Source organism: Rhinoderma darwinii, chromosome 9 (assembly GCF_050947455.1).
Source record: "Rhinoderma darwinii isolate aRhiDar2 chromosome 9, aRhiDar2.hap1, whole genome shotgun sequence".
NCBI lineage: Eukaryota > Metazoa > Chordata > Amphibia > Anura > Rhinodermatidae > Rhinoderma > Rhinoderma darwinii.
In genome coordinates, this window is record NC_134695.1 from 26,013,611 (window position 1) to 26,085,699 (window position 72,089).

Here is a 72,089-nt window from a genome sequence, read left to right on the forward strand (position 1 = left end):
CCCCCAGGAAGCTCGGTTAGGTTATAACCGCAAGGAGCTCCGGGGAGGTGAAGTCCATATCAAGTTCCTCAGCTATCTCCCTAGACAACGGTGTGAAGGGAGAAGAGAAAGAATCCCGACCCGGCGACTGGGAGGGGGCGGGGGCAGGAGGGTCAAGGTTATAGAGATCAGAGAAAAAACTATGGAAGCAATCCGCTATCTCTGGGGTCGTGTGAACAACCCGGCCAGAGGGAGATTTAGTGTTTGGTATGTGTGACTGGGCAATTCTAGCCTTTAAAGCTCTGGCCAACATGCGTCCGCTCTTATTGCCAAACTCATACAACTTACTACGCCAGACTTGAAGAGCACGCTGCTGGGCCGAGTCCATCAGCCGTCTGGCATCCTGTCGGGCAACCTGTATCTCCCGTAAAATCGGAAGAGAAAGCGCACGCTTGTGAGCCAGTTCAAGGGAGCTAATTTTTTGGAGATCAGTTTTAAGGGAGTGAGCCCTTTCTCTTTTAAGGCGCGCCCCATGTTTTATAAGGACCCCCCTGAGGACACATTTAAGGACTTCCCAACGAACCAAGGGAGACGTGTCATCCTGGGCGTGATCAAGTGTGAAATGCTCCACCGTTTGAAGCAAATCAGCATGGCACACCCCATCCAGGAGCAGGGACTCAATAAGTCTCCAAGTCCAGGAGCCCTTAGTGAGGAAGGGGAGATGTAAGGTACAATACACCGGGGCATGGTCAGACCATAGGATACTGCCAATGGACGTGGAGGCGACCCAGGGGAGAGCATGTTGCTGAAGAAAAATGTAATCCAAGCGACTGTAGGTGCCATTCGGATGAGAATAAAAACTATAATCCTTATCAGTGGGATGTTGAAGGCGCCACGCATCAAAGTTGAAGCTGCAAGAGAGCACGTCTCGCCCGCCTAATAGCACCATATGCAACACTAGAGCGACCAGTAGAGTTATCCACCGTCGAATCCAAAGTAAGGTTAAAGTCTCCGCACAGCACCACAGTCCCCCGGACCACCGGAAGGGCGGTATCTATAAGTTGAAGAATGAAAGACACCTGACCCTGGTTAGGAGCATAAGCATTAATTACTGTGAATTCCCTCCCACCAATATTAAGCACTAAGATGATGTATCTAGCGTCGGGGTCCACAACCGAATTGACAACCTGATGGGGGAGGGACTTGTGGAGAGCTATGGCCACTCCACACGATTTGGAAAGGGGATTATTATTGAAATGCCAAGTAGTGTAAAATGTATGCTTAATGGTAGGGGAATGCCCTTCCTTAAAGTGTGTTTCCTGGAAGCATTCAATGTGTACCATACACTTGTGTAGATGGTGTAGGATTTGCGCCCGCTTTTCAGGAACATTCAGCCCCTTCACATTGAAGGAGGCAATAGTAAGGTCAGCGATGGATGTAGACTAAACGGCTCGATGATGTGTGCCGGAAAACACACGAAGGGCAGGAGTCCAGGATCGCCAGGAGGAAAGAAGGGCAAGGAAACAAGCTAGAAGTAAAAAACAGAGCATTAGAGAAAAACACACACAAATATTCAAACAAAAAAGGCAGTAAGAAAACAACTGCCACGCAAGCTAAACGCACAAATGCGGAAGACCAAAAATTTGGTCCAATACCTACAGGGGGAAGGTGACAACTATGCATGAGAGTTATCCGCACTCCCCAGCGTACCATAATATAAGTATGAACAGCTTAACATCAAATACGCACTGTAAAGAAAGAGAGAGGAAGGTATTGTAAGGCATCTGATGACAATACTCAAAACAACAGGCAATCTCGATATCAAACAGCAGATAAGTAAAAGTCCTCATGACAGGAGCTGAAAAAACAATCACATCAAACAAATTGGCATAACAGAAAACCCAGAATATACTTGACACCAACAAGGCAATTCAGATCATCATGCCGAACGGGCAGTCTCCATAGGCCGATTAGGGTAGTAAAGGTTTTTTATATAAAGCAAGTATAATTGAGTTGCTCATTTAGCCCGTTGGGCGTGACTGAGTCAAGTTTGAAGATTCATCTATACTCTCTGTCACGTTGGGTGCGTGGACTCACTGGGCCGTACCGCCTTGACGGTATAGCAGCTGGCCAACAGGATACCAAGTTAAAGTCTATAGTTCGGATAGATGTACCTGTAGTAACTTCAGACAGTAGCGAAGATAGGTTCGGATTGGACCTTGGTAGCAGGCAGACACCAGGTGTGTTGTAGCCAGGAAGGCGTAGTACACAGCACAACACGACTCCAACTCTAAATGGCACATGGACCAAGATAGCACGGGACACAGGATGCAGGTAGCAGGAACGGGAACACTGGGAACTGGAAAAAACTTAAGGCACCATTTGCAGACACGAATATAGGTAAACGACAACAATGCTCAGGCAATGCAGGAAGGGGCAGGGCCGTTCTTATAGTCCAGTGTGATCATGGGCTAATTTTGTATCTAATTCAGGGGCGCGTGCTGGCCCTTTAAGACTGAGCACGAGCGTCTATGGGACACAGCAGGCTGGCGTCTCCTGAGGAGGGGATGCGGGCCAGTGCTCACTGATCCATGGCTGCGGCCGTCAGGAGGGGAGTAATCCTGACGGCCCGCGGCCATACCTGTTACACTCTCTTTGCAATACTATTCTATCTACATCTCCCCCTCTCATCGTTGGGTGTATTATTTCGATAGCTGTGAATTTTAGACATTTTGCCTTCCCCTGTGGTTTAGATGGACATGTCTAGCCACCGGTTTGTCCCTGTCATTCTCAATGTCCCCTATGTGTTCTAGAATTATTTTTCTCCATTCTCTGATGGTTTTCCCTATATAATGTAGGGTGCAGGGACATGTAATTTTATAGACCACATTTTTTGAGCTACAATTTATGAAGTCTTTGATTTTGTAGTTCTCTCCTATGTGTCGACTTGAGAATTGTTTTGTAGTTTGTATTGTTGAACATGACTTACAATGTGCATATCTGTAGCAACCATCTAACCAGCAACCCGCCTTTTGGCGATTCTTTACGTGGCTATGTGTGATTCTGTCTTCAGTGCTCCTCCCTTTTCTATATGTAACCTGCGCCCAGGGGATTTAACTTCTTTTAGGTCCATATCCATTTGAAGGATGCCCCAGTGTTTTCTGAGGATCTCCTTAATTGTCCGGTTGACCGTATCAAAAGTCCCTATAAGTGTTATGGGCTGTTTAGTGGATTATTTTTTTCGGGGATAAGAAGTTATTCCCTTTTCTGTGTTTGTGCATATTTGTATGCTTCCTTGAGAGTTTTAGGGGGATAGCTTCTAACAAGGAATCTGGTTTTTAAATCCTTTGCCTGTTCCCTGAATTCACCTTCATTAGAGCAATTCCTTCTAAGTCTAAGGTACTGCCCTGTGACATTACTCCTGGGTATTTATAGGTTTGAGAAAGATGCTGCCCATGACCTGTTATATCCGCAGTGGTAAAAGTCCCATTAGGACAGTAATTGACAGTGCAATAGAATTATTATGACCAATACATCACTAACATTAGTAGGCTTATCAGTAAAGAATGCGGATAATATGTAAAAATTTGCAGAAATATTTGATAATGTAACAGATTTTGTGTTTGATGCTTTGAATGTAATCTCTGCATATACTAGGCAATTAATATTAGCAATTAACCAACATACCATAGTGCTAGATTCTTTGACAACTTCCCAAGGGGGCATGTGCCAAGTAGTTGGCCAAGCATGTTGCCATTTTATCAAGCATGACATAAAACAAGCTAAGAAAATATAGGAAAAGTTCAGGAAAGCCAATTCCAAAGATTATTGGAACCTGGAGTGGATTGATTCGTTGTCATGGCTAGGCCCCTCTAACTGGTTTGAGGGTGTTGGGGGATGGACAACAGGAAGTTTAGTAACATGCTGCATATTGTGTTATTGAGTTAAACAGTATGCAGTAAGTTCCTAATCCTCTAGTGGTGGCTGCAGGCAGACTGAAGGAGCTCTCTATCAGAAAGACAGAGCTGTGACCAATATAAAGCTACATAAAGAAATTAGCACAGAATTTTGGACCTATTTAGATAAAAAAAAATGCAGAATGGTGTTCAAGGGTGTATGTTTGCTTTAAGGTTTATTGTAAAATATTGGGACACCCTGAAAGACATATGAATCAATGAGAAAGTCCTGTCTATAATGTATTGTGCAATCCTATTTCCTTACAGAAATCTGGTGAAATAATGTAATAACAGAATTTTTTTAGTAGAAGAAAATTACATCAGTAAGTTTTTAGTAACTTTGATGCTTTAAATAATTTAGTGTTTCTTCCCTGCACTCTGCCCTAATTTAATCCTTTGCAAATCAACTTTAATTTTTCTGCTTCATTATAACCATAAAAAAATTCCCCAGGGGATTTAAATTCCTCAGAAATATCATTGTCATTGACTTTTAAATATAAATGAGACTGAATAATTTTTGCTTTGTAGTAAAAGTCCATACATAACAGTGCAGTAAAAGAGTAAGGGCTCATTCAGACGAGCGTAATACTCGTCCGTGTGGTGTCTGTTGAAATAACTGACAGCACATGGACCCATTAATTTCAATGGGGCTATTCAGACATGCAAGAGTTTTCACGCAGTCGAGTATCCGTTGGAAGTGAAAGTCTATGGATGCGTGAAAACCACCGACAGCACACGGCTGACATCCGTGTGCTGTCCATGTTTCCTGCATCAGTTGTTAAGGAAATGCAAAGAATTAAAATAGAAAAAAGAAAGAGGTGCTTGCACGGACGTGAAAATCGCATGCCACACGCAAAGCACACTGTTGGCACACGGACATGAAATGCACGAAATACGCTGTGTTTTTTACGCATGTTAATCGGCCACGCTCATGTAAATGTAACCTAAGGGTATGTTCACACAGGACAGATACGCTGTATAAAAGCACACAGCGTATCCGCCCTGTGCGCCGCACTGAATTCCGTCCGAAAAACCACACTAAATTGTAGTGCAGTTTTTTGGCCAAAAGTTTCCTATGTGGAAAATGCACAGAAAATAATGGATACTTACCATGGCGATGCGTCCCTCCGACGTCCTGATGTCATGATGCTCTGCAGCACCTGGGACGACGTGATTGGCTGCAGCGGTCACATTGGATGAAACGTCATCCCAGGAGGCTGGCCTGGACGAAGAAACACAGAATTCTGGGTAGATATATTATTTGAATTTTTTTTGAATTGCGTTTTTTTGCGGCGAAAACACAACATCTGCTATTTGTTGCGGGTTTTACCTCCCCATTGAATTCAATGGGGAAATCCCGCAACAAATAAAAAGCATTTAGGGATTATTAAGACGAGCGTGTTCCTCGTCCTTGTACTGTGCGTTGAAATAACTCATTGCACACGGACCCATTCACTTCAAAGGGGCTATTCACACATGCGCGAGTTTTCATTCAGCGAGTGTCCGTTGCGTGAAACTTACTGAATGTCCTATATTAGTGCGTTTTTGCGTACCTAGTCGCCCATTGAAGTCTATGGATATGTGAAAACCACGGACAGCACACGGACGACATCAGTTACAAAGACATGCAGACAAAAAAAGAACTGCTTGCACGGACGTGAAAAATGCATGCCACACGCAAAGCACACTGATCTCAATACACAATGCACACTAATGGCACACGGACATGAAACGTAAGAAAACGCTGCGGTTTTTAGGCACGCAAATCAGACACGCTCGTCTAAATGTAGCCTTACGCAAATACAATTGACTTGCTGCGGATTAAAAAAAACGCTCAGCATTTGCACAGCGTGTAGATGAGATTTGTTCAAATCTCATCCACCTTGCTGTATCTGTAGTATGCTGCTGATTTCCCGCAGCGAAATTCATTGCGGAAAATCCGCAGTATTTACGCTACGTGTGAACTATAATATAGTGGGTCCAGAAATTCATGGATAACAATTTGTAAAAAAAATATATCAATCTGCTTTAACTGGTTCCCGACCGCTGGCTGTGTTTTTACGGCCAGCGGTCAGGGTCCTTAAAACCCGAGCCATAGACTTTTTACGGCTCGGGTTTTAACTTGCTGCCCGTGCGATCGTGCAGCTGAATGTCGGGTCTCCGGCTGTCAGTGACTGCCGGGGACCCTGAGGAGAAGATAGAAGCAGGTTTCACTGCTTCTGTCTTCTCCGATCTCTTTTAAAAAGCGCTCAATGAACGCTGTGTATAGGAATAGAGGCAGTGGCGGCGCCGCTGTCTCTATCCTCTTCCTGGTGTTCCTGTGACTGGTCACATGATCGCCGGGTGCCGTTACTGACAGACTGCTGCTGGGTCTTAATAAATACACATAAAATACCCACCCCAAAAAAACTTTCCTCTCCTTCCAATCATTGTTGTAACTCTAGCGCTTACCCAATTACCCTAACATAGACATGTAATATATTAAAATTTACAGTAGACAATGACGGGTAAAAGGTCTATTTTAGGGTAAAACTATGTTATTACCAAAAAAAAAATAGCTTATTTTTTTACTATTATTTGCAAACTTTATGAATAAAAATTCTAAAATAGCAAAAACGATGTGTATAAGAAAGGAAACCTGCATTGTCTACGGAAAAAACATTGCAAAAATCATGTCGTTATAGCCATTTAACTAACACGTGCTAAAGAGGGCTAAACGGTGTCTGGTCCTGAAGGCTCAAAATAGTCCGGTCCTGAACTGGTTAATGCTTAGTCAACCAGAAAAAGATCTTGTGTAACACTGTTTGAAAGTATGTTAGAAATTATTATCGATACATTAGATAGTACAACCACATTAATATCATAAAGATCAATGCTCATTGTCGAGCATCGATGCATGCTCCGCAATGAACAGCCATTCAATACAATCAATCCCATGATGTGGCGATTAACAATAATAGGTGGCAATACAAATATAGTTAAAGATGTACCTAGAACCGTAGCAAATATTGAGTAAATGAATCAAAACAATAATTTTAATTAGCGCCATAAAGTAATGCTATTAAGAATGAGCGGGCAGAATACATAATGCTAAGCAACGGCTACAGAAGTGCTCGGCAAACATATAGGAGAAAAACATAACCCCACTGCAAAGTAGAAGCACAAGCCGAGTGAGACAAATTAGATAAGCCAAATAGATCAAACAGAACGTTTTTACAAGCAAACCCATGAACATTTAATAGTACAAAAAAGAAATGGAGACAGCACTACCGAATTTTCAAAGTGAAGATCCTTTTATTCCACGATGCAACGTTTCAGCTCGATACGAGCCTTTCTCAAGCATGCTTGAGAAAGGCTCGTATCGAGCTGAAACGTTGCATCGTGGAATAAAAGGATCTTCACTTTGAAAATTCGGTAGTGCTGTCTCCATTTCTTTTTTGTCTTGATTGAGGGGTCACTTGGACTGTGACCCAGGAGACGTGCACCCTCTTGAAAAATTTATCCTGTGCTGCTGATCTATACATATCAACATTTAATAGTAGATGATTGTTAAATATGCAAATTCATTAATATAACAATTTGGTAGTAGATAATTATCAAGTATACAAATTTATCAATATAACAATTAGTATACATGTAAGGAAGTTATACAAGCTGCTGTCGGGGCCAGACTGAAAGCAACAATACCGCATTTGTCACATACAAAAAAAAAAAATTACCATTATGGTCTATATACAGATGTAGCCTTCTTTGTCTTGACTTTTAACGCATTAAATACATAGTGGAAAGATCCTTTATCTTGACTTTTTCAATTACTTTTCAATAGGCTTTTGTTGTGTGATATCACGCTGCAGCACGTTATGAGAGTCAAGATAAAGATGGCTACATCCGTACAGTAGAATAGTGATATGATCGATGTGAATGAAGCATACCAGAATAAATGGCCAATAGCTGCTCCCTACACCATTAACGACAAAGATGTGTAGAAAAAAAAGAAGACAGCCAGAGAAAACTCTGTAGTGTAGGAAGTGTCCTAATAACAAAAACAAATAGTACAGTATTGGAGGTATAAAGGAACAGACATCCAGTGTGGCATAGCCACCCTGTTATTGGCTAACAACACTTACAAGTGCCCATAGTCCACTATATAGATTTTCAGCTAATAGTAGAAATCTTTAGTCCACTATAAGGGTCAGTTCACATGTTGCGTAAATACTGTGGCTTTTCCGCAACGGAACTCGTAGCAGAGTGGATGAAATACGATAGAACAAATCACATTTAGAGGCTGTGTAAATACTGAGTGGAAAAAACACTCAGAAATTGACCTGAGGTGCAGTTTTATTCCGCAGCATGTCAATTGTATTTGTGTAAACGCTGCTTATTTGTTGCAGGTTTCCCCCCATTGAATTCAATGAGGAGGTAAAACCTGCAACAAATAGCAGTTGTTGCGTTTTTTGCGGCAGGTCCGCAGAGATTTAGCTACACAAAAACGCAATTCAGTTACATAGTATGATTGAAAAAAGACATATGTCCATCAAGTTCAACCACGGGATGGGAGAAAGGGAAGGGATGAAACCAAAATTCTACACATTCACATAGGATAAGATTTTTTTTCAAGCCATCTACTGTCCCTGCTGTGACCAGCTCCTGCGGTGACTATTCCAGAGATTCACAGTTCTCACAGTAAAGAAGGCTTGTTGCCTCTGCAAATTGAACCTTTTTTTCCTCCAGACGGAGGGAGTGCCCCTTGTTTTTTTTTGTTTTTTTTTAACATTGAACAGGATTTCACCATATTTTTTGTATGTGCCATTAATATATTTATATAAGTTAATCATGTCCCACCTTAGTCGTCTCTTTTCAAGGCCAAATAGTTTTAATTCTTTTAATCTTTCCTCATAGCTTAGATTCTCCATGCCCCTTATTAGCTTTGTTGCTCTTCTTTGTATTTTTTCCAACTCCAGGACATCCTTTTTATGAACTGGAGCCCAGAACTGAACTGCATATTCTAGATGAGGCCTCACTAATGCTTTGTAAAGTGGAAATATTACATCCCTGTCCCGCGAGTCCATGCCTCTTTTAATACACAACAATATCTTGCTGGCATTAGAAGCAGCTGATTGACATTGCATGCAATTGTTTAGTTTATGATCTACAAGTACATTCAGTTCCTTCTCAGCAAGTGACTCTCCCAGTATAGCTCCCCCTAGGACATATGATGCATGAAGATTGTTGTTACCCAGATGCATAACTTTACATTTATGTACATTAACCCGTTAGTGACCGCCAATACGCCTTTTAACGGCGGCCACTAACTGGCTTTATTCTGATGCATATGCCTTTTTACGGCACTGCATCAGGATAAAGTAAGCAGAGCAGGGAGCGTCAAATCTCCCTGCTCTCAGCTGCCGGAGGCAGCTGAGGGCTGGGAGCGTCCCTGCTCTGCCGGGTGAGATCGATATTAGTATCGATCTCACCTGTTTAACCCTTCAGATGCGGTGCGCAATAGCGTGCACCGCATCTGAGTGGTTTTGGAGAGAGGGAGGGAGCTCCCTCTCTCTCCCACCGACACCCGGCGATACGATCGCTGAGTGTCTGTGTCTCCCATGGCAGCCGGGGGCCTAATAAAGGCCCCCAGGTCTGCCTGGAGCGAATGCCTGCTAGATCATGCCGGAGGCATGACCTAGCAGATGCTTGTCCGTGTTAAACGGACAGGCAGTAATACACTGCAATACAAGAATCGGAGAATCGCATATTATAGTCCCCTAGTGGGACTAGTAAAAAAGTGAAAAAAAAAGTTTCATAAAGTTAATTTAAAAAAAATGTGAAAAAAATGAAAAACCCAGCTTTTCCCCTCACAAAATGCTTTACTATTAAAAAAACTAAATAAAGTAAAAAAGTTACACATATTTGGTATCGCCGCGTCCGTAACGACCCCGACTATAAATCTATTACATTATTTAACCCGCACGGTGAACGCCGTAAAAAATGTAATAAAAAACTATGGAAAAATTGCTGTTTTCTGTGAATCCTGACTTAAAAAAAATGTGATAAAAAGTGATCAAAAAGTCGCATCTACTCCAAAATGGTACCAATAAAAACTACAAGTCTTCCCGCAAAAAAAAAGCCCTCATACGACCGCATCGGCGAAAAAATAAAAACGTTACGGCTCTTCAAATATGGAGACACAAAAACAAATAATTTTGAAAAAAAAGCGTTTTTCCTGTGTAAAAGTAGTAAAACATACAAAAACTATACAAATTTGGTATCGTTGCAATCGTAACAACCCGCTGAATAAAGTTATTGTGTTATTTATATCACACAGTAAACGCAGTTGATTTAAGACGCAAAAAAGAGTGGCAAAATTTCAGGTTTTTTTCTATTCCCCCCCAAAAAAAAGTTAATAAAAGTTAATCAATAAATAATATGTTCCCCAAAATGGTGCTATTAAAAAGTACAACTTGTCCCGCAAAAAACAAGACCTATGTCCTATGTCGACGCAAAAATAAAAAGGTTATAGCTCTTGGAATGCGACGATTGAAAAACGTAAAAATAGCCTGGTCATTAACCCCTTCCCGCCGCAGCCCTTTTTCAGATTTTCATTTTCGTTTTTCCCTCCCCACCTTCCAAAGGCCATAACGCCTTTATTCTTCCGTCTATATAGTACTATGAGGGCTTGATTTTTGCGGGACAAGTTGTAGTTTTTCGTAGCACCATTTATTTTGCAGTATAATGTACTAGGAAACGGGGAAAAAATTATTTGTGGGGTAGAAAATGAAAAAAACAGTGATTCCGCCATGGTTTTTTGCGCGCCATTTTTACGGAATTCACTGTACAATTAAAACAACATATTCATTTTATTCTATGGGTCAATACGATTACGCCGATACCAAATATGTGTAGGTTTTTCTATATTTTACTACTTTTACAAGTAAAAACCTAAGTGTAAAAAAGAAAATTTATTTTGTTTCGCCAAATTCCGAGAGCCGTAACGTCTTTAGTTTTCCGTCGATTAAGTGGTATAAGGGCTTATTTTTTGCGAGATAAGCTGTAGTTTTTAATAATACCATTTTGGTGTAAATGTGATGGTTTGATCACTTTTTATTTCATTTTTTGTGGGAGATTAGGTGAACAAAAAATAGACATTCTGGCGTTTACAATTTTGTTTTTTTTACGGCGTTCACCGTGCGGGTTAAATAATGATATATTGTGATAGTTCAGACTTTTACGGACGCGGCGATACCAATTATGTTTATTTATTTAATATTTTACTATGCTCTAGGGGGAAAATGGGAAAAGGGGTTTTTTTTTAACTTTTAATATTACATTTTTTTTTACACAAAAAAAACAACTTTATTTAACTAATTTTTACATTTTTTATTAGTCCCCCTAGGGGACTTCAACCAGCGATCGTTAGATCGCTTGCACGATATACTGCAATACTAATGGCGGACTTCGTCAGACCCCCAGGCAGCCGTGTGAACCAACGGCTCCCCCCGATCTCGCCGCAGGGGGGCCGTTGAGACGTTACAGGGGGTCGCCCCCCCTGTTTTTAGTAATTTAAATGCCGCGATCTCTATTGAACGCGTCATTTAACGGGTTAAACAAGCGGGATCGCGCTAAAGCGCGATCCTGCTCGTAACCCGGAAGTGTCGGCTGTAACACACAGCCGACAGATTCGCTCTATGGAGCGGACTCAGCCCGTGAGCCCGCTCCATATTCCCCCACCCGGCGTGCGCCATATATATACGGCGGATGTCGGGAAGGGGTTAAGGTCCAAAATAGGCTGGTCATTAAGGGGTTAAACTTCATTTGCCAAGTGGATGCCCAAACACTCAGTGTTTCCAAATCAACTTGTAATTTACGAGCATCTTCCATAGACTGAACTATACTACATAGCTTGGTGTCATCTGCAAAAATAGAAATAGTGCTATTAATCCCATCCCCTATATCTTTAATAAATAAGTTGAATAATAGTGGTCCCAGCACTGAACCCTGGGGTACACCACTTATAACTGGGGACCATTCAGAGTAGGAATCATTTACCACAACTCTCTGGATTCGGTCCTTGAGCCAATTCTCAATCCAATTACAAACGATACTTTCTAAACCTATAGTCCTTAATTTACTCATTAGGTGTCTATGAGGGACAGTGTCTTTGCAACGTCCAAAAGCACTATATCCACAGCGGCCCCTCTCCCAAGGCTTCTGCTCACCTCCTTATAAAAACAAATCAGGTTGGTTTGTCAATTCTTGTCCTTAGTAAAACCTTGCTGGCTGTCACTTATAATTGTAACGTCTATGGCCACGGCCCGTCGATCGGTCGTTAACCCCGACGGCCGTGGCCATGGACAGCTTACCTGCCTGCAGCATCGTCCCCCAGTCAGGCGCCGGCACTCTCTTCCGGATTCCGAGTGTCTCCGGCGTTTTTGCTAAAACTGCAATCTGGCCCAGGATGCCCTGGGCTATAAAAAGGGCTCTGCCCTCTTGCCCTTTGCCAGAGCGTTGTTAGTTTTCCCATTGTTCGTCTTGCTTATGGTCTCCCAGTGTCTTCCAGCCTCCCAGTGTACCCTGCTCCTGTATTCCGTATCCCGTATCCTGTTTCCGTGCTACCTAGTGCTATTGCCGTGCTGTGCTACCTACCGTGCTGTCCTACAGTCTACGCTGCCCTGCTACGCCTCACCGAACGACTTCCCTCCGCCTGGTTCTGGACGTGTCCGCCTCGCTACTGCCTACGATTGCCTCAGGTACTCTCGCTGAACCATTGAACTGTGTACTTTCCGGTTTGGCCAGCTGCCATCCCCGCTACGCGGTACGGCCCAGTGGGTCCACACCCCGCATCGTGACAGTACGCTCTGGCCATGGACCCCGCTGGCTAATTCAAGGGCTTGTCACCCTCCCAAGCCATGCAGGCGGATCTGCTGGATCTCCGAACTAGGCAGGACCAGCTCCTCGTGGCCGTGGACTCTATGGCGCAGCAGCTAGGGACGCTAGTTGCCTCCATTCCTGCTTCTATGCAAGTTCCTCAAGCCGACCCTCCTGTTGCTCCTCCTGGTAGTTCCTGTACGGACCCTCAGTTCTCGCTGCCATTGCCCTCTCGGTTCGATGGAGACGCCAGTGCTTGTCGGGGGTTCCTGAACCAATGCCACATTCATTTTACCCTGCACTCTCGGGCATTTCCGTCAGATGGAGCCAAAATCGCATTTATCATCTCCCTCCTGACCGGCAAGGCCCTGGCATGGGCTAACCCTATCTGGGAACGTCAGGGGCCCGAGACCCGAGACTTCCAGGAGTTCGCACGAATATTCCGAACCGTTTTTGAGGAGCAAGGGCGAGTCTCATCAGCCGCCACCGCCATCTTCAACCTTCGCCAAGAGGACAACTCCGTGGGCGAGTATACTATTCAGTTCTGGACTCTGGCAGGAGAGCTATCCTGGAACAATGAGGCATTTGTGGCATCCTATTGGCAAGGCCTGTCGCCCGAGATCAAGGACGAACTGGCTGCCCGAGACCTGCCTCCCGCGTTGGACGACTTGATTCTGCTTGCCACTCGGGTTGACATAAGGCTGAGGGAGAGATCCCATGAGGTTCGTCAGGAGCGCCGGCGTCCTAGACTGGCACCCAACTTTCAGCAACCCCTCTTGCCTGCTTCTATCGCTTTGCCCGAGGTTCCGATGCAAGTTGACCGACTAAAATTATCGGTCCAGGAGAAACAGCGCAGGTGCACCTCTGGACTGTGCTTTTATTGCGGCCTCGCTGGCCACGTCGTGCGTCTGTGTCCTCACAAGCCAAAAAACCCCAGCGCCTAGGCTTGGTTGGAGAGATAACCCTGGGCGTCAACACATTGAAGCAAGAACTCTCCTCCAAGCTATTTATCCCTGTAACCATCATTGCTGGTGAGAGGTCTCATCAGGTCTCCGCATATCTGGACTCCGGCTCGGCAGCCAACTTCATCTGCCAGGATCTTGTGGATCTCCTACAGTTGCCTACTACCCCGCTTGAAAGGCCGCTGATCGTTGCCTCGGTGGATGGACTGCCATTACCAGATCCAGTTGTGTCCATAACCAAACCGTTGAAACTCCAAGTGGGAGCCCTTCATGCTGAGATCATCTCTCTGTTCGTCCTGTCCAAGGCCGTCAACCCCGTGCTGCTGGGGTTGCCTTGGCTTCGTCTGCACGCCCCCGTCCTGGATTGGAACTCTGGAGAGGTTCTCCAGTGGGGCCCGAAGTGTCTTGACCGCTGTCTGAGTCACATCCAGTCGCCACAGCCCGCTCCTCTTCAGTCGTTGGCAGGTTTGCCCCTCTGTTTCTCCATGTTCGGCGATGTCTTCAATAAAAAGGAGGCCGAGACCTTGCCGCCACACCGGGCATATGACTGCCCAATCGACCTGGTTCTGGAATCGTCTCCCCCTCGTGGTAGAGTGTACCCTCTCTCCTTGCCAGAGACCCAGTCCATGTCGGCTTACATCAAGGAGAACCTGTAGAGGGGTTTCATTCGTAAATCTTCATCCCCGGCCGGAGCAGGGTTCTTCTTTGTTAAAAAGAAAGATGGATCATTACGACCTTGCATCGACTACCGAGGCCTAAACCAGATCACGGTGAAGAACAGGTATCCTCTGCCTTTAATTTCTGAACTGTTTGATCGCATACGGGGGGCAAAAATTTTTCTAAACTGGACCTGCGGGGGGCCTATAATCTGATCCGTATTCGTCGAGGTGACGAGTGGAAGACTGCCTTTAATACTCGTGATGGGCATTACGAATACTTAGTCATGCCCTTCGGCCTGTGTAACGCTCCCGCAGTATTCCAAGAATTTGTCAATGACATTTTTCGTGATCTCCTTTATGTTTGTGTTGTGGTGTATCTCGATGACATTCTGATTTTTTTCCCCAGACCCAGTAACTCATCAAAGTCATGTCTGCCAGGTGTTGCTCCGTCTAAGAGAGAATCGACTTTACGCCAAGTTGGAGAAGTGAGTGTTCGAGAAGAGGTCTCCATCCTTCCTGGGCTATATTATCTCAGATCAGGGTCTCAAGATGGATCCCCAGAAGGTAAAGGCCGTCCTGGAGTGGCCACGCCCCCAAGGCTTAAGGGCCATCCAACGCTTTCTAGGATTCGCCAACTTCTACCGACTCTTCATCCCCAACTTCTCATCTTTGACAGCACCTATCTCCACCCTCACTAAGAAAGGTATGAATGCCAAGATGTGGACCCCGGAGGCTGAAGCCGCATTTGAATCCTTAAAGAAAGCCTTCACATCTGCCTCCATTCTGCACCATCCGGACGTATCCTTACAGTTTTCGTTAGAGGTGGACGCCTCCTCGGTGGGTGCTGGTGCACTGTTGTTCCAGAAAAGACCGAAAGGCAAGGCCGTGGTATGCGGCTACTATTCCAAGCTGTTTTCTCCCGCAGAGCGTAACTACTCGATTGGGGACCGGGAGTTACTGGCCATCAAACTGGCTCTGCAGGAGTGGAGACACCTACTGGAAGGCGCGGTTCACCCTATCCTGATCTTCACGGACCACAAGAATTTGACCTACCTACAGACGGCCCAGCGGTTGAATCCTCGTCAAGCCAGGTGGTCGTTGTTCTTTGCTCAGTTCCGGTTCGAACTCCACTACCGTCCCGCCGACAAGAATGTGAGGGCCGATGCCTTGTCTAGATCTTTCGAAACCGAGGACGCCATGGAATCTCCACAGAATATCATTGACCCATCCTGTATCTTCTCTGTGAATCCCCTGCAAGTCAGAGGCATTCCTCCGGGTAGGACTTTTGTGCGTCTGGTTGACCGAGGAAGAATTCTTCGCTGGGGTCATAGCTCTAAGCTGGCAGGTCACGCGGGTGTTCATAAGACCCAAGAGTTAATCACCCGTCAGTTCTGGCGGCCCACGCTGCCCAAAGATGTCATGGACTTTGTCTCCTTTTGCACAGTCTGTGCAGCAAATAAAGTGGCTCACTCCAGACCTGCGGGCCTGCTCCAACCACTGCTTGTGCCCGTTGCCCCGTGGCAACATGTCGCTATGGACTTCGTCACGGATCTTCCTCCTTCTGCGAGTTGCAGTGTGATCTGGGTGGTGGTGTATCGATTTTCCAAGATGGCTCACTTCATCACGTTGACCGCTCTGCCGTCTGCTACACGGTTGGCTGACCTCTTCATACAGCACATCTTCCATCTGCACGGATTGCCCCTGCATATTGTCTCGGACAGAGGTGTCCAATTCACCTCGAAGTTTTGGAGAGCACTTTGCGGGCTCCTTGGTGTGAAATTGGACTTCTCTTCGGCCTATCATCCCCAGTCCAACGGGCAAGTCGAGAGAGTTAACCAGATTATGGAGAACTACCCACGTCACTTTGTGTCCAGGCGCCATGATGATTGGGTGCAGTTGCTCCCGTGGGCAGAGTTCTCCTATAACAAGCACACCAGTGAGTCGACCACATCCAGTCCATTTTTCATCGTCTACGGCCAACATCCTCGTATACCTCTTCCTGTTTCTACAATGTCCCAGGTACCTGCAGCCGACTCCACCTTCAGGGACTTTCTACAGATATGGCAACAGACCCGATCTTCTATCCTCTTGGCGGTGGACCGCATGAAGAGAAAGGCAGATACAAGAAGACGGGTTCCTCCGCAGTTCCCTCCAGGGACTAAAGTCTGGCTGTCTTCTAGGAATATCCGGCTGAAGGTGCCGTCATGCAAATTTGCCCCGAGGTTCCTTGGTCCCTTTGAAGTCCTGCTACAAATTAACCCGGTATCCACAAGCTGCGGCTCCCCCCCACTCTCAGGATTCCTAACTCCTTTCATGTCTCCCTGCTAAAACCGGTGGTCCTGTACCGCTACTCCAGGACTCCTAGTCCCACAGTGGTTCCTGGCGGCCCATCTGGGACTTTCGAGGTAAAGGAGATTCTGGCTACCAAGAAGGTGGGAGGAAGGACATTTTATTTGGTGGACTGGAGGGGGTTCGGCCCAGAAGAGAGGTCTTGGGAGCCAGAGGAGAACATCGATGCCCCTGCCCTTGTGAGGAAGTTTCTCTCTCGCTCTGGTCCCAAGAAGAGGGGGCGTAAGAGGGGGGATACTGTAACGTCTATGGCCACGGCCCGTCGATCGGTCGTTAACCCCGACGGCCGTGGCCATGGACAGCTTACCTGCCTGCAGCGTCATCCCCCAGTCAGGCGCCGGCACTCTCTTCCGGATTCCGAGTGTTTCCGGCGGGTGCGCGCGCCCGCGCGTGCACGGCCTTAAAGGGCCAGTGCGCGCGTTTTTGCAAAAACTGCAATCTGGCCCAGGATGCCCTGGGCTATAAAAAGGGCTCTGCCCTCTTGCCCTTTGCCAGAGCGTTGTTAGTTTTCCCGTTGTTCGTCTTGCTTATGGTCTCCCAGTGTCTTCCAGCCTCCCAGTGTACCCTGCTCCTGTATTCCGTATCCCGTATCCTGTTTCCGTGCTACCTAGTGCTATTGCCGTGCTGTGCTACCTACCGTGCTGTCCCACAGTCTACGCTGCCCTGCTACGCCTCACCGAACGACTTCCCTCCGCCTGGTTCTGGACGTGTCCGCCTCGCTACTGCCTACGATTGCCTCAGGTACTCTCGCTGAACCATTGAACTGTGTACTTTCCGGTTTGGCCAGCTGCCATCCCCGCTACGCGGTACGGCCCAGTGGGTCCACACCCCGCATAGTGACAATAATACTATCTTTGGTCGCATAAACCTGTATATTGTCCCTCAATAGCCCCTCAAACTTTTTTCCCACGATGGATGTTAAGCTTACTGGTCTATAATTACATGAGGAAGGACCTAGAGCCCTTTTTGAAAATAGGCACCACATTTGCCCAGCGGCAGTCCCTTAGCACTATACCAGTGACTAGAAAATCTCTGAATATTATGAAGTGGGAGATAACTGAACTAAGTACTTTAAGAACTCTAGGGAGTAACCCACCTGGTCCCGGAGCCTTATGCACATTTATTATATTTAACTTAGCTTGGACCATATCTACAGTCAGCTAATTAACTATATTAGTTGATATATTAACAGCACTGGCACCGTCTACATCAGCAAATCTTTCTTCTGTTGTATATACAGAGTTAAAGAAGCTATTTTGTAACTGTGCCTTCTCTTGATCCCCTGCGACAAACTCCCCATTACCTCTATTTAGGGGTCCTACATATTCAGACCTTGACATCATGAAAGCGTACTGTAATGATGGGGGTAGGGAAACAGACAAGTGAGCCCTAATCTACCCGCCACTCAGTCCCTGCCTACTTGCAACGACCCGCCCTAGGCGACAGGGTACAACTGGGCGACGGTCCCTACGCTCAATAAGTGCACGACAGACAAACAGACAAGGGTACACAGAAGCTAAGGGAAATGGGGCAGTTGCCCACGGCAACACCGTGAGCAACAAGAGTGGTGAACGATCCGAGTCAAACCAGGAGTGTACGAGGTACCAAACGCAGAGCAAGAGAGTAGTGAACAAGCCGAGTCAAACCAGGAGTGTACGAGGTACCAAACACAGAGAAGGAGAGTAGTCAATAAGCCAGGGTCAATATGAAGCAGGGACAAATAGTTCAAGAAGCTGCAGCAGGGCCAGGAAACCAAACGAGAAGAATCACAAGCAAGGAGGAACAGGAAAGGCAGGTATAAATAGACAGAGGGCGGGAGCTAGCTCCGTCTGGCCAGGCTGTGATAGGCTCTCCCACTCCTAAGCCTGCCATCCTGAGTGGTGGAAGATGGAGTCAGTCTCACAGACATAGAACCTAAACCAAGAAAATATGATCGACTACGGCACACAATATTGGAAAAAATACACAAATTTTATTAAATTACAGACATGAGACAATTAAAAGATGGAATAGGGAATGGGTCACACAATAAAAAGACGTCACATCAATCAAAAGGTCGGATATGAGTATTGTGTCAACATGTAAGCAGTTTACATTGTAGCAGCAAAAGGAAATGCATATGATCAGAGAGGAAGCTGTGTCCAGTTGAGATCACAGCAGATGAGAGCCAGACATGTCCAAAAACAATGATATGGTAAGTTGTTTCTACCTACAGCTCCAGGGAACGGCCATGGGGGCAGCGTGTGCACCATCTTACGCTAACCTCTTCCTGGGGCTGTGGGAGAGGAATCTCTTCTCAGATGACCGGGGTGACTCAATGGCATGGGTCCTCTTTTGGGCCCGTTACATTGATGACATTCTGGTCATCTGGAAGGGCACACACGCTGATCTTGACTCATTTATGATTGGGTTGAATAAAAATGATGAAAATTTAAAATTCACCTACAAAGCACATCCTAGCTGCTTGGACTTCCTAGATGTCAAAATTTTTGCAGATGAACAGGGTTTCCTTCACAGTGATGTGTTTCGGAAGGAGACCTCCGTTAATGCATTGCTACACTCTTCCTCGTCTCATCCTTTACAGACTATTCAAGCGATCCCCATTGGACAGTTCTTACGAATAAGGAGGATATGTTCTTCTGATTCATTATTCGAGAGACAGGCAAATGACCTCAAAGACCGCTTTTTGGAACGGGGATATAGCATGAGATCCATCAAAAAAGCCTACCAAAGGGCTAAACGTACACCCAGGGATGACCTGTTATTTCCCAAGAAAAGGCCAGACAAACACAGTCAGGTAAGATTCATTACTGGGTATCATTCCCGATGGCCACAAATGAGAGAAATCCTAAAGGGGTATTGGCCGATCTTACTGACTGACCCCACTTTAGACAGATTTATTACGAAATATCCTAGCGTCACAGCTAGACGATCTAAAAATCTGAAAGACCATCTTGTCAAAAGCCATTATGACCCGACAAAAACAAAATATCCATTCGGGACTAAGGGTCCAAAATGGGGTTGCAAGCCTTGTGGACAATGTGTCGCGTGCCCTAACGTAGAAAAAGCCACTACCTTCACTGATGCCTCTGGCAGTAAAACCTTCAATATCACTCACTCCATCACATGTACCACTAAAGCTGTCGTGTACTATGCGGTTTGTCCTTGACCAAAAATGTATGTTGGTCTCACTTCCAGAGAGTTGAAGGTTCGTGTACGAGAGCACATGGCCGACATAAAGCAGGCATCGGGGGCAGAGAACTTGGAGAACTTGAAACCTGTGGCCCGGCACTTCAAAATGCATCATTCCTGCGACCCCTCTAAATTAAAGGTGAGGGGAATTGACCACATTATATGTGGCATGAGAGGCGGGGCCATAAAACAAAAGCTCGCACAATGCGAGACTCGCTGGATCTGGACTCTTGGGACAATGTTTCCACATGGATTAAATGAATCTCTGAGCTATGCTCCGTTTTTGTAGCCATTGACTCCTGTCGTGGGTCTTGGTTTTTACCCTTCCCTCATTTCCGTTGTCACTTTTTAGTACTAACTACCCTCTCTCTGCTCATTTTTGTACACAGAATCATGTTGTTTCCTGGTGATTAGGAGGTCATTGATTGGACTTCAGTCAAAAAACTTTTCAACAAAAGAAAACAAGAACGAGAATTTGAATCTTGCACATTTTGTCTGTGTTTATGGATACATTGTATTTTGCTGTGACTTTAATATTAACATAAAATATAATATAGTATGTCTCATTGTTTCATCACCATTTTTTAATATATATATATAATGTTAACATTGCAACAATATTTTTAGCCACTTTATTTATACACGTGTGAAGGATGGAGTGGACAGAAGTTAATGTTTATAATAATTTTCTTTCTTTAATAAAATATAGACTTAGGAGTTGTGTACATAATTGTGATGAAGCAATAGTAGGATTAGATAAGTATACGTGGCAAGATGGCCCCTGAACAGGGACTACGCCCTAATACAATAACAAGTCACTTCCTGGTATGAACGAACTATGAACTATGAAGACATATCCGAAGGACCAGATAAGGGTGAACCTATCCAAGGATGACACAAGTAACAAGAGGCTTATAGTGATACGTGCTTTTATAAAAGTGTGATAACATGTACCCACCCCCAGGAGAAAGGAGATATAGAACAAATGTGTGTAATAAAGCAGTGACGCCTCTCCTGACACTGAGTAAGGAGCTTTGTACCAGACTCTGTGTGGTGTGAATCCTTTCGTACAAACTCAGCGTATTATCCCTGCCGGTTGAGACTGATTAGTACCCGAACATTTGGCGCTCAACGTGGGGCCACACTCGAGGGATAAGCCGTGTCCGTGATCGACGACCCCCAGACGCCTCAACATCGAATCGCCAGCCACGCTCCCAGGAAGTCTGATCAGCTTCAAATAAAACACGGTAAGGTTAAGTTCATGTTTATGAATATTGGCTCTTATTCGTGTGGGAGAGTGAGCAGGTGATAAGGTACCGAGGTATTTGGAGTCGATCCCGGCCACACTCTCAGCGACAGAGAGTTAACCCGCTGTGTGGCTCCAAGAATCATAGTATAGATAGTCGCGTCTCGCCGGCATAGGTGATAAGTATAAGTGTAATAATTCAATTAGTCGCAGGGTATAGTTTGATACCATTAAGACGACAGAGACAGACAGTCAGTTATAATTGTGTTCAGAAACATCGAGAATAAGGTTTCATTCTCAGGACGGTGTTAAATATAGAACAGTATGTTTAATGTGTTTAAAACAAAGAGACAGGCAAAGGAATGTGGTCTATTAACCGCAAAAGAGATAGTAGAAAAAAGAGAAGGCAAGAAGAATGTAGAAAATAGTAAGAAAGTTATGCACATATGTGGCATATTTATAGATGGAAGGTTACAACCAGGAGAATGGGCTGCAGCTCTTAGGGAAAACAAGGGAAGATTAAGTGACGAAGGAAAGTTAGATGAAGCATTAGCTTGGCAAAGAACAGCCATAGCCATAACTAAAGACAAGTTTACTGAGCAAGAAATACGAGACAGAAAGGGTAAAATCATCAAATATGTGTATTACAAAGAACGTGTCCAGCCACCGCCCTATAATGGCGACGGTGGAATTCTAACTGCGTGGGAGTGTCCCAGTTGTGGTCAACAGAACCCGCCCCAAGTTGAATATTGTGTATCATGTCACTTTCCACGCCCCGATCCTCCCATATATGCCACGCCTTCGGCACCACTCCCCGCCCCAGGAGGCCATCTTGGTACACCTAAACCTGTTGTTCCGTTATATCCGGTACTCACACAAGAAGGTGGATTTTATAAGCCCCCTCCGGAGGATAAGGTCACAGCTGACGTTCCTCTAATGCCAGTGAACACCCGTAGCGCCAACCCCCTTATATCCACTACACCCATCGCCCATCAATTAGCGGCCAGAAGGAGATGTATCCATCCTAATGATGATGCCCAATCCGAACATTCGGAGGGAGAATGGGGGGAAGAGATTACAATTACAATCCCGCCTGCTATACCTCCTTCACAGTCACCGCCTCCCCCTAGTCGTCCGCTACCCCTCCCTCTGGCTGTACGGCCACCCGTGGCCCCCCGACCACAATTCCCAGAATGGCCAGCGCCACCCCCTGAATCCTTTCCGGAACAATGGAATCCCCAGATACAGCGTATGATATGGGAAGGGAATTCACTTTTAACAGTGGGACACGGGAATATGGTCACCCAAAGGGTAGACGCCATAGTGAACGCTGCCAATATGAATCTACAACATAGGGGTGGATTGGCAAGAGCCATCATCGAACATGGCGGTGCTTCCATTCAATCCGATTGTGATGACATTGTCCAGCTTTTAGGGCCACTCCCAACGGGACACGCTGTTCTCACGGGTCCGGGCCTTCTCCCCTGTAAAGTTATTATTCATGCAGTAGGGCCCCTGTACAACCCTGCTAAACACTCCGAATGTGTAGCCTTGTTAAAACAAAGTGTCTGTTCAGTGCTTGACCTTGTTGAAAATAAAGTTTTCACTACGTTGGCCCTGCCCCTCCTTGGTGCAGGCATATTTGGATTTCCCCTCTATCAGTGTGCCGAGACTATAATCACCACAATAAAAGAACACGCCCCCGTGCGCTCCATTCAAGAAATCCGAATCATTAGTACTGACCCCTCAGCGATAGCGGCCACAGTAACTGCCCTTAAATCCCCATTTTCGCCATCTCTACCCGTAGACCCTCCTTCTAATCCCTGTGATACTCCAGTTCTAGCCCACGAACCTACCTCCCCCGAATGTCCTAAACCTGGTGTCTTGACCCGAGCATCCCCGGCCCCCCTTCTCAATCACCTACCCCCAACGACCTATGCCCCGTTCACCCCACCCCAAGTCCAAAGCATATGTGCAATCCTAGAAGACCCAGAGAAAAATCCTATGGGATTTTACCGAAAGCTACGCCAAGTGCAGCAAATTTATTCCCCCACTTGGAAAGATTTTCTACACGTATCCAGTATTAAAGCCGGGGATAGGTTCTGGCCAATCATTAGCTCCGCTCTAGACACCGATAGAGTAGGTGACGACTGTACGTACCACTCCGGTGTTGAATTCACCCGCCAAATAAAAGCCTGGGCGCAGAGTCCTACCACCAATATATCCGATTGCACTCAGGAAGAGAAAGAATCTGTCGAGAAGTTTTTTACACGTATCCAAATGCTGTTTCAAGACCAAGGATATGACATGCAGAAGAAAGTACAGAAGACGCATCTCGTATCATCCTTCGTTACAGGACTCAGAGATCCTGTAAAAACCAAACTTTGCACCACCCGCCCAGAATACCCCGACATGGAACCCCGTCAAGTTCTTCTCATTGCCAAGGCTATAGATAGACAACTACAAGCTTCCTTTCAACACCCGACACCCAAGCCCGAACCCCTTATGCTTGCGGACATCGGTCCCCATCCCCTTTCGTCAGTACCTACCCCTATGTATACTCATCCACCACCACAATTTCCTCGCCCATCATTACAGAATTACCCATATATGCAGGAACATCGCCCCTCACCCCGAAGACGGGATGATATCGTTTGTTACAATTGTGGGCGACCAGGACATTTCCGTAGCCAATGCCGTTCTCCTAGAGAAACTCAAGACACAAGCCGCAACCATCCCCCACCACCTAGGTATCCTCGTCCACCTCCAACCTTTAACGGACCAGATAGGCATCCACCACTACAGCCAGACAGACCATAGGATAAAGGCAAGCCCGCAGAACTCATGGCCCTAACCAACCCCCGTATTGGACCCATTTCCTCCGTCTATCTCACTGTAGACGGCCATGAGCTTCCTTTTCTAGTAGACACGGGTGCAGCCACCTCCGTAATCAAGACTTCTGACCTACCCTCCACCTGTGCTCTTTCTGAAGACTTTCTTTCCTGCGTTGGAGTCGATGGAGTCGCCACTACGTCACGTCTTACGCAGCCTCTACCTATTGGGAAAAGTTAGAAATACGTCTCTCAATTTATAGTGTCAAAGACTTGCCCATTAAACCTTTTAGGAGCCGACCTCTTACACAAGCTCAAAGCCCATATTATATACGATGAATTGGGAATGCACCTTTCTACCAGTATCTCTCTTACGGACGAAGATACCTGTCTCCTCCGAACTGTACCGTTGTTTTTATCTCAACCGGCACCACACTCCTCAACCTCGGATATTCCACCGGATGTAGCCAGTTCTTTACCCCCCTCCCTCTGGTCTACCGGACCTGACGACATAGGCAAGCTACCTGTCCCTCCTGTCCGTGTTTTTCTCAAAGATCCTACGGTGCCCCCGCCTCGTATTCCCCAATACCCCTTACGTCGTGACCAAGAAACATCTCTGCAGCTACAAATCCAAGCCCTTCTGGACAAAGGTGCGCTAGTCCAGTGTAATTCACCAGCCAACACTCCACTTTTTCCTGTCAAAAAGAAATCAATACCGGGTTCCCCTACTGTTTATGGATTAGTTCAAGACTTACGCGCTATCAATGCAGTAACTATCATGGAAACTCCAGTGGTGCCTAACCCACACACGCTCCTCAGTGACATTCCCCCTTCACATTCGTCCTTCACTGTTATTGACCTAGCCAATGCATTTTTCAGTGTACCATTACATCAAGACTCCCAGTATCTTTTCGCTTTCACTCATCAAGGCGCCCAGTACACTTGGACTGTCATGCCTGAAGGTGCGCAGAACTCCCCAAATCACTTCACTCAAGCCCTCACGTCTTCTCTTCTACCATGGATAGCTGCACATCCGGAAGCCACCCTTCTCCAATATGTTGACGACTTACTCCTATCAGCACCAAACACCTCCGTGTGTTCAGTTCTCTCTCTAAGTCTTCTCACATTTCTCGCACAAATTAACTGCAAAATCTCCAAAAAGAAACTGCAATGGTGTGCCCCCAAAGTTATCTTTCTAGGACACTGTATTTCACAAGGATCACGACATCTCACCTCGGAACGAGTCTCTACTATTCTTGCCATACCTCTCCCTACTGGCCTTACGCAATTGCAGGCCTTTTTAGGAATGGTAACCTACTGTCGACAATGGATTCCCAACGCATCTCAACTCATGCATCCTCTATACGCCTGCATTTCTGATCCCTCCTGGATGCCCAATCTCCCCCTTATTGCTGTACAATCGTTCCGTGAACTACAACATACCATTTCTACAGCCCCAGCCCTGGGCATCCCCAACTACCAACTACCTTTCCAACTATACATCTCAGAAAACCAAGGCCATGCATCTGCTGTCCTCACTCAAACACATGGAGGAAAACCTAGACCTATTGGGTACTTCTCGGCGAAACTGGACCCTGTATCGCAAGCCGCACCCATGTGCCTACGAGCTGTGCTGGCTGCACAGATATTACTGGACAAAACATCACCCTTTATTCTCGGACATCCAGTCACCATTTTAGCTCCACATGACTTATCCGCAATCATACTTCAAAGTCAACAAAAACAACTCTCCTTACAACGACGTATGCGTCTTCAATGTTCTCTTCTCCTTCCAGACAACGTCACTTTACAGCGCTGCCATACGCTCAATCCGGCCACCCTTCTGCCCCTTGTAAGGGGGGATCAAGACCAAGAACCCCATACAGAATCAGATCATGACTGCTTACAACTTATGCAGCAGCAAGCAACATCTCCCTCCACGGTATCTGACACTCCACTTGACAACCCGGACCTCATTCTTTTCACTGATGGATCACGTTATGCTGATGAACAAGGTAAATTCCACACTGGATACGCTGTGGTATCACTGCACGAAACCATCCGAGCAGGCCGGATGCCACCCCACAAATCTGCACAAGAAGCTGAATTAAAAGCCCTCACAGAGGCATGCTACGAAGCGGCCAACCACACAGCTAACATATATACGGATTCCAGATACGCCTTCGGTGTGGCTCACGACTTTGGACAGATCTGGGCAATCAGAGGTTTTGCAACAGCTGCTGGTACCCCAATCAGGCATGCGCAAGCTGTGGCTGAATTACTTGAAGCCTTGACTCGTCCAGAAAAAGTGGCCATACTCAAGACCAAAGCCCATGGAAAAGCCCAAACAGAAGAAGCACAAGGAAATAAGCTGGCAGACGAGACGGCAAAATGGGCAGCAACTTACGGAAAAGAGTCAGAAGGGAGTCCGGATCAAACAAGCTACCTTCAGATTATGACTAGGTCACGGGCCAGAGAACAGATACCAAATGTGGAAGGGACCGACGCCATCAACCAAGTTACCATCTTCCAGAACAATAGTACCCCTGAGGACAGACAGCAATGGCAGACGGAAGGAGCAAGTGTGGATAAACAAGGAATATGGAGAAAGGACAAACGAGTTGCCCTCCCGAGAGCCCTGTACCCAGCAATTGTACAGTGGGCACACGGTCCTACCCACCGAGGGAAAAACCAGATGGTAACGGCAATCAACAAACTATACCTGGCCCCAGGAATATCCACCCCTGTCACCCAGTATTGCCGGACATGCATAATCTGCAATCGATGCAACCCTGGAAGGACTATGACCACTCCTGCAAAACACCTCGCCAGGACATCCTATCCGTTTCAAAGAATTCAAATAGATCACACACAACTGCCTAAAAGTGGCAAATACGAATATCTACTAGTGGTAATCGATATGTTTTCAGGATGGCCCGAGGCTTACCCGGTCACCAATATGACAGCCAGGACTACTGCAAAGAAACTTATGAAGGAAGTAATATGCAGATTCGGAATTCCAGAAGTAATAGAAAGCGATCAAGGACCAGCCTTTACTGCAGATATCACATCGGCAATTTGGAAATTAGTCGGGGCTGATCTAGGACTACATACTCCATACCATCCTCAAAGTAGCGGGAGAGTAGAAAGACTTAATGGTACCCTAAAAAACAAACTTTTGAAAGCCAGCCAAGAACTGAACATGGCATGGCCAGAACTATTACCTATAGCATTATACTCGGTTAGGAACACCCCTAAAGCCCCTACAGGATTGACGCCTTATGAAATACTATTTGGTGGTCCCCCAAGGTTAGGCCACTACTACCCCCAGCAGCTTAGCATGGGAAATGACAATCTAGTGAACTTTGTAATTGCATTATGTAAGGAACTGACAATAACACATTCTGCAGTATACTCCTCTTTTCCAGATCCGGAAGCAGATACTACCACCCACGACATTAAACCTGGAGAATTTGTGGTAGTCAAGAAGCATGTCCGAGGATCTCTAGAATCACGATTCGAGGGCCCATACCAAGTCATACTGACCACCCCTACCGCTGTGAAAGTTGAGGGTCGCCCTACTTGGATTCACGCTTCCCATTGCAAACGAGTGGAAGTTCCGAAATGATCCAGTATATCCTTTTGTGTGGTACAGCATGGGTAGTAACCGGACAGGTAGCGGTCACTAAGATCGACGATATGACTGTCCTCTGGTTTAATTCAAGCAACACCCATGTAGCCACTTACACATTCGATTATTGTCAAATAATAGACTGTAACCATAGACAGTGGGAATACGGGTTGAACTATGATTGGGGAAGACACTGGATCAAAACCATAGGAGAAGGAGGACAATATATATGTGTTACGGATGATAATTGGGGAACTCAGGGTAAATACTGGGGCTCCGTGGGATGGAACACTGGAAGAGATTGGGGATATCAACCCCCTAGCGCTTTAAACAAAAAGGATGATAGCGGAAAATCTCTAATAACTAGGATGACCCTTACTAAGACCCCATTTCGTAGCCAGTGTCAAAATGTAGGTAGCTGTAATCCACTGATTCTAACTATAGAAAATCCCAAACACACAGATGGGGGACAGTATTGGCTGTCGTCTTATACAGGAAATCTCGGCTATGTGGGACCTGAGGGTCCATTTAGAATTATGGATATGGTAAATTCCACAGAATGGGGAAAATTGATTATTGAACAGCCAAACCCCGTTGCCCCTAGGATCCGAACCATCTCACAAATAGTTGCAATCGCGAACCCAGGATTCGAAGACACTATGGATATGGAAACTGGATTTGGGGATACAAATCTATGGTTGGAATGGATGAAATATTCCGCCACTAAAGTAAACAAAAGTAATTGCTATGTTTGTGCTGGGGCTAGACCCCATTTAGGTATGGTACCCTTAGAAATCCCAAAACAAATTCAGCCATGTTTTTTTAGTTTATTCACCAATACTACTACTGAACAAAATGAGTGTGAAAATTGGAAGAAAGAATATCCTATCATAACTGAGACCCCCAAGAATCGAGAGGGACTTACTATATACCCCGGGAACTACACCTGTTATGTAAATTATGAGGGAGAAGGGAGATTTATAGGAAACTTTAGTAACCAGTGGTGTGGGACGTATAGCTCAATAAATGGAAGCCTCCTTCAGAACCAGGTCCAGTCATTAGGGGATATATATTGGATCTGTGGGGACATGAAAATTAGAACTCGGATCGAAGGGAACTGGAAGGGAGAATGCACCCTGGCGAAAGCGATCATGCCTTTTCATATACTCTCTGAGACCCAAGAGACCACCTCTCAAAATAGTCACATATTAACAAGGGAAGAAAGAGATTTGAAAGGAAGTTTTGACCCCCATGTGTATATAGATGCTATAGGAGTCCCAAGGGGGGTCCCAGATGAATTCAAGGCCCGGGATCAGGTAGCAGCTGGATTTGAATCATTAATCCCTATGATCACAGTTAACAAAAATGTAGATTGGATAAATTATATCTATTACAACCAGCAACGGTTTGTTAACTATACTAGGGACGCTTTACAAGGTCTAGCTGACCAGTTAGGACCCACATCTACTATGACTTTCCAGAACCGTATGGCCCTTGATATGATACTAGCAGAAAAAGGAGGCGTTTGTGCCATGATAGGTACTACCTGTTGTACTTTTATTCCAGATAACACAGGACCAAACGGCAAAGTAACCATGGCAATCAAACAGATTGTTTCTTTATCCGAGGAATTAAAACGAAATTCAGGTTTCACAGACCCATGGGATCAGTATTTCGCATGGTTAACCGGATGGCAGAAAATTCTGGCCCAAATTGGGATTGTAATCTTAATTTTTCTAGTGCTTTTCGCAGTTATTGCTTGTTGTGTATTACCATGTATAAAGAAATTAATGACTAAAACTATAACTGAAGTAACTCCCACTTTTATGTTTTCTTCAGAAATTGAAGGACTTTTACCAACTCCATCCATGAAAACAACCACCCTTTATCGAGACTATTGTTCTGAAGATGAATAGATAGTGTAGGGTGTGCACCGACTCTTTAAGTCCAGCTACAAAGGGGGGTCTCCTAATAGGGGAGGCTCGTCTCAAACTGGTGAAAAAATCCTTTTACTCCCCTTTCCCAGAGCACGGACACACTTAGGTTAAGAAATGAAGAAAATAATGATAAAAGGGGGGACTGTGAAGGATGGAGTGGACAGAAGTTAATGTTTATAATAATTTTCTTTCTTTAATAAAATATAGACTTAGGAGTTGTGTACATAATTGTGATGAAGCAATAGTAGGATTAGATAAGTATACGTGGCAAGATGGCCCCTGAACAGGGACTACGCCCTAATACAATAACAAGTCACTTCCTGGTATGAGCGAACTATGAACTATGAAGACATATCCGAAGGACCAGATAAGGGTGAACCTATCCAAGGATGACACAAGTAACAAGAGGCTTATAGTGATACGTGCTTTTATAAAAGTGTGATAACATGTACCCACCCCCAGGAGAAAGGAGATATAGAACAAATGTGTGTAATAAAGCAGTGACGCCTCTCCTGACACTGAGTAAGGAGCTTTGTACCAGACTCTGTGTGGTGTGATTCCTTTCGTACGAACTCAGCGTATTATCCATGCCGGTTGAGACTGATTAGTACACGAACACACGTGGTATATGTTTCCTTATGCAGAGGTATTATATGCACCACTTTTAGTATGTTCTCTTTATGCGATATACGACTGCATTTCCGTTAAATACAATATGCACCTTACATGTGTGGTCGTATCAGGCATTTGTATAATTCCTTTTACAAGATTTCGTCATATGTACTCAACACACGTTGTATCACAGCTCCTTGTTTAGGGGGAGTTCCTCCTTTATTCAATATTTCTTTTGTATATGCCTCTTACACCAATCCACCGTTCTTCATTTTTTTGTTTGTGTTTATTTTTCATTCATTATCACTTACATCATCGGCCCCAGAATTACTCTCTTGGCACCGTCTTACACTTTCATGTTTCACGTGTCTCCTCACTTATGCATTAATATCCTTGCACAACTTCATTCATCCACTCTTCATTTATCACTGCCCATTCACTCCACTATATCATATTTATTTTTCACTGCCGTCTTTCCTCACTGTTATCCTCCCCTCACATTCTCATTCATTTTCTCTTCATGTTTGCATTTACCCATTCATCTCTGCACCTACACATTTCAGGCAATCCGCTTCATTTTCCTCCTACATCGTTCCACTCATGTCATACTTTGTTACACTCACTTTTGCTGCATTACTCATTCACATATCACTCCCGTTCAATACACTGCCGGCATATATATCATGGGTGGCTGTGCGCTGATGGTGTTTACAATCTGTAACAACATACTCTCGGGGGGGGAGTGACTCTGGCCTCTTCCGACCGCTGTCTGCAATTGGAGTAGGATGTGAGGGGGCGCGGTCAGTCCTCGCCGTCTCGCATCCTCTCTGATGACTTGGTACAGGAAGTGGGGCAGCGCTATCTTTGTACTCCGCATCAGACGCCGATTCCCTCCACCCTGTTCATGCCACCTCCTCCTTCACTGTTTTAATTAATTCATTCATTAATCAAATATACGGTCTGTGTACTATATATAGTTGCACAAAGAGAGGCTGTCTGCAACAGCCAAGCCCTATTTCCCAGCCATGGTGGCTGGGAAATAGGGCTTGGCTGTTGCAGACAGCCTCTCTTTGTGTAAATGTATATTGTGCCCGCCAGCCACTAAGGGTCACACTCTTTTTTGTTTTCACTATATATAGTTGGGCACAAGTAGTTTGACCCTAACCCCGGACGAAGGCAGTTGCCGAAACGCGCGTCGGGTTCAGACGTCTCATCTCACACTTCCATCATGTCCACCGATATGTCTCATAACTCTTGTCCTGTCTAGCAGCTATTGCCTTATTATGTCCATCATCTTTAGTTACCTCCTTTGACTCCAAATATATTTGGTATGTAACACTGTCCTATAACATCGTTTATCTAACTTTCTGCGATTTATACTTACCGCTGATACTTATTCAGATATCGCTACAACCACTAGTACCTCATTTTTGTACTTACCATATCGTTGTTTTTGGACATGTCTGGCTCTCATCTGCTGTGATATCAACTGGACACAGCTTCCTCTCTGATCATATGCATTTCCTTTTGCTGCTACAATGTAAACTGCTTACATGTTGACACAATACTCATATCCGACCTTTTGATTGATATGACATCTTTTTATTGTGTGACCCATTCCCTATTCCATCTTTTAATTGTCTCATGTCTGTAATTTAATAAAATTTGTGTATTTTTTCCAATATTGTGTGCCGTAGTCGATCATATTTTCTTGGTTTAGTCTCTTGTCAATCATTGATCGATGCACCAAGTATATCTTGGTCATTACCCAGGATCCAATATAGTGCATGTAATACAGTTGGCAATTATGCTTTACAGTTTACTGGTTATCTTTTCTTAGCACTACGTTTTATTGCATTCTGTCTGTTGGTATTTTATCGGTTTATATCACAGACATAGAAGCAGGTGCAGACTGATTACCTATGGGCGTTGACCCAGAAGCTGTGCCTGGCAGATCCTTTACAGTACCCCCCTTTTATGAGGGGCCACCGGACCCTTTCTAGGTGGACCTGGTTTATTGTGGAAACGAAGGTGGAACCTCCTGACCAATACCCCAGCGTGAACATCCCGGGCGGGTACCCAAGTCCTCTCCTCAGGCCCGTATCCTCTCCAATGGACCAGGTACTGGAGGGAGCCTTGGACCATCTTGCTGTCCACAATCTTGGCCACCTCGAATTCTACCCCCTCAGGGGTGAGAACGGGGACAGGAGGTTTCCTCGAGGGAGCCAAGGACGGGGAGCAGCGTTTAAGGAGGGAGGCATGAAACACGTCGTGTATTCGAAAAGATGGGGGCAACTCCAGTCAGAAGGAGACAGGATTGAGGACTTCAATGACCTTGTACGGCCCTATAAACCGGGGAGCAAACTTCTTGGACGGGACTTTAAGGCGCAAGTTCTTAGACGATAGCCACACCAGATCCCCGACCATAAACAAGGGGTTAGCAGAACGTCTTTTATCTGCCTGAGTTTTTTGTATGCTCTGGGACGCCTCTAGGTTCTTCTGAACCTGGGCCCAGACTGTGCACAGTTCCCGATGAACGACCTCTACCTCGGGATTGTTGGAACTACCAGATGAAACGGAGGAGAAACGTTGATTAAACCCAAAATTACAGAAAAAGGGGGAGACCCCTGACGAGTTACTGACCCGGTTATTAAGGGAAAATTCGGCGAGGGGAATGAATGAGACCCAATCATATTGACAGTCATAGATAAAACACCTTAAAAATTGTTCTAGAGACTGATTAGTCCTCTCAGTTTGGCCATTAGTTTCAGGATGGAAGGCAGAGGAGAAGGACAGATCAATCTCCAACTTTTTACAGAAGGCTCTCCAAAACAATGAAACAAATTGTACCCCTCTGTCAGAAACAATATTGACAGGGACCCCATGGAGACGCAGGATGTGTTTGACAAACAAGGTAGCTAACGTCTTAGCATTGGGTAGTTTCTTGAGGGGCACAAAGTGACACATCTTACTGAAGCGGTCTACTACAACCCACACCACCGACTTGCCTTGAGATGGAGGCAAATCGGTGATAAAATCCATGGAGATATGGGTCCAAGGTCTCTGGGGAATGGGCAAAGAACGTAGTAAGCCCGCTGGTCGGGACCTGGGAGTCTTGGACCCAGCACAAACTTCACAAGTGGCGACGTAGGCCTTAACGTCTTTAGGCAACCCAGGCCACCAATAGTTTCTGGCAATGACGTGCTTGGTACCCAGGATGCCTGGATGACCAGATAGTGCGGAGTCATGATTTTCCCTAAGTACCCTTAGCCGGAATTGCAGGGGAACAAACAGCTTGTTCTCAGGAAGGTTCCCGGGAGCTGAACCTTGATCAGCCGCAATTTCAGAGACTAAATCAGAATCAATAGAGGAAATGATTATACCTGGAGGCAAAATACAAGCAGGATCTTCCTCCGAAGGAGGGCTGGCCATGAAGCTACGCGACAGTGCATCAGCCTTAATATTTTTAGACCCAGCCCTATAGGTAACCAAAAAGTTGAATCTGGTAAAAAATAACGCCCATCGAGCTTGTCTCGGGTTTAGCCTCCGGGCAGATTCTAGGAAAACCAGATTCTTTTGGTCGGTAAGGACCGTTACCTGGTGCCTAGCCCCCTCCAGGAAGTGGCACCACTCTTCAAATGCCCATTTAATGGCTAAGAGTTTGCGGTTGCCAATATCATAGTTACTCTCAGTGGGCAAAAAGTTCCTGGAGAAGTAGGCTCAGGGACGGAGATGGGTGAGGGACCTGGTACCCTGGGACAAGACAGCCCCCACTCCCACCTCGGACGCGTCAACCTCCACGATAAATGGCTCCATTTGGTTGGGCTGAACCAGCACCGGGGCCGAGATAAAGCACTTCTTAAGGACCTCAAAAGCCTGGACAGCCTCAGGAGGCCAGTGGAGGAGATCAGCACCTTTGCAAGTGAGATCCGTAAGAGGCTTAGCGATGACCGAGAAGTTAGCAATAAATCTCCTGTAATAATTAGCGAACCCCAAGAAGCACTGTAACGCCTTCAGGGAGGCAGGTTGGACCCATTCCGCCACAGCCTGGACCTTGGCGGGGTCCATGCGGAATTCATGAGGAGTGAGGATTTGACTCAAAAATGGTATCTCCTGCACCCCAAACACACATTTTTCGGTCTTCGCAAACAGTTTTTTTACCCGAAGGACCTGGAGCACCTTCCTGACATGCTCAATGTGGGAGGACCAGTCCTTGGAAAACACAAGTATGTCATCAGGGTACACTACAAGAAATATCCCCAGGTAATCTCTTAAAATCTCATTTATGAAATTCTGGAAGACCGCGGGAGCATTACACAACCCAAAGGGCATGACGAGGTATTCGAAATGACCTTCGGGCGTGTTAAACGCAGTCTTCCACTCATCCCCCTCTTTGATGCGGATAAGGTTATACGCCCCCCGTAGATCAAACTTAGAGAACCATTGGGCCCCCTGAACCTGATTAAAGAGATCAGGAATCAAAGGAAGGGGATACTGGTTCCTTACAGTGACCTTATTCAAGTTACGGTAGTCAATGCATGGCCTAAGACCACCATCCTTCTTCCCTCCGAAGAAGAAGCCAGCACCTACCGGAGAAGTAGAGGGGCGAATGTAACCCTTGGCCAGGCATTCCTGGATATACTCTCTCATGGCTTCACGTTCGGGACAAGAGAGATTAAATATCCTACCCTTAGGGAGCTTAGCTCCTGGTACCAAATCGATAGCGCAATCTTATTCTCTATGAGGAGCTAACACTTCGGAGGCCTCCTTAGAGAAAACATCAGCGAAGTCCTGAACAAACTCAAGTAGCGTGTTCACAGAAATTAACAGAAATACATGACGTCAAGCATTCATTGCCCCATTTGGTAAGATCCCCAGTATTCCAGTCAAACGTGGGATTATGCAACTGCAACCAGGGAAGGCCTAAAACCAAATCGGACGATAATCCCTGCATCACCAGTACAGAGCACTGCTCCAAATGCATGGAGCCAACAAGGAGTTCAAAAACAGGGGTATGCTGTGTAAAATGACCATTAGCAAGAGGAGTGGAGTCGATACCCACTACCGGGACAGGTTTAGGCAAATCAATCAAAGGCATAGCTAGAGACATAGAAAATTCCACAGACATGATATTAGCAGAAGACCCTGAATCCACGAAGGTACTGCCGGTAGCAGACCTACCACCAAAAGAGACCTGAAAGGGAAGCAAGATTTTATTACGTTTCATATTTACGGGAAATACCTGTGCGCCCAAGTGACCTCCCCAATGATCACTTAGGCGCGGAAGTTTTCCGGCTGCTTATTCTTACGCCTAGGACAGTTGTTCACTTGATGCTTGTCATCCCCACAATAGAAGCAGAGACCATTCTTCCTGCGGAACTCTCTACGTTGTTGGGGGGACACGGAGGCCCCGAGTTGCATAGGTACCTCCGAGTCTTCCGTGGAAGAACGAAGCAACGGAACCTCGGGAGGCATCATGGGGGAGTCAGAGAAGAAAACACAAAAACGATCAAGTTGTCGTTCCCTGAGACGTCGGTCAAGTCGTACCGCTAAAGCCATAACCTGGTCTAGGGAGTCAGAAGAGGGATTGTTAACTAGCAGGTCTTTCAGGGCGTTCGACAGACCCATCCTAAACTGGCACCTTAAGGCAGGGTCATTCCACCGAGAAGCTACGCACCACTTCCTAAAGTCAGAACAATATTCCTCAACAGGTCTCTTACCCTGACGTAAGGTCACTAGCTGACTCTCGGCAAAGGCAGTCTTGTCAGAAAAGAAAAGATCAACGGAGGAAAGTTCAGGAGCGTCAGGAGCCAAGGAGAAGGCCCATTCTTGGGGCCCTTCCTGGAGCCAGGACATAATTATACCCACCCACTGGCTCTCAGAACCTGAGGAGTGGGGCTTTAAGCGAAAATAGAGCCTACAACTCTCCCGAAAGGAGAGAAAAGTTTTCCGGTCCCCTGAGAACCGGTCAGGGAACTTGAGGTGGGGTTCAAGAGGTGAGGTGAGGGGCACTACCATGGTAGCATCAGGCTGGTTGACCCTCTGAGCCAGGGCCTGGACCTGTAGGGAGAGACCCTGCATTTGCTGAGCCAGGGTCTCAAGGGGGTCCATAGTATTGTCAGGGACCAGGGTAGACTAGGTATATGGGCTTGTGATTATGTAATGATGGGGGTAGGGAAACAGACAAGTGAGCCCTAATCTACACGCCACTCAGTCCCTGCCTACTTGCAACGACCCGCCCTAGGCGACGGGGTACAACTGGGCGACGGTCCCTACGCTCAAGAAGTGCACGACAGACAAACAGACAAGGGTACACAGAAGCTAAGGGAAATGGGGCAGTTGCCCACGGCAACACTGTGAGCAACAAGAGTGGTGAACGAGCCGAGTCAAACCAGGAGTATACGAGGTACCAAATGCAGAGCAGGAGAGTAGTGAACAAGCCGAGTCAAACCAGGAGTGTACGAGGTACCAAACACAGAGCAGGAGAGTAGTCAATAAGCCAGGGTCAATATGAAGCAGGGACAAATAGTTCAAGAATTTGCAGCAGGGCCAGGGAACCAAACGAGAAGAATCACAAGCAAGGAGGAACAGGAAAGGCAGGTATAAATAGACAGAGGGCGGGAGCTAGCTCCATCTGGCCAGGCTGTGATAGGCTCTCCCACTCCTAAGCCTGCCATCCTGAGTGGTGGAAGATGGAGTCAGTCTCACAGACATAGAAGCAGGTGCAGACTGATAACCTATGGGCGTTGACCCAGAAGCTGTGCCTGGCAGATCCTTTACACGTACTAGGTGATTGACAGCCTCCTTGAACAAGGATTCCATTCTTCTAACCTCTCTTATTCTAGAATACAAATCTGTCACTGTAGGGGGACCAGTTTTCTTCCATTGAGCCGCTATGAGACACTTAGCGGCAGTAAGCACATGTAGTATTAGTCTAGAGGATACTTTTCGGAGGCCTTTCGGTGGTACATTAACAAGATAAGTTAGCGCTGTCAAGGGAACATGGACCCCCAACAGCGTATGGACCAAACCCGCAACCTCCCTCCAGAAGGGGCGAATCAATCGGCAGTCCCAAAAGATATGAGGAAGCGTCCCCCTATCCCTGCAGCATCTCCAACATCTATCCGAAACGAGAGGGTATATGCGATGGAGAAAGTCCGGGGTATGGTTTATACATCAGAATTTTATATTGGTTCTCCCTGTAGGCATCACAAAGAGAGGACTTCGCAGCTTGCGACCATATAATTTGCCACAGCGACAGGGGGATCTCCCTATCCATATAGGTCTCCCATTTAATCATATAGCTATGTTTGGGATTCTCATTACCCCCTGAAGAGGAGAGAATACTATATATTTCAGAGATTAGACCAACAGTGGAGGTAATAGTCTTGCAGAGAATTTCGAAGGGTGCAGGTTTAGAGAAACTGCTATCACCAGGAAGAGAATTGGCGTAGTGGGTTATCTGTAGATAACTGAAGTATGTGTTGGGTGGTAAGTTATACTTAGACTGCAATGTTGAGAACATTAAAAGAGTTCTCGAGCATGGGTCCATGATGTCCGCAAAATAAAACAAGCCAGCTCGTGACCATGGTTTAGTCATCTTCGCAGTGAGTCCGTCGGGTAAGGACGGGTTAAATAAGAAAGAGGTCATTGGTGATTTGGGAGAGGACAAGGGATATAAGTCGTTAGCTAGCTTCCATATGTTCTTAGTGAACAACATGGTGCCCAGTAGGGATTTTGGCCAAGCATCCACCGTTCCAGACCACAACAGCGTATTCGGGTGAGTAGGAGCGATCCACAGCTTCTCAATCTCAGCCCATTTATTATATGCACGCATCGAAGTCCAACTAGGAATTCTACGGAGATGTACAGCTAAGTAGTATCGATATACATCAGGGACAGCTAAGCCGCCCGTTGCAGTGGTAGAAAGTAGGACTGATTTTGGGATTCTGTGGCGCTTACCTGCCCAAATGTATTTCAAGAGAGCTGATTGAAACTTACGAATTTCGCTACGTGGTATAGGCACCGGATGGGTCTCCAAGAGATACAGATACTTTGGTAGAATAGTCATTTTAACTGCAGATACTCTACCGAAGAAGGACAGGGGGAGGGAAGACCATCTAGACAATAGTGTATACATCTCCTGGAAAAAGGGGGAAAAGTTACGTTTATATAAGGAGGTGTATGATCGGGTGATCTGGACACCTAAATATTTAATCGCTTCATCTTTCCATGTGTATTTAAATGCTGTTTGCAGGGTCGAAGTAAGCTGTGGGGAAATATTAAGTGGTAGGGCTTCTGTCTTAGAGTTATTAAGCTTGTATCCCGAGTGTAGGCTATATTCATCCAAGACTGCATGCAAGTTCGGTAAAGTAATTTGTGGATTGCGCAGAGTCAGGAGGACATCATCAGCAAATAGAGAAACCTTAAATTCCCGATCCCGCACTAAAAAGCCCTGAATATCTGGATTACTGCTGATACGGGCGGCTAGAGGTTCTATGCATAGCACATAAAGAAGGGGGGAGAGAGGGCAACCCTGACGAGTTCCATTGGAAATATTAAATCGTTGGGAGGTCGCGTGTGGTAACTTAACTACTGCATTTGGAGCGGTATATAACGAGTGTAAGGCGGGAAGAAAGGGACCGGAGATGCCTACTGTTTTTAATGTAGCAAAGAGGAAAGACCAGTCCAATCGGACAAAGGCTTTTTCAGCGTCCAGGCTGAGGAGTAAGCCAGGAGAGTCCGTTTTATTAAGGACATCCACCAAATCAATGGTACGTCTAGTGTTGTCACCTGCTTGTCTATGCATGACAAAACCCACCTGATCCTTATGAATCAAGCCAGGGAGCAACATGCCAAGTCTATTGGCCAGAATCTTAGTAAATATTTTGAGATCTGCATTCAACAAAGAAATTGGCCGATAGTTGGAACAATCAGACTGGTCCTTCCCTGGTTTGGGAATAACAGTAATAAAGGAATGCAGCATGGAAGGGGGGATGCCAGCCCCCGACAGAAAGGCGTTAAAGAGGGCTACTAAATGTGGAGTTAATGAATCTTGAAAGACCTTATAATAAAGGTATGAGAAACTGTGAGGTCCTGGGGATTTTCCGTTAGGTAGGTCTTGTATAGTAGTCTGTAATTCCTCCTCGGTAATGGGGGCATTGAGCATAAGGGCATCGTCAGAGGTGATAGTGGGAAGAGGGCAGGACTTTAAGTAGTCCGTTAAATGTTGGGCGCGTGTGGATGGGTCTGTAGGGAGTTGGGATTTGAGAGAGTATAACTTTGAGTAGTATTGGTGAAACATGTCCGCTTGTTGATTAGGATCGTAGATCATTTGACCTCGTGCATCCCGGAGAACAGATGGGGTCGATTGAGCTTTTTTGTCTCGTAATTGAGCCGCAAGTAAAGAATGCGCCTTATTTCCTCTCTCGTAGTATCTTTGTTTAGTATATAAGAACATCTTTTCCACTTTAGCAATAGAGAGATCTTTTAATTTTCCCCATGTGGCAATGATTCGTTGGAGAGTGGACGTCGAAAGAGAGAGGGACATTTTACGCTCTAGTTTAGTGAGGGTCGTCGTTAGGTCTAAGCGCTGTTGGGTTTTGTCCCGCTTAATGTGAGAAGAGAGGGAAATACAGTGCCCTCTGAGAACCGCTTTGTGCGCCTCCCAAATTGTGGATAACGAAGGGACCGAATCTTTGTTAAGAGCAAAGTAGGAATCAATGTGTGTTTTAAGTGTCTCCCTATGTTCTGGGGATTTAATCAAACGTTCATTCAACCTCCAGTGACATATCCGGGTAGTTCAGGATGCAGATCCAACATAATTGGAGCATGGTCCGACCAAGTAATAGAACCGACGTCAGCCGATGAGGCTGAACGAAGTCCCAATATATTACCTAGAAATAGATCAATCCGGGTGTGAGTCCTATGTGGGTGTGAGTAAAAGGTGTATTGCTTAGTCGACGGATTTGAGATTCGCCATAAATCATAAAGGTTATATTTACGAATCAAACGATGAAATGCCGATGTGCGTTGACGTAATTCCAAGAGTGGAGAAGGGGAACTAAGCGAGTGTCTGTCCATGACATCTGAGAAGGGGAGATTAAAGTCACCACCTATAAACAAAGTGGTAGGCGGTAAACGGGAAATCTTAGCAAAAACTCTCTCCAAAAAAGGAATTTGTAACGTATTTGGAGCATATAGGTTGCATAAAGTGATCGGAACACCTTTCAGGGTCCCTGCAAGGATGACATATCTCCCTTGTGGGTCAATAATAGATCTTGTAACTTGTAATGGACAATCCCTTGATATTAAAATAGCGACACCAGCCCTTTTCTTATTTTGAACAGCTGTATATGCAATAGGAAAATGAGGAAGTGCAAATTTGAAAGACCCAGAACTGTCATGGTGTGTCTCTTGTAGGAAGGCGATATCTGCTTTCAGGTGCTTCAGCTCTCGGAGTGCAAGACGCCTCTTAACATTAGAGTTTAAGCCCTTAACATTCAAGGATACTATACGTGCCATGACAATTCCATAGGCAGTGAAGCAAGTATGAACAACGAACCCAGAGGGTCCACCAACCTGTGTGTAGAGTGGAGTGTCAGGAAGAAGAGTCGCCATAGCATTGGTATATTCTCAGTCCACAAACCAGATCTCCTATTTAAGAAAGAAAGGTGAAGGAAAGAGGGGAAGGGATGGGGGAGACAAAGACAGACAACCACAGACAAAAAATATAACAGATAACAATCTTGCATTATGAAGTCGATTAAACGACAATGAATGGAATCTAGGTTCCATATGAAGACTAGCATGATAATGAAATTCTCACACGCATGTGACAATGTGACCACTAGATGCATCAAATGCACTAGGAGGGTATAGTGTCTCCATAAGGGAGAAGAACCACTGGGAGCCAAATCTATCAGCAACACAGCCATCAACCCCAATATCTGGGATGAACAGATTCTGTACAATCTATATTAATGAAACTCCGCTATAGCCTATAAGAAAGAAAACAGGTCAGAAAGAACCCTTTTCTTTAACATAATGTGAACTTTAAGTGCGGTCTAAGCATGTAAACATGCAAGGAAGAGTATGAGCCTCCATAAACAAATACGTTAACGTTGAAATGGTGGTTTGGGTCCGCGGTCAGATATGTAACCTCGTGGATTAACAGCTTTCCTCTGTGAAGAAACTTTTTGCCAGACAGGTGATGGTGGGGGTGGAGGCGGATAGAGTTCCCATTCGGGCAGTTTCGGGACCGGAATGTCCAGGATATCACAAAAAGCCCAGGCATCAGACGATGTTCTGAGAACCGCTGAACAGCCATCCCGTCTGGCTGTGAGACTGAACGGGAATCCCCATTGGTATAAAATATTATTTTCTCGTAGCGTAGAAAGTAAAGGGCGTAGTTGTCTACCGCCTGTGCAACGTGATCCATGATAGATCGGGTAGTAGTTGGACATTGGATCCCTTGTATTGAATAAAACGGTGAGCTCTAGCTTTATTCATAATGGTTTCCTTCAGCTCGTAATCAGTCACACAGCAGATAATATCACGAGGTAAAGACGAAGCTTCTTTAGGTCTTAGAGCTCGGTGAGCCCTATCTAACTTGATAGCATGGTCAGTGGGGGCATCTAAAACACTATTGAAAATGGCCGCCAGTACTTCCTTCAGATTTTCATCTTGTGTCGCTTCAGGCACACCCCGAACTCTAATATTATGTCTTGTACCTTTGTTATCCAGATCTTCCAGGTGCTTTTGATAATCAGAAAGAGCAGTATGTTGTGCCACTACTGTGGTTTGCAGCCGGGTTACATATTGGCGGGTGCAATCATGGTCGTCCTCTAACGACTCCATTCTGTGGGAGATTTTCTGTATGTCTTTTCTGACTGTTGCAATAGCCGCATTGCAGGTGTCTTTCACCTCCGCAATAAGCGATTTAAAATCATCTCGGGTAGGAAGCGGTCTTAAAAAAGACTGCCAGTCATGGCGTTTGGGAGTGGGACTCTCAAAATCAGATGATGAGAGCCATGGTTGCGAGTCTGCGTCATGAGCACATGGCGGCAAATGATCTCCCTGACCTGCCCAGGTCCCTAGGGCGTTTAGATGTAGAAATGTCATTTCTGCGAGGCAACGGAGGCTTGGGGGATATCAGGAATTCCCTAGCTTGCATCGATAAGTCATTGACCTGCAGATTCTGTCGTGGGGAGGAGGGTGGTCCCGCAGAATGTGGTGTCTCCGATTCCTCTTCAGCCACGTGTGGAGTAGAGGCTGGTATAGAAGATGGCGGCCAGCCATCTCCGTTCCCCTCACGAGGATCCATCTCAGAGTGAGGTGCTTCTCCGACTGCCAGCAGCAGTAAATTAGCCAGATCTTGGTCTTCTAGGTCCGACGGATATCTGGAGGACTGTGACGCTTCATCTTGTGAGGGCACAGGCAATGGCGCGTGTCCCGTCGGCATATCCGAGAAGAAGGCATCCAAGGTGCCACCCCTCGGGGTTCCAGAGGATGCCAGTTTAGTCTCCAGCTTCTTGGCAGATCGTCTCACCATCATAGGTATGTCTTGGGAGGCTACAACAAGTATATACCGCGTAGTTAAGGCCGGTGATCAGAGGAGCTCCTGGCTGTGCGACTTACTCCATCGGCTTCCGGGAACGCCCCCATATTGCCCTTTTTACAGAAGGTGTAAGCCATGTGGGGTTTAATTTTAGTCGTTTATGCTTGTTACCTATAGGAATAAAGTGGATTTTAAGATCTCCCATTTATCATTTGCACCATTATTTGACATTAATTCTTCCCAGTCTATGTCCTGAATTGCAGCCCTCATCCTGGGGAAATTGTCCGTCTTAAAATTAAGTGTTTTTGCCCTCCCAGCTGTGTTTGTTTTTTATAGTATAAGTAAAATTCAGCTATATTGTGATCACTGTTACCGAGGTTTTCATGAACATTGACATTCCCAACAAGCTCTGCATTATTAGAAATGACCAGATCCAAAAGAACTTCCCCTCTAGTCGGGTCTTCCAAAAACTGGCCCATAAAATTTTCCTGCAACAGGTTGAAGAAATTTCTCCCCTTCACATTTGTATCTGAACCATGACACCAATTAATATCCCAGTAATTAAAGTCTCCCATTATCACTACAGTACTCCCTTGTGCTGTCCTCTCCACCTGTTTATATATCTGACCTTCCATCTCCACAGTTATAATGGGGGGTATATACAGGGTGGGCCATTTATATGGATACACCTAAATAAAATGGGAATGGTTGGTGATATTAACTTCCTGTTTGTGGCACATTAGTATATGGGAGGGGGGAAACTTTTCAAGCTGGGTGTTGACCATGGCGGCCATTTTGAAGTCGGCCATTTTGTATCCAACTTTAGTTTTTTCAATGGGAAGAGGGTCATGTGACACATCAAACTTATCGAGAATTTCACAAGAAAAACATTGGTGTGCTTGGTTTTAACGTTACTTTATTCTTTCATGAGTTATTTACAAGTTTCTGACCACTTATAAAATGTGTTCAAAGTGCTGCCCATTGTGTTGGATTGTCAATGCAACCCTCTTCTCCCAATCTTCACACACTGATAGCAACACCGCAGAAGAAATGCCTCCCGATCTGACCCCCTTAGACTTTTATCTTTGGGGTCATCTGAAGGCAATTGTCTATGCTGTGAAGATACGAGATGTGCAGCAACTGAAACTACGGATACTGGAAGCCTGTGCTAGCATTTCTTCTGTGGTGTTGCTATCAGTGTGTAAAGAGTGGGAGAAGAGGGTTGCATTGACAATCCAACACAATTGGCAGCACTTTGAACACATTTTATAAGTGGTCAGAAACTTGTAAATAACTCATGAAAGAATAAAGTAACGTTAAAACCAAGCACACCATTGTTTTTCTTGTGAAATTCTCGATAAGTTTGATGTGTCACATGACCCTCTTCCCATTGAAAAAACTAAAGTTGGATACAAAATGTCCGACTTAAAAATGGCCGCCATGGTCAACACCCAGCTTGAAAAGTTTCCCCCCTTCCATATACTAATGTGCCACAAGCAGGAAGTTAATATCACCAACGATTCCCATTTTATTTAGGTGTATCCATATAAATGGCCCATTCTGCAGATTACACCAAAAATTATTTTTTCAGTGTTTACCTCCCTTTGTAATTCCACACACTATTCCCACTTTCACACTCACCTTCATATCACTTCTCACATACAGACATACCCCACCACCTTTCCTATTTGCCCTGTCTTTTTTGAAACCATGTAAAACCCTGTAGATTTACAGCCCAGTCATGTGAAGAGTTTAGCCATGTTTCAGCAACACCAACTATATCTATATGTTCCTCCAGTACCAAGGCCTCAAGCTCCCCCATTTTGCTTGCTAGACCTCTGGCATTTGTGAACATACACTTTAACTTGCATTTCAATTTGTCACATTCGGTATCGGAAATGTGATTATTTAATATTATTTGGGCATTTTTATTTTTAAAGTTGCTTTGTAATAAAAGGATCTCCTTATCCAGGTGCCTAGTCCTCTCCCCACAGTCTATTTCTCCCCCCACCAATATAGTCTGACCCTTCTGTAACCTAACTACCCCTCTATTTGCTACATTGACGTCCTTCCTCAGGCCGCCAACCCTGCTAGAATTTTTGTCCCCAGCACAGCGTATCCCCTTCCATTTAGGTGCAAATCATCTGCAGAATACAGCTTGTACCTCAATGAAAATTCAGCCCAGTGCTCTAGGAACCAAAAGCCTTCTCCTCTACACCAAGACTTAAGCCATGCATTTAACTCCCTGAGCTCCGGCTGTCTTTCCTGTGATGCACATGGCACAGGCAGTATTCCAGAGAATACTACCTTGAAGGCCCTTCCCTTCAGGTGTTAGTCTAGTTCTTTAAAATTATTCTAAAGGCTCCTCCACCTACCATGTATTCTGTCGTTGGTACCCACATGGACCACAACAGTTGGATCTTCACCAGCCCCTCTTTAATTTATCCATCCGTTCCATCACATGCCGAACCCTGGCACCAGGGAGACAGCAAACCAATCGGTTGAGGCGGCCTTGTCGACAAGTTATAATATCCGGATTCCGGATTATAGAATTCCCTACAACTACTAATGCTCTTGCCCATCCCGCCGACTACTAACTAGGCTGTTCTCCCGGCTGCTAGGGAGATCAGTATCCACTAGGGCTGCCATTTCTAAAACTGACACCCTCGCATCATCACGCAACTTGGCAATTTTGCTTGGAAAAACAGAAAGAGGATTGGCCTTCCTATTCTTGGACCCCTTTCTACTGACCCTAACTACATTAACCCAGCTACTTGCCTGATCTTGCTGACCCATATCTTCAACCTGCAGATCTACCCCACTAACTGCTTGCTCAGTGAGCAGCATGCTCAAGATTGTCTATCGCCCTCAGTGTTACAGTTTGCTCTTCCAAACCTCTAATGCGAGCTTCCTGGTGAAAAACATGCTCACATCTGCCACAGAGGTATTCACCCTGGAACTCTGGCTCCAGACGTGCATACATATGTCAAACTCTGCACTGAAGAAAACCTCCAAACTTGCTATCCATTATCCCAGTTAAAAAAAACAGTGAACAATTGATAAAGTAAAAGAAAAGAAGAATACTTACATGGACTTTAACTCCTCTTCTCCACTCCGATTTAATAACTACACTATATAACTTCACAAGCCACTTAGTCAACCAAGCCCAATGAGAGCAAGCTTAAAAATGAGTCCTGCAGGTTAATTTAAATCACCTGAAAGCATTTAACCCCTTCCCTAATTAGCTCCACAGCAGGAAAGAAGCTGAAAAGAAAAAAAAAAGGGTTTTAAATTGTGTCGGTTTTGCTAACTTCTATTTCTCAATTCATTTCCAGAATCACACACAGCAATACAGTGCAACAGCCGCGGTTGAAGACCGCCGCCGATGCCTTACCTTCCGACGGCTTCAACCTCAGACATCTGGCTTCTTGCCAGTGTCTCCCTCCTCAGAGACACAAGCATACACGGCCGTCCTGCTCTGAAATGTCCTCTAGGGTGTGCACGCGCTCGTTCCTGGCCTTAAAGGGACAGCGCGCGCGCACGCAAAGAGTTATCAAATGATCCCCAGATCACCCTGGACTATAAAAATGGCTCTGCCCTTCTAATCCTTGATCAAGCATTGATGTTGTCTACCCATGTTCGAATTGGAAATGGTCCCTTAGTTTCTTCCTGCTCCCAGTGTTCCCGTATCCTGCTTCCAGTATCCCGTATTCTGTATCCTGTTGCTGTGTTTGTTCCTGAGCCTAAGCCCTTAGTTGCAGTTGAGTGTGTCTCATCTGTCACGTCTGGTGTCATCTGCCAAGTCTAAAAAAGGGGGAAGCAAAAGGGAGGATCCTATAGGGCGCTGCTGCGTGGTTATTAGAAGATAGTCAATGATGGTAAATACAAGAGTATACAAGGCCTAAATAAATAAACATTCACGTATTTACTCTTGTATTTACCATCATTGACTATCTTCTAATAACCACGCAGCAGCGCCCTATAGGATCCTCCCTTTTGCTTCCCCCTTTTTTATCTTGATTAGCGGTAACCGTTCTGGTTTACCGGCTTTGGATCCTGGCAGCAGCACGAAGTGGACCTATTATTCTTTGCCTTTATTACGTATTTTCGAGGTGAGCAGAACCGATTACGTTTATTTCTCTCCCGTTATCCCATTGACCTGCACTATGTGGCGCCGTGCTTTTTGCTTCTGTATTTATCTGCCAAGTCTGGTATCATCTGCCATGTTTGGTTTCATCTGCCACAGCGTCCACTATGCTTCGTGTCTGTCTAGACTCTCACAGGTACTCTTGTTCTAAAAGACATTTGCATAGACTATTTTTTGGCCAGCTCCCACTCTGCTATGGCGGAGCGACCTAGTGGGTCCACATACCCCAGGACCATTACAGTACGCTCAGGCAATGGAATCCCCCTGGTCAACCTAAGACTGCGTTTCAAGTGACACAAATGGTCATGCGTGACCTGCGGGCACGCCAACATCAGCTCCTACAGTCAGTAAATTTGATTACCTCCCTGCTTGGATCATCCTATTGCGCCTCCTCTGGATGCAGCTGCTGTTCCACTACCTGTTACCCCTCCTGCCTGCCCTGGATCTACAATTTCGCTGCCACTACCGCCTCGCTACGACAGGCAACCTAGGACCTGCAGAGGCTTCATCGATGAATGTACGATCCACTTTAGAGAGACAATCCTAAAGACTTTCACCCTCGTTCCAGAGACCCCTGCTGCCTTCCACCTGGTGGAAAGAATCAAGTTGTCCGATCAGGAAAAACAGCGCAGACGCTCTTCAGGTCTGTGTCTCTATTGTGGACTCAAAGACCATTTTGTGCATCAATGTCCACAAAAGCCGGAAAACTCCAGCACCTAGGGTTGGTTGGAGAGACCACCCTAGGTGGAATGACGCCAAATGGCAAATCCTCTCCCAAATTCTAAAGTCCAGTAACCATTGTCTCTGGAGAGAAATCACACACCGTCTCTGCCTATCTGGATTCCGGAGCAGCTGCAAATTTAGGAGGATCTAATGGATCGTCTCCATCTGGCCACGGTTCCTCTGTCGAGACCCCTGGCTGCTGCCTCTGTGAATGGACTACTATTGCCCGATCCTATTTTGTCCATCACTGAAATGCTGACACTACAAGTTGGAATCCTCTACTCGGAACAGATTGCCTTTCTCATCTTGCCTAAAGCTATCAACCCTATTCTACTGGGCCTGCCTTGGCTTCGTCTACAAGCTCCGGTTCTCGACTGTAGTACCAGAGAGGTCCTCCAATGGGGATCCAAATGTCTTCCCCCCTGCCTGCCACATGTTCGTCCTGTTTAGCCTTCACTGCCTCAGTCACTCTCCGATCTACCCACACATTTTGCCAGCTTTGTGGACGTCTTTAGCAAAAAGGATGCAGAGGCTCTCCCTCCCCATTGCTCCTATGATTGTCCTGTTGAACTGTTCCCTAATGTCTCACCTTGCCGGAGACCCAGGCCATGTGGGCTTACATCAAAGAGAACCTTGAGAGAGGGTTCACCTGGAAGTCTTCCTCCCCGGCTGGAGATGGATATTTCTATGTATTGATTACCAAGGTTTGAACCAATTCACGATAAAAAAAAGTACCCCTTGCCGCTAATCTCAGAGCTCTTCAACAGAATTTGTGGGGCCAAGATTTTCACAAAGCTGGATCTACACGGGGCTTATAACTTGATCTGTCTCCGCAAAGGTGAAGAGTGGAAAACTGCATTCAACACCCGAGACGGTCACTACGAATATTTTGTGATGCCCTTTGGACTGTGTTCCAGGAATTCGTAAATGACATCTTCTAGGATCTTCTGTATATTTGTGTGGTGGTGTATCTGGACGACATCCTGATCTGCTCACTAGATCTGATGACGCATCGGAAGCATGTTCGCCAAGTCCTGTTGCGGGTAAAGGGGAATCGCCTATATGCTAAACTAGAAAAGTGTGTGTTCGAGGGGAACTCTCTGCCCTTCCTGGGCTACATTGTCACCGATAGTGGACTTAAGATGGATCCAGAGAAGGTAAAGTCTGTCTGTCAAATATTAGAGAATTACTTTTGTAATTTTGTTTCTGCCCAACATGACAATTGGGTACAACTTCTGCCTTGGGTAGAATTATCTTACAATAATCATACAAGTGAGTCGGTATCCACAAAGGAATACTTTTAATAATACTTCTGCAAAATGGAATGATTTTAGAGCTCATGCTTATTATCATAGTTGTTGGAATCAATATGCATATCAATATTGGAGGAATAAACCTTATAGACCATATCAACATAATAATTATCTATATCATAAAAAATATCAATACCCACCCTCACGCCAATTAAATCATTGTTTCACTCCATTTGGCAATAGAAAACATGCTGCAAACCCAAAAATATTTCCACACCAGCTAATAAAACCTCATAACCCAGGTCCCCACAAAGAGAACCAACATGCAGGGGAAAGGATGACACCATTAAAAATAAAATTAGAAGAGGAAAGAGGAAAAATGAAAAAAAAAATTGAGATAGATGCAGTGCACCCGAAGAAAGAAATATAAATAAGAAAGGTGTTATTAATTTAAGTAATAAAACACTTAACAGATGAACACTATAGAGTTCCAAGTAAAGAGTTTACATTTTCCCCCACCAAATTTCTTAATAAATTCAATACGTACGTTGATGTATACAAATTTATTAGATCACTCAATCTCCAGAAACACTTTGCATCGCAAACAAGTAGGGATACATATTACTATGAAAGAAGGGGTCTCACGGCGCGGGGTGTGGACCCACTGGGCCGTACCACGTAGCGGGGGTAGCAGCTGGCCAGCAAGGTACATAACAATGTATATAGTTCTGAACGGGTACCTGAGGCAATGTAGACAGTGGCAGGAACACGACTTGACTTTCACAGCAGGTGACGCCGCGGATGCAGCGGGAAGACACGACTTGACTTTCACAGCAGGTAACGATAGCACGGGACACAGGGTACAGGCAGCAGGAACGGGTAACACTGGGAACTGGAAAACACTGGGAGACCTTTAGCAAGACAAACTAGGGTAAACAACAATGCTCAGGCAAGGAACCAGTGAGCAGGGCCCCTTATTATAGTCCAGCAGCCATAGGGCTGATAATTGATGTGAGGAAGCTGGACGCGTACTGGCCCTTTAAGGCCAGGCACGCGCCGGCATGCGCGCCCTGCGGCACACAGTCTGAGGACCCGGAAGAGAGTGCCGGCGTCTCCCTGGAAAGAGCGAACGCCGAGAAGAGGAACGTCCATGGCCGGGATTGTCAAGGGGTAAGTCAGAACGACGACCCCCGGCCAGAGACGTAACAAGGGGTAGTTCATAATGCCCAGAAGGACTCCTACAATCACACTAATCTGAGAGATAAATCAGGGTTTACACGCCTTATTGGAAATAATCACTGCATCAAGGCTTTCAAAAAAATTGTACTAAACCAATTAGACCAAATATCTGTGTCAAACAAAAGAAAAAAATTAACATCCTCAGAAAAAACAGCATTAAAAGATCTAGAAAAACATCTGAATATAGTTCTTAAGCCTGCAGATAAAGGGGTGGTCGATTTAAATAAAGTACATCTACAGAGGGATGTATGGCGCTATCTACAGGGGGATGTATGGCGTAATCTACAGGGGGATGTATGGCGCTATCTACAGGGGGCTGTATGGCGCTGTTTAAAAAAGGGGTCTGTATGGCGTTATCTACAGGGTGGCTGTATGGCGCTATCTACAGGGGGGGCTGTATGGCGTTATCTACAGGGGGCTGTATGGTGTTATCTACAGGGGGCTGTATGGCGCTATTTACAAAGGGGTCTGTATGGCGTTATCTACAGGGGGGCTGTATGGCGTTATCTACAGAGGGGGCTGTATGGCGTTATCTACGGAGGGGGCTGTATGGTGTTATCTACAGGGGGATGTATGGCGCTATCTACAGGGGGATGTATGGCGCTATCTACAAAGGGGGCTGTATGGCGTTATCTACAGGGGGATGTATGGCGCTATCTACAGGGGGATGTATGGCGCTATCTACAGGGGGCTGTATGGCGTAATCTACAGGGGGATGTATGGCGCTATCTACAGGGGGCTGTATGGCACTATTTACAAAGGGGTCTGTATATATCTGAATATAGTTCTTAAACCTGCAGATAAAGGGGGTGGTCAATTTAAATAAAGTACATCTACAGAGGGATGTATGGCGCTATCTACAGGGGGATGTATGGCGTAATCTACAGGGGGATGTATGGCGCTATCTACAGGGGGCTGTATGGCGCTATTTAAAAAAGGGGTCTGTATGGCGTTATCTACAGGGGGGCTGTATGGCGCTATCTACAGGGGGGGCTGTATGGCGTTATCTACAGGGGGCTGTATGGTGTTATCTACAGGGGGCTGTATGGCGCTATTTACAAAGGGGTCTGTATGGCGTTATCTACAGGGGGGCTGTATGGCGTTATCTACAGAGGGGGCTGTATGGCGTTATCTACGGAGGGGGCTGTATGGTGTTATCTACAGGGGGATGTATGGCGCTATCTACAGGGGGATGTATGGCGCTATCTACAAAGGGGGCTGTATGGCGTTATCTACAGGGGGATGTATGGCGCTATCTACAGGGGGATGTATGGCGCTATCTACAGGGGGCTGTATGGCGTAATCTACAGGGGGATGTATGGCGCTATCTACAGGGGGCTGTATGGCGCTATTTACAAAGGGGTCTGTATATATCTGAATATAGTTCTTAAACCTGCAGATAAAGGGGGTGGTCAATTTAAATAAAGTACATCTACAGAGGGATGTATGGCGCTATCTACAGGGGGATGTATGGCGTAATCTACAGGGGGATGTATGGTGCTATCTACAGGGGGCTGTATGGCGCTATTTACAAAGGGGTCTGTATGGCGTTATCTACAGAGGGGCTGTATGGCGCTATCTACAGGGGGGCTGTATGGCGTTATCTACAGGGGGCTGTATGGTGTTATCTACAGGGGGCTGTATGGCACTATTTACAAAGGGTTCTGTATGGCGTTATCTACAGGGGGGCTGTATGGCGTTATATACAGGGGGCTGTATGGAGCTATCTACAGGGGGGGCTGTATGGCGTTATCTACAGAGTGGGCTGTGTGGCGTTATCTACAGAGGGGGCTGTATGGTGTTATCTACAGGGGGATGTATGGCGCTATCTACAGGGGGATGTATAGCGCTATCTACAAAGGGGGCTGTATGGCGTTATCTACAGGGGGATGTATGGCGCTGTCTACAGGGGGATGTATGGCGCTATCTGCAAAGGGGGCTGTATGGCGTTATCTACAGGGGGATGTATGGCGCTATCTACAGGGGTATGTATGGCGCTATCTACAGAGGGGGCTGTATGGCGTTATCTACAGGGGCTGTATGGCGTTATCTACAGGGGGGGCTGTAAAAAAGGCACTATCTACAAGTGGGGGTTGTGTGACACCCAGGGGAGGGGGGGCCCAGTCAAAAGTTTGCTATGGGGCCCAGTCTTTCCTAGTTACACCCCTGCTTCCATCATTCTGGTCCAGGTTGATCTTAATTTCATGCTGTTCCAGAACAGGGTTGGCTTATTTAAATGTTCTTTGGCAAAGTCTAATCTGGCCTTTCTATTTTTGAGGCTGATTGATGGTTTGCACCTTGTGGTTAACCCTCTGTATTTGCTCTCATTAAATATTTTCTTTATGGCAGACTTAGATACTGATACACCTACTTCCAGCAGAGTGTTCTTCACTTGGCTATATGTTGTGAAGGGGTTTTTCTTCACCATGGAAAGGATCCTGCGATCATCCACCACTGTTGTCTTCCGTGGACATCCAGGACTTTTGTAGTTCACGAGATCACCAGGGCGCTCTTTTTTTTTTTCATGAATGTACCAAATTTTTGCTTTGGCCACTCCTAACATTTGTGCTATCTCTCTGATGGATTTCTTCTTTTTTTCAGCCTAACAATGGTCTGCTTCACTTGCATTGAGAGCTCTTTTGACATCATGTTGTGGGTTCACGGCAACAGCTTCCAAATGCAATTGCCACCCCTGGAATAAACCCCAGACCTTTTACCTGCTTAATTGATGATGGATTAATGAGGAAATAGCCCATGCTGCCCATTAAATAGCTTTTGAGATGATTGTCCAATTATATTTGGTCCCTTGAAAAAGAGTCAGCTACATATTAAAGAGCTGTAATTCCTAAACCCTTCCTCAAATTAGGATGTGAATACCCTCAAATTAAAGCGGAGAGTCTGCACTTTAAGCCCATATTGATTATATAACTGTATATTCAATATGTTTTGGCAAACAGCTAAAATGCCAAAACCTGTGTCACTGTCCAAATAATTCTGGACCTAACTGTAGGTTTATTGATTTGGGTTGACAGCTCTACATATCCTCTGTATACACATAAACACATACAATGATAAAAAATGATATGGTATTGTTCAGGATTCTTTTGAACATAAGTGGTTATATTGCTTACCCAAAAATAGGGGCATTTGTGACTTTATGCAAGTAACAATGGACTTTCACATTATCATGGATTTGAACTATCTTTTTGTGACACCTGCTGCCTGTTCCGTTCTGTCCGCCGTGCTGCGCGTGCGCAGGGTTAACCCCGGCACATGCGCACGGCACGTGGACAGTGGCTGCCTTTCCTTTCTACTTTGTTGTGCTGCGCATGCGCGGGGAGCCGCATCACGTGAATGTGGTGTAGGCCCTGGCGCACGCGCACTACATACGAGCAGACGCCGCTTTGAGTGGCCACATGGCGCCCACAGGAGGGAGAGAGAGGGTTAAGTGTGCCTGATTGTGCACACACCTTAAGATAATTGTAATCAATATCATGTCTTTATATAGTAAGAATACACTTCATTAAAAAAATTACCCCTGAGGAAGCCACATGGTGGCGATACGCGTGAGGCACCCATTGCCCTCTCTGGCTATCACGTAACTATGCTGTTTTCATGCAGACGGTTTGGTGTAATATTTTTTTCATTCATGCTTATACATTAGCAACGCATGTTGAGGGGATTAGGTGGTAGTGTGAGGGCTTTGCTTGTTGTCCACTTATCAGGGTGGCAACCCCCAAGAGATTATGTCTAGCATGTTTATGCTAGCTTAAATGTTTTTCATAGTTCATGTGGTGTATTTACTCTTTATAAAATATATTTTTGTGGTATACATAGTGATTCTATAGTATTTTTGCCCTATATACATACCCACTTGTGTTTGGTTTTGTATACTATAGTTTACAGGGTATGTGGCAATACTTGTGCGGCGCCCGCTGGGAATAAAAATAAGGAAATTTCCTCTTAGATCTAGTTTTCAAAAAAATTGTGGCTAAATGAGTGATTTGCCATTTTAGAATAGCGTGTTATTTTTACACTCTTCCCTTTATCTATTAGTTATGTATACACCATATTGACCAAGGCCTTGATTAAAGTTGAAATTTGATTTAGAAAAAAGTACTGTTATTCAAATCACGATGGAGGCTGGCAGCTGGAACTCTTTTTATAATTGAACAGTGATAAGAATGATAACATTTCCAAATGTTTACATATTTTTACCCAAATGTGTCTTGCATTGTACAGATTGAGAATAACAGCTGTGAAGTCCAGATGCAGGTTAGCAAAAAGCAAGAAAATAATTGAAGTGAGTGTGAAGTTGTTCTGTTCTTCAAAGTAGGCAACCCTTCTGTGACAGGCTTTCTATTACTTCACCTCCTTAGATCTAAGCCTCTATTCGTAATTTTCTTAGCCATTTTACATCACATACAGTATGCTTTATTTCCGAAACATGAAGCAAGCATTTGATTATAGTGGAAACACACTTAGCAAGGTTTCTGGAAAGTTCATATTTTTGAGTGCTCTATCTACTAAAAGCCCAGATTTCTTCAACAAAGTTATAATAATTAAAGATGTTAAATAAAAATGTGAAAAGTAGTATTACTATAGGCAGTGGCGGATTAAGTAGACCATGGGCCCTGGGCTGTTACCCAAACTTGGGCCCCCCTTCCTCACCGCCGCCCTGCCGCGCCGTAACTATTTTTAACACTACCTTTTTGGGCAAGCATTAACAGTGTAAGGCTGGGTTCACACAAGCACATTAACGTCCGTAATGGACGGACGTATTTCGGCCGGAAGTCCCGGACCGAATTCAGTGCAGAGAGCCGGGCTCCTAGCATCATAGTAATGTACGATGCTAGGAGTCCCTGCCTCTCCGTGGAACTACTGCCCCGTACTGAAAACATGATTACAGTACGGGACAGTTGTCCTGCAGAGAGGCAGGGACTCCTAGCATCGTACATTACTATGATGCTAGGAGCCCGGCTCCCTGCATTGAGTTCGGTCCGGGACTTCCGGCCGAAATACGTCCGTCCATTACGGACGTTAATGTGCTCGTGTGAACCCAGCCTTACGATTTCCCTTGTCACAGGGCTGTGTCCCTACATACTGAGAGTATCACACTGTGCAGGGACACAACCTCCTGACAAGGGGAATTGTCTATCAGTCCTGGACTGCAGAAAGACTTTTTGTGAAATACAAGGATTTCCTATAATAAACATGTCAGGAGAGGTGACAGATTCTCTATAAATCTAGTGACTCACAGGTGACGACGTCTCAGATTCTAGTAGTTTTCTTCCTCTTTTCTTCTCCATCCGGTCCAGCACTCATGACGACTTCTCCCGGCCATGACTCATTTCTGCAGAATTTGCCACTCAGACGTCTCCTCACTTTTCCAACATTTCCACACCTATAAACGAAAATAAAGTTATCATGGTGCCACATACTGTGCCCCTAAATATAATAGCACCAAACACTGCGTGCCTGAATATAATACCACACACTGTAAAACGCCACATACACACAGCCCCCTGTACATAGTGCCACACACAGCCCCTGTAGATATTACACACCCCCATAGATATCGCCATACACAGCCCCCTCTATATATCACATCCCCCCCGTAGAGAGCGTTACACACAGCCCCATATAGATAGTGCCATACAGCCCCCTGTAGAGAGCGCCACACAGCCCTCCCCCTCTTGTAAATAGCACCAAAAAGCCCCCCCTATAAAGAGCGCCACACACATACCACTGTGGATAGCACTACACAGCCCCCTCTTGTATATAGTGCCACACAGCGCTCCCCCTTGTATATAGTGCCACACAGCGCCCCTCTTGTATATAGTGCCACACAGCACTCCCCTTGTATATAGTGGCACACAGCGCTCCCCCTTGTATATAGTGGCACACAGCGCTCCCCCTTGTATATAGTGGCACACAGCGCCCCCCCCCCTTGTATATAGTGGCACACAGCGCCCCCCCCTGTATATAGTGCCACAAGGTTATGTACACATTTAAAAACTTTATATCATAATTTTATATATATATATATATATATATATATATATATATATATATATATGTATATATATATATATATATATATATATATATGTATATATATATATATATATATATATATTAGTATGTGTGTGATTGATTGATTTTATTAAAAAATATTTTCACTTTTTGAGATACAGCTGCTTTGTATCCTGTATCCGTCAGGTCAGCAGGACTGACAGGATCAGTGACACGCAGGATCCACCTCAAATCTATCACATCTAAGATTATAATTTAGCGCAGGGCCCGTTTCACTGATCCCGTCAGTCCTGCTGACCTGACGGATACAGGATACAAAGCAGCTGTATCTCAAAAAGTGAAAATATTTTTTAATAAAACGTAATTACAAAGTTGCACCAAACACACATTTTTATAAAAAATAAATTAAAACGACGGTATTTTTGCGACGTTTTTTCCGTAGACAATGCAGGTTTAGTTTTTTATCGTTTTTATACACACCTTTTTTGCTATTTTAGAATTTTTATTCATAAAGTTTGAAAATAATAGTAAAAAAATAAGCTTTTTTACGTTTCAGCTATTTTTTTTGGTAATAACATAGTTTTACCCTAAAATAGACCTTTTATTTGTGATCGTCATTGTCTACCGGAAATTTTTATATATTACATGTCTATATTAGGGTAATTGGGTCAGCGCTAGCGTTACAACAATGATTGGCGGGGGGAACGTTTTTTTTGGGGTGGGTATTTTATGAGTATTTATTATTTTTATTTTTTTTGCACTTTACTTTATTATTTTTTTATTACTGTGGTCTGATCCTCAAAGGTCAAAAAAGACCTTTAGGGAACTTTATATATACTTTTTCTTTCTTTTACACCATGTTTTTCCACTGTAACTGGGGCTGCACAGCAGCCCCAGTTACAGGGGAAATCAGCCCTCTCATAATGACGATTGTCACTAATAGGGCTGTGCTGGGTCTAGTTAGACCCAGCAACAGTCTGCCACTAACGGCACCCGGCGATCATGTGACCAGTCACATGATCACCGGGAGGAATAGAGACAGCGCCGCTGCTGCTGTTTCTATTCCTATACACAGCGTTCATTGAACGCTGTGTAAGACATCGGAGAAGACAGAAGCAGAATAGCTGCTTCTGTCTTCTCCTCAGGGTCCCCGGCAGTCACTGACAGCCGGAGACCCGACATTCAGCTGCCCGATCGCGCGGGCAGCAAGTTAAAACCCGAGCTGTAGAAAGTCTATGGCTCGGGTTTTAAGGACCCGTCCCTGACCGCTGGCCGTAAAAATACAGCCAGCGGTCAGGAACCAGTTGGGCAGGAGGATAAGCCAACTAACCTCAGCGCCGGTGACCGCCCGGCTCTTCTTGCAGCTTTGGAGTAACAGAACAGCCATCCGTCGCTGTTCTGTTACTCAATGGCGGCGCCCGCACTTGTCAGGGAGGCGTGTCCTACCCCTGGATCCTCCCCTCCTCATCTTCGGCTTGTAGCAGCGCTAGCGCGCTGAATAGGTTTGTAAAATGATGTGCGGTTCGGGCTGCCATGGGCCCCCTGGGAGCCTCAGGCCCCGGGCGGCCGCCCGAATCGCCCATATGATAATCCGCCACTGACTATAGGAAAAAAGGATTATGTCCAATTCAGCAAGTGCAAATAATGTCTATACCTGATGGTAACTTCCATGTTTAGCTACTGAGCCGGGAGGATGTGTCTCTTCCGTGCTTGGCCAATTGAGACTGAAATTTTTGCCATCCTATCACATAGCACACTAATCTATGCCAATCTCTATTTTAATGTACTCCTTACATTGCCAGTGGATCAAGAGGTGAATTATGATGCTCCGGCGTAGAGTCCAGTCTCAACGATCATGGCCTAGTATAGGCCCAGAGCTCCTTGAATAGTTGGTGTCCCCACCCAGCGTCATCTAAGAATACTGTGCAGAAAACTGAATACATTTTACCCTGCTTCTACTTTTATAAGGGGCAAAAAATGAAAGCTCCCATCTTGCCTACAGCAGACGAGACAACTCAGTTTCAGTAGGAGTAAACGGAACTACCTGCCGCTGGTGCGATCAGAACCTCCTCCTCTCTGGCCTGGATCCTCTGTTTCTTACCCAGAATACCACATCATGCCTTCTGTGGGGTTTAACTTGTAACGGCCGTGGTCGCGGACTGCTGCCCTCTCTCACCTCTCGGCGGCCGTAACCGGAGACTTCTGAGTTCATGCCGGCATCTCCTTCCCTGGAGACGCCAACACACACAGCTGCACTGCCCTTCAGCATCTCTTAGGTGCCACTATCTACAGGGGGATCTATGGGGGCCACTATCTACATGGGGATCAATGTAGGGCACTATCTACAGTGGAGCATGATCTACAAGGGCTCTATAGGGGCAACTATCTACAGGGGGATCTATGTAGGGCACTATCCACAGGGGGCTCTATGGGGGCAGTATCTACAGGAGGCTCTATATGGGGCACTATGTATGTTGGGCACTGTCTACATGGGGTTCTATGTGGGGCACTGTCTACAGGGGGCTCTATGTGGGGCACTGTCTACAGAGGGCTATATGAGGGGCACTATCTACAGGGGACTCTATTGGGGACACTATCTACAGGCAACTGTATGAGGAGCACTATCTACAGGGGGCAACTATATACAGGGGGATCTATGTAGGGCACTATGCACAGGGGGCTCTATGGGGGGCATGACATACATGGGGTACTATGGGGGGCAGTACCTCCTGGAGGCTCTATAGGGTGCACTTTGTATGTCAGTCACTTTCTACAGGGGCTCTAGGTGGGGCACTGTCTACAGTGGGCTCTTTGTGGGGCAATGTCTACAGGGGACTCTATGAGGGGCACTATCTACAGGTGGCACTATCTACAGGGTGCTCTATGGGTGAGGCACTTTCTACAGGGTCACTATCTATAGGGGGCACTGTGTGTGTGTGTGTGTGTGTGTGTGTGTGTGTGTGTGTGTGTGTGTGTGTGTGTGTGTGAGAGAGAGAGAGACAGTGTATGGCACTGTTATAATCAGGGATACAGTGTATGGTGCTATAATAATGAGGGACATAGTGTATGGTGAAATTATAGTCAGGGACAGAGTGTATGGTGCTATTATAATCAGGTACACAGTGCATGGTGCTATTATAATTAGAGGTGGCGTGTATGGCATTATTATATTTTAGAAAGTAGTGTGTGGCACCATGAGAATTTTATCTTCCTTTATAGGTGTGGAAATGTTTGAAAAGTGAGAAGCTGAAGACATCGGAGCGGCAAACTGCAGAAATGGGCCGTGGCCGGGAGAAGTCATTATACAGGCTTGGACCGGATGGAGAAGAAAAGAGAAAAAGGACAACTAGAATCTGAGACATCACCTGTGAGTCACTCAATGTAAATGTTTATTCTGCCTCTAATCAGTACTGTAGTCACTGTATGATCTTCAGTGAGATGATGGGTGGTATGATTTTCTTTCTGTGAAACAGCAACTCCCAGCATATCCTTATCATTGTTTGGGCCATGCTGGGAGCTGTAGTTTTACGCCATACAAACCTAAACGGCAGGGGTTACACTACATTTGCAAACGTTCTCTGTACTGAGCTGTATTTGTGCTGGTGCTGTATTTATGTACTGGGCTTTCTTCTGGTGCTGTATATATGTACTGAGCTTGGTTCTGTATATATGTATTGAGCTTGGTTCTGGTATTGTATTTATATACTGAGCTTGGTTTAGGTGCTGTATTTATGTACTGAGCTTGATGACTATTGGGGCCATGGAAAGGAGTCAGATTAGGGAATGTTATAGGCCTGTCTAAAAAGATGTGTTTTCAGGGCACATTTAAAACTGTGGATGTTGGGAATTAATCTGATTGTCTGTGGTAGCGCATTCCAGAGGTCTGGTGCAGCACAAGAAAAATCTTGGAGATAGGAGTGGGAGGTTCAGATTATGGAGGATTTTAATCTAAGGTCGTTGGCAGAACATAGAGCGCGAGTAGGATGGTAGATAGAGATGAGGGAGGAGATGTACGGAGGTGCAGCACTGTGGAGAGTTTTGTGGGTGAGGGTAATAAGTTAGAATTTTATTCTGAAGGAAATGGGCAACCAGTGCAGTGACTGGCACAGGTTAGAGGCATTGATGTAGCTGTTGGTCTGAAAGATGGCTGCTAAATTAAGGATAGATTGGAGAGTGATTTAGTGGTGTAACTCCCGCCATACATGCTATGCGGCCCACGGAGCCACTTTCAATCTTATCTGTATCTTCAGGATACTGATAAAATCGAACACAATGGTAGTGCAGGGAACGGTAAGCTCCTAGCTCCACCATTTACTTACTGACCCCTGGCACGATGCATTGATGTCAGCATGCCTGCCTGCAGTGGTCCGTCGACTGCATAGACTGGAAGAGGCTTTTAGAGTAAGCTGCTGTGTTCATCATGGGAACACGGCTAGGTAAGTATTGTTTTTATTATAACAAGGGGCACCATTTCTTTGTGGGGAGGAACTAAGGGGGCATCCTTGCTGTGTGGGGGCACTAAGGGGACATCAGTACTTTGTGGGGGGCACTGGGGGCATCACTAATGTGCGGGCATTAAGAGACATCACAATTTTAGGGGAACTAATGGGGCATCACTACTCTGAAACTGAAAGGGGCACTAAGGGTCATTCTTAGTGTGTGAGGGGTACTAAGATGGCATTATTACTATGAGATAGAATTAAAGGGGCATTATCACTATGTAAGGACAGTAAGGGGACATCCTTACTACGTGGAGGCACTAAAGGCCATTAAGGGCACTAAGGGAGCCTAATTACTGTGAGGGGGCATCCTTACTGTGTGAGTAGTATTGAGGGGACATTATTACTGTGAAGGGGCGTCATCACTGTGTGGAGCCACTATTACTGTATTTCACACAAAGAGAGCACAACAAAGGTGCACAAAGGGGTACTATTATTGTGTGGGGGCACTATTAATGTGTGGGGCATTAAGGGGGCACTATTACAATGTGGGGTACTATCTTTTTACCACTATTATTTTTAAGGGTACTTTAAGTATGGCACTATTTTTGCAGCAGTAGGACACTGTTAAAGGTGGTTGCAGGATGGAAAGTTTCTGTAAAGCGTGAAGATGTGATGGAAAATCGAAGAGCTAAAGACATCTGGGCAGCAAACTCTGTGGAGACAAGTCATGGCCGTGAGAATTCTTCATGGCGGTCTGGGTCGGATAGAAAGAAAATGGAAAGTTAATGACTCAAATCAGAGAAGACCTCATCTGTGAGTCACTGGATATACTTATACGGTATACACTGCACTGTATTCACGGCATGATAATACTTTGCAGTGTGCCAGTGCGGTTCCGGTATGTGACCACTGTAAGGGCACTATATGGTGATATTATTTGTGTCATTGGTCTACGAGGTAGATATATGTGGTCATGGTGTGGAGGTTTTATTTGGCCCTTATGTAGTGGTATTATTTGGTAAGTGAATGATTGTATTATTGAGAGGTAATCGATCATATATACATTAGTGTTCATGACGCAGGGAAATTATTTAGGGGCATGGCTTATGTATTTATGGATACAGGTTCTAGCCACCACAGTTCTGATTTTCATTATATAGTAATATCCAGGTACAGTGTACTGTTGAGACTATGTAGCTGAGTCTATTATACGTTATAAAAGTTGCCTGTTGTAACCCATAAGGAGGGTGATGCCTACGCTGAGGTAGCAGTATCTGAATCAGTCAGTAGATGGTGGTGGTATACTGGTCAAGAGTGCTGGAATAGTAGGGGAGATCTTAAAAGGGATTTCCCTTTAGGGACATTCATGGCATATCCACAGGATAAGTCTTAAATGTCAGATAGATGCAGGTACCACCTCTGGCACCCGCACCTATCTCTGGAACGGGGCCCCTAAACACCGTTCTACCTCTGTGTTGCGGCTGAAGAGTGTGATTTCCAACCATGAAGAAGAGCTACGTTGTTTCTGTAACTCCCACGGTAGCGAATGGCAGTTACAGAAGCAGCGTAGCATGCGAGCTACGCTGTTTCCGTAATTATTCAGTTCTATGGGACATACGGAAACAGCATAGCTAAGCGAGCTACGCTGTTTTCTTATTCATGGTCAGAAATCACACGCTTCAGCCGTTCTAAAGATAGGTGTGGGTCCCAAAGTTGGGACCCACATCTATCTTACATTTATGACATATCCTGTGGATATCCTGTGGATATGTCATAAATTACCTTGATGGGAAAACCCTTTTAAGAGGAAGTGGTGCACACCGTTAGTTCCGGTAAGTAGGCTGGAGTTCGGTTCGGGAGATGTGAGAGACAGTCTGGAGGTAAGGAGAGCAGGAAAGTTTCTGCAGAGAGCGCAAAGAGAGAGAAACAGCTGAGAGTCTGTCTGACGGATTGCAGTGCTAAGAAGCTAACGTAGGAGCACAGTAAAGGAATGGAGACTGCTGGAATGGAACCAACAAAGGACGTAATTGGAGTGAGTACTGGAATACTGTTTGGACAGAAAATCAAAGTAAAAGCCCAAGGAGAATTTATAAGAAAAAGGCCCATTTAACTTTTACATGGAACTGGTAATTGTTCATGCTAGAGGGGGAAGGGGGCATTCAAAAATGTGATACAAGGCCCAGATTGTTCTAGTTATGCCTCTGGAACATCTAATAGGCAATAAAAAATTAAACAACTTGGTTATTAAAAATATCCTACTGTTTTGTGTCTATCACTGCTATACAGATATATGCTTCTTCAGTCATACTCTCTTCCATCTGCCCCATATGGTATAATGTCCCCATAGTTGCCCTATCAAGTATAATGCCCACACAGATGCCATCATACAGTATAATGCCCCCATAGCTGCACCCATACAGAATAATGGCCATACAGTATAATGCCCCATATGTATAATGCCCCATACAGTATAATGCCTCCACATCTGCCCCCATACAGTATAATGCCCCCTTAGCTGTCACCATACTGTATAATGCCCCCTTAGCTGCCACCATACTGTATAATGCCCCCTTAGCTGCCTCATACAGTATAATTCACCATAGCTGTCCCTATACAGTATAATTCCAACCTAGCTGCCCCACACAGTATAATTCCCCCTTAGTTGCCCCTAGTGTAATTCCCAGCCTGAGCATCGGCCAGGCTGTGGTGGGGGATTCCACTCCAGAAGGAGCCCCTGACGTCACGGTCCATATATGGACAGTTACGTCAGGGGTTCCCTCTAGGAGTAGAATCCCCAGCCACAGCATCAGCAAAGCACTGGCCGAGGATTCCGCTCCTGGAGGAGCCACTGACATCACTATTCATATATGGACAGTGACATCAAGGGCTTTCCCAAGACAGGAGTCCCCGGCCAGAGAGTTTCCATTGCTCGGGCCGGGGTCTCCATAGTTAAAAATCTGACATCACTGTCCATATATGGACAGTGGCGTCAAGTGCTTCCCCGGGCTCCGCGCTGAAAGTAGCTCTGTGCCCAGGGAGTCCTCCAGGAGTGGAGGAGCTCCCTCTGCTCCTCCGCTCTGTACATATTTTTTTTTTAAAAGGCGTTATTTATAGTTTTACAATACAGTAAACAGTACAACACAATACATTATAAGTGTACATTGCAGCACATCGTCCTTGGTTGGTTAGCAAAAAGACACCTCTGTCGAAGGAAGAGCAGTGTGTTGTTATATGAGGATTACCTCCCATGGGAGGAGAGAGGGTACATAAAGGGCACGTTGATATGAACAACCAATCAGGTCAAAAGCAGACACACAACACAGCCATACCACAAACATCCATACATTCCCCCCGACTCATCCCAATCCCAGACAACTACTCCTAGCAAGGTAAGGATGTGACCTCTGTTTCAGGGGTATTCAGCCATCTGGACCAGATCTTCTCAAAGTTGTAAGGACAGTTCCTATGAATATACAATTTTTGGTAGAGGGGTACATATTTATTAATAAGCTAAAGCCAGTATGCAATATTTGGAACCTCAGTTGACATCAATTCCATGACATAATAATGATTAATAAGGAAAAAAACGGGATATAAACGGCGCTGCTACTCAATGATGATGCTTTAGGTTAATACTGTGATGTTTATACAATAGGCTACGCGTTTCAATGCCACACCGGCATCTTCCTCAGGCCATACAAATTTCAATTAAAACAGCACTGTTTAAATACACCACGCGGCGAAAAAAACGCCAATGTGATCAAGGTCAGAGTGCATCAGTGACGTCATCAATACAAGAGATTTAAACAAACAAAAAGATATATATATATATATATATATATATATATATATATATATATATGTGCAAAACCGATATTACGCACAATAAATGACATCATTAATTGAAAAAAATTGTTAACATATCAAATAGAAACATAAGAACATGGAAACATAAAAAGGCTACCAAGAAATTTCAGTAAAATAGGAGTCGGCACCTGCAAAAAAATGTACATACTGTTTGCTAGATAGCGTAAGCGTGTTATTTTACATCCACAACGATGTTTATCAAAATAGACATCTAGTTGTTTAATAAACAGGATGAAATGAAAGGAAGGGACTAATGTAAACGAATAAACCTATATATACATATATATCTCAACTAGAGATGAGCAAACTTTTCAAAAGTTCGGTTCGGCTAGTTCGCCGAATTTCACAAAAAAGTTCGATTCGGACCGAACTAGTTCGGACCGAACCTGTCACTTCCGTGCGCCGAGCATGCTACTGTCCAGGGTGCTGATAGAGTTAATGGGCAGCACTAACTCTTTCAGCAACCTTGACAGTACATGCTCGGCGCGCGGAAAATACAATTTAAATGTAATAAAAAAATAAAAATTATACATTCGTACTTACTTTCCTCCTGTCCGGCCTCCAGCGATGACGTTTCATCCCTTTCGCCGCTGCAGCCAATCACAGGCTGTAGTGGCGGTCACGCACGTCAGGATGACGCTTCATCCCACGTGACCGCCTCTGCAGCCAATCACAGGCTGCAGCGGCGACATGGATGAAACGTCATCGCTGGAGGCCAGACAGGAGGAAAGTAAGTATGAACGTATTATTATTATTTTTTGGCATGTATGTATGTTGTCATGTATGTATGTATGTATGTATGTATGTTTGCATGTATGTATGTTGTCATGTATGTATGTATATATGTGCATGTATGTTTGCATGTATGTTGGCATGTATGTATATATGTGCATGTGTGTATGTATATTTGCATGTATATATTTGCATGTATGTATGTATGTTTGCATGAATGTATGTTTGCATGTATGTATGTTTGCATGTATGTATGTATGTTGTCATGTATGTATGTTGTCATGTATGTATGTATGTATATATGTGCATGTATGTTTGCATGTATGTATATATGTGCATGTTTGTATGTATATTTGCATGCATATATTTGCATGTATGTATGTATGTTTGCATGTGTGTATGTTTGCATGTATGTATGTATGTTGGCATGTATGTATATATGTGCATGTATATTTGCATGTATATATTTGCATGTATGTATGTATGTTTGCATGAATGTATGTATGTATGTTTGCATTTTATGTATGTTTGCATGTATGTATGTTTGCATGTATTTATGTATGTATGTTGTCATGTATGTATATATGTGCATGTATGTTTGCATGTATGTATATATGTGCATGTTTGTATGTATATTTGCATGTATATATTTGCATGTATGTATGTTTGCATTTATGTATGTTTGCATGAATGTATATTTGCATGTATGTATGTATGTATGTTGTCATGTATGTATGTTGTCATGTATGTATATATGTGCATGTTTGCATGTGTATATTTGCATGTATATATTTGCATGTATGTATGTATGTTTGCATGTTTTTATTTTTGCATGTATGTTTGCATGTATGTTTATATATATGTGCATGTATGTAATTATGTTTGCATGTATTTATGTTTGCATGTATATTTGTGCATGCTTGTATATATGTATGTATGTATCTTTGCATGTTTGTATGTATGTATGTTTTCATGTGTGTGTGTATGCATGTATGTATGATAGTTTGCATGTATGTATGTATATATGTGTGTATGTTTGCATGTATATATGTGCATGCTTGTATATATGTATGTATGTTTGTATATATGTATGTATGTTTGCATGTATGTTTGTTTGTATATATGTCTGTATGGCCATGTATGATACTGTTTGCTGGCGCCCTGTATCTAAGTCAACTTCGCGGCAGGCTTCTATACATGGTATAACAGTCAGTATCACACATTAAACTGAATCTAAGCCTACAACATGTTTTATTTCATGTTTTTTTTTTTTTTTACAGGTTTGGTGTTTGGACTACGTCGGTTTCGAGGACTACTTCGATGACGTTTTTTTTTTCTACAATAAAATGGTTAATGAGGGTTGTGTTGGGGGTGCTTTATTTCAATAAAATATTTTATCTATATCTTTGTCTTTTTCTTTTCAAATTTTATTACTACCACTTTAGTAATGGCCGCTGTCTGAGTGACAACATCCATTACTTAGACGAGGCTTAGTGTTACCCGGTGCAGAGGCTAACAATAACCACCATTATTACCCCGGTATCCACCACCACCAGGGGTGCCGGGGTGCCGGGAAGAGCCAGGTACGATCCAGTACCCGACCATCTGTTGTGATGGTCGGGCTCTGGGTCGGCCGCAGGCTGGTATTATGAGGCTGGGAAGGGCCAAAACCAGTGGACCTTCCCACCCTTGTAATGCTAGGCTGCTGCTCCTGTGTTGTATCTGGCTGGTTATAAAAGTGGGGGGGACCCCACGTCATTTTTTTTAATTATTATTATTTAATTTTTTTTAAAAGACATGGGGTTCCACCCAATTTATCATAACCAGCCACATACAACACAGTTTTATTAGCCTGGGAATGGACAAAACCAGTGGCCCTTCCCACCCATGTAATGCCAGACTGCTGGGGCCTTGTATATGGCTGGTTATTAAAAATGTGGGGGACCCAACGTCTATTGTTAAATTTGTTAAATAAAATTAAAAAAACGACGTGGGGTCCCCCCCATTTTTATAACCAGCCCGATACAACACAGCAGCAGCAGCCTATCATTACAAGGGTGGGAAGGTCCACTGTTTTTGGCCCTTCCCAGCCTCATAATACCAGCCTACGGCCGCCCCAGTACCCGACCATCACAACAGATGGTCGGGTACTGGATCGTACCAAGCTCTTCCCGGCACCCCTGGTGGTGGTGGGTACCGGGGTAATAATGGGTGGTTAGTGCTAGCCTCTGCACCGGCTAACACTAAGTACCGCCTTAATAATGGACGCTGTCAATCAGCCAACTGCCATTATCTAGGCACTAATAAAGTTTTAAAAAAAACACAAAGACAATTATTTTTTATTGAAATAAGAAATCCCCAACAAAACCCTCGTTAACCATTTTATTAAAATTTGAAAAAACGTAGATCTACGCAGTAGTCCAACTAATCGAAGACGTAGTCCAATCGGTACATCAAAATCTGCAATAACATAAAAAAACAGTTATCAATGTGAACAATAACAATACTTCTACTCACCTACACACATATATACACGCACACACACAAACAACCATACACAAACACACAAAGACACATATACCACGTAATGGTAAGAGCAGAGTTTACAGCAGCACAGAGTATTTCAGGAGATGAGCGTGCGGATCTTGTGTGGGGTGGTGACTTGCCAATCATGTGAAGGTGTTATTGAGGACAGGAGTGGAGGAGAGGTAACATACTGAGCTACGTAATGGTAAGAGCAGAGTTCACAACAGCACAGAATCTGCACGCTCCTCTCCTGAAATATTCTGTGCTGCTGTGAACTCTGCTCTTACCATTACGTAGCTCTCAGTCTGTTACCTCTCCTCCACTCCTGTCCTCAAGAACACCTTCACATAATTGGCAAGTCACCACCACGCACAAGATCCGCACGCTCATCTCCTGAAATACTCTGTGCTGCTGTGAACTCTGCTCTTACCATTACGTGGTGACTTGCCAATCATGAAGTTGTTATTGAGGACAGTAGTGGAGGAGAGGTAACAGACTGAGAGCTACGTAATTGTAAGAGCAGAGATCACAGCAGCACTGAATCTGCACGCTCATCTCCTGAAATACTCTGTGCTGCCTTAAACTCTGTGGACAGGTCAGGATCCTGTTTCTTTTAAATTCTGCACTGTAGCGCAGCCTTATATAGTGGATCGAGCGGGTTCCCTAGCAGCATTTAAAAGAAACAGGATCCTGACCTGTCCACAGAGTTTAAGGCAGCACAGAGTATTTCAGGACATGAGCACGGCCGGCCATAGGCAGCCGGTCGTTTTTCCAAGCCGTGCTCCCATTATGCACACGACCGTAAAAACACCCGTTATTGCGGGTCGTAATTACGACCCGCAATAACGGGCTCATAGACTTCTGTTACCCACGGGTACCTTCCCGTTTTCTCACGGGAAGGTGCCAGTGCCGTTAAAAAAATAGAACATGTTCTATTTTAATATTTTACGGGCCGTGCTGCTATAATTAGGGTATGTTCACATGACAGCGTCCGTAACGGCTGAAATTACGGGGATGTTTCCGCCTGAAAACATCCCCGTAATTTCAGCCGTAACAGCATGTGCAGGCGCTTGAACGCCGCGTCCATTACGGACGTAATTGGCGCTGCTATTCATTGGAGTCAATGAATAACGGCTCCAATTACGGCCAAAGAAGTGACAGGTCACTTCTTTGACGCGGGCGTCTATTTACGCGCCGTCATTTGACAGCGGCGCGTAAATACACGCCTCGTGTGAACAGACAAACGTCTGCCCAGTGCTTTCAATGGGCAGATGTTTGTCAGCGCTATCGAGGCGCTATTTTCGGGCGTAATTCGGGGCAAAAACGCCCGAATTACGTCAGTAATTAGTGCGTGTGAACACAGGGTATGTTCAAACGCACTAATTACGGACTTAATTCGGGCGTTTTTGCCCCGAATTACATCCGAAAATAGCGCCTCGATAGTGCTGACAAACATCTGCCCATTGAAAGCAATGGGCAGACGTTTGTCTGTTCACACGAGGCGTAATTTACGCGCCGCTGTCAAATGACGGCGCGTAAATAGACGCCCGCGTCAAAGAAGTGACCTGTCACTTCTTTGGCCGTAATTGGAGCCGTTATTCATTGACTCCAATGAATAGCAGCGCCAATTACGTCCGTTATGGACGCGGCGTTCAAGCGCCTGCACATGCCATAACGGCTGAAATTACGGGGATGTTTTCAGGCGGAAACATCCCCGTAATTTCAGCGGTAACGGACGCTGTCGTGTGAACATACCCTTATAATGACAGCACGGCTCGTAAAAGCGGCCGGCTGCCCGTGGCCGGCCGTGCTCGTAATTACGAGTCGTAATTACGAGCACGGCCCGTAAAATAAAAAAATAGAACATGTTCTATCTTTTTAACGGCACGGGCACCTTCCCGTGAGAAAACGGGAAGGTACCCGTGGCTAACAGAAGTCTATGGGCCCGCTATTTCGGGTCGTAATTACGACCCTTAATAACGGGTGTTTTTACGGTCGTGTGCATGAGGCCCCGTAATGACGGGTGGCTACATGTGTGCACCCGTCATTACGACAGCGTTTCTAGGCGACGTCAGTAAATAGTCACTCTTCAGGGTGCTGAAAGAGTTAACTGATCGGCAGTAACTGTTTCAGCACCCTGGACAGTGATTACCGATCACAATATAGAGTACCTGTAAAAAAAAAAAAGACGTTCATACTTACCGGGAACTCCCTGCTTCCTCCAGTCCGGTCTCCTGGCCGTTGCCTTGGTGACGCGTCCCTCGTGACATCCGGCCCGACATTCCTTGATGACGATGCAGCCCATGTGAGCGCTGCAGCCAATCACGGGCTGCAGAGGCCTCTGCAGCCAATCACAGGCTGCAGAGGCCTCTGCAGCCAATCACAGGCTGCCGCGTTAGAAGAGAAGGTCGGACTGGAGGAAGAAGAGGGACTCGTCCGCAAGACAACGACCAGGTACGTATGAAATGCTTTTTATTTTATTTTTAATCAGCAGCCTCTTTTCTCTATCAGTGATTGATAGAGATAAGTGGCTGCCGATTTGTATAATATTTTTGACCGGGTTCGGTCAAAACGGGTTCGGCCGAACCCGGTGAAGTAGGGATTCACTGCGAACCGAACTTTTCCAGAAGTTCGGACCGAAACCGGGTTCGGTTGTCCCGGTTCGCTCATCTCTAATCTCAACGTATACAACCTTGAAAAATTGAGATGTCAAACAACTCGAACGGAAAGTTCAAGATGCCGTAAAAAGACAACTATTATAGTATCTATGAAATTAATGGTAGTAATAGTAATGAAATATGAATAATCATATGGAGAAAAATCATGTGGAGAAAAAACATATATATATATACACATTTTTCTAAAAGAAGGGAAAGATGATTTATAAAAAACAATCAAGACATCCATTCGGATGCTCAATAATTTAAATGCGGCAATTGCAAAGCCAAATAAAATATATTAAATATACAAATGAATACACATATTACGATAAAAAATACACTTAGTAAAAAATTAAAAACCAAATGCTATGATATGAATACTACCGGTGAAATAAAAGAAAAAAATATATATATAATAATAACGGACTTGACAGTATTGCGAAAATGGGAAGAAACCACACAAAGAGGTCACCAGACCCCCGGTGCCCAAGCAGTCAAAAGAAAAACTAAACTATGAGTCACCCATAGGATAAAACATCAAGGGCAATCAAAACATATCCATACCGACAATTGTGAATAATCCCAATATTAATTATAGTAATTACTCAAAAGTTATTATATATATATAAAAACAAAAAAATGCATTTGGAAATTGGCACCAATGCTAAATTTAATCCTAGGTTCGACTGGAACATATCCAAAAAGATATGACTTTTTAGTCAAGGGATGTTTCAGAAATATCATTTAAACCATTTGGTTGCAGGGTTAGTAATTTAAAAATCCAAAAATTTTCCCTTTGTTTTAATTTCTGGAAACGATTGGGAATGTCACAAGATATTTGCTCTATGGGGGTAATAGTAATCTTATTAAATTGGCAGTTATGAGACGAGGCACAGTGCCTTGAAACACTATGTTTTAAAAACCCTTTTGAAACATTATACCTATGTTTGTTGATCCTGCTCCGCAGACACTGGATAGTTCTCCCAATGTACTGTAACCGACATGAACATTCCAAGAGATAAATAACATAACTACTGCCACAATTAAGGAAAAACCTAATAGGGAATATAACATTAGTAATATTAGAACTGAATGTATGTTTTCTGTGTAAAATATTGCTACAACAAAGGCATCGTTTTGGTCCGCATTTGAAAGAACCATTTAAAGTGGGAAGAGTTTTTGGAATAAATGACTTAATATTATTTTTCAAATTTGCTGAACGTCTGAATGTAATGCCTGGCTTATCTGGCAAAAAATCTTTGAGAAATGGGTCATTTTTCAGAATATGCCAATATTTTGACAGAATCGATCTTACGGAATTATGTCCACTATTGTAAGATGTGATAAAATTATTTGAGTGTTTGTTCGAACTCTTCTTTATATCTACTTTACCAATCTTGTTTATACAATCAGCACTAGCCTCCACCGTTTTTACTGGAACAACACAGGATTTTTGAGTTAATTCTGCCGCCCTAGAGCGAGCCCCCTTAATCAATTGTATTGGAAAGTTTTTTTCTTTGAATCTACCTTCTAAAATATTACATTCCTTCTGAAAATTGTGGTCAGAGGAACAGTTTTTCCTCACTCTCCTAAATTGCCCAAAAGGCACATTTTTAATCCACGGGGGGTAATGTGCACTTTTAAAATCAATATAACTGTTCACATCGACGGTTTTAAAATGGGTTCTAG